General features: G+C 50.7%; 1 protein-coding gene, 2 long non-coding RNA genes and 1 pseudogene across 3 annotated transcripts; 2 read left to right on the top strand and 2 right to left on the bottom strand.

The window, feature by feature from the left end:
* Positions 1-27,051: 27,051 nt before the first annotated feature.
* LOC140711250 (uncharacterized) lies at positions 27,052-33,509 on the bottom strand (annotated as a pseudogene).
* Positions 33,510-33,769: 260 nt separating this feature from the next.
* Positions 33,770-43,002, top strand: LOC140711252 (uncharacterized). Its single transcript, XR_012092416.1, has 2 exons — positions 33,770-36,766; positions 37,300-43,002. It is a non-coding gene; the product is annotated as an uncharacterized lncRNA (long non-coding RNA).
* A 3,749-nt stretch (positions 43,003-46,751) lies between these two features.
* On the top strand, positions 46,752-49,083 carry LOC140711253 (uncharacterized). The gene is made up of 2 exons (XR_012092417.1): positions 46,752-46,802; positions 46,889-49,083. It is a non-coding gene; the product is annotated as an uncharacterized lncRNA (long non-coding RNA).
* A 3,330-nt stretch (positions 49,084-52,413) lies between these two features.
* Positions 52,414-55,300, bottom strand: LOC140711249 (uncharacterized). Its single transcript, XM_073014183.1, has 4 exons — positions 55,213-55,300; positions 54,477-54,643; positions 53,445-53,724; positions 52,414-53,325 (listed from the first exon to the last, which is right to left on the bottom strand). The coding sequence occupies exons 2-4, from the start codon at positions 54,586-54,588 to the stop codon at positions 52,845-52,847; spliced, it is 873 nt and encodes a 290-aa protein (XP_072870284.1). The 5' UTR covers positions 54,589-54,643; positions 55,213-55,300; the 3' UTR covers positions 52,414-52,844.
* Between the last annotated feature and the right edge of the window lie 15,857 nt (positions 55,301-71,157).

Genomic DNA, 71,157 nt, shown 5'->3' with positions numbered 1-71,157 from the left:
TACTATACACGCAAACGCCTCTATGCACTCCATACATACCCTCAAATACACTCACCAAATGTGATGCGTGTACACACTCCACACACCCTCCAACATACACGACACACGCATGAACACGCTCACTCCACACACACCTGCTAAATACACTCACCACACACGCACAAACGTGACACACGTGCACACTCATTCCAGACCTCACGCCCCTCACCAAGTACACAGGTGCACACATCTCCAAGTCCAGCACCTGCAGACTCCACAAGCTTTGGTTTCCCCCACTGTTTCTCTCATCACATGAGATCCACACACACACGTGTCATTTACTGACATCTAACACCCGGGGAGGCCCTTAGACAGAACTGCAGTCACAAGTCGGCTTCATTCAGGCATTCATCACCAGCCCCCGGAAGCCACCTCTCCTGTCCCCACGGGGAGGGGGGGCCGAGACCGCAGGCGTCGCTGGGCTTACAGATCCCCAGGCTGGCAACCCAGCGAAATCAGGAGGGCTCGGCCACGGCCCTGGAGGGAGACGGGTACTGGCTCAGGTATGCGGCACACGGGTCCTCATTTCCATGCGGCGTCACCTACGACAGCGTCGGGTGAAAGCCAGTGGGGCTTGGCATTCCTGGGATAGACGGTCCTGGAATTACAAGGGAAGCTTTTTCACTTCTCCCCTCTGAACACATGAGGTCCATGGTCCCCGCTCACATCTAACCCTGGGAATCGGAATCGGTGACTCCTTGTCCACCTGAGGACCACCCAAGAGGATCCACACACCTGCTGCAACAGCAGCACTGCACCTGGTCCGCAGGGTAGCAAAGCAAATCCCACCTTTTGACGAAAACTGGATTACCCCGACACTGGCAGCCTGCAGTTGTGTATATATCGTCAGGCCCCCACATCTGCGGCGCCACCTGCAAGAGGAACACAAACCCTTAGTCCCGGGTTCTCACGATGGCCTGTGAGGTGGATGCTGGCACCTTCTCTCCTCCCAGTGGAGAGGAGAGAAGGCCAGGGCCAGAGCTGGCGTGTCAGGAGGGTCAGGGTTCAAAAACCCCATCATCCACCTCACACAGCAGCCCTGACCGTTCAAGTGACTTCTATCATCAGCCTGAAAATGGACCACAGTTACCAGTAATTCTGAGTGCTGTTCCTTCTGACGTCAGACATTTCGCTAGAAAGATTTTGCCAAATCTGCTTTCAAAATCCTATGCTATGAAATGTCTAACGAAAATCTGAGCTGTGAAATAAAGCACACATTTCAATGAATCCCAAAATGACTATCCCGAAGGAAGTTGTAACTTGAAGTGAAAAATACCCTCTAAAAGACATCAGCCAGAATTACCTGCCATCATTACTGATCCCATATGATTAATGAATTCTACAGCATCCTCTCAGATATAAACTTAAAACCATGAGCTGAATGCACATGTTAGCACAACCAAAGTTCTGCTTTCATAAGCAGCACAGGCGTCTCTGGAGAGGATTTTAATTGGGACTACAATGCGCACGGTGGTGGTAAGAGGTTTCATGCCGGCTGTTCTCCAAGGTGCAACACAGAAACACCACTAACCTCGAAGACACCTTTGTAACGAGATGATGAGAGACGATGTGGACAGAATACTGGAAATATTTGAAAAGGAGAAACAATGCAAGGAAAGAATCTTATCAGTTACCCTTTAACACGCTTAGAAAAACCCGATTTCTCTTTTGGGATGATTAAAGAAGAAAACGACATTTCTGGATTTTTCTTTTTCTTGTCTTTTTTTACATTTTCCTTTCTGAGACAGGGTCTTGGCTCTGTCACCAAGACTGGAGTACAGTGGAGCAATCACAGCTCACCGTAGCCTTAAGTGTTCTTCCCACCTCGGACTCCAGAGTAGCAGGGACCACAGGCACGCACCACCATACTCAGCTAATTTTTCTGTCGTGAGAGAGATGGGGTGTCTTGCTCTGTTGTCCAGGCTGCTCTTGAACTCCTTGGCCTCACAAAGTGCTGCGATTACATTACAGGCATAAGCCAGCGTGCCCAACCAACCTTTTTCTTAATTCTATAACAATTACGCCGCATTCAGAGGAAGGATAACTATTAGTGAGAAGAGACTTGGCGAAGCAATATGTTGATACGAAAACAAAATGGTAACAATTCCTCCTTGTGACATTTGAGTTTGAAACTGTTAACATACCAAGCAAAAATGATAGCTCAAATCAGGTTTTACAAAGAAGTCCAATAGATGATGATTCCAATTGTATGTTTGTTTCTAGATCTGAGAAAGTCAGTCATAGCCAACTTCTACAGTTTTGTTGCCATAGACCCAAGATTAAATCACAATGTGCGTGCGAACGTGCCCCAGGGTGCGGCAGGGAACCCCACGCCCACCAAGCACGCATATGCAGAAATATTTTGCCCAAATCTATTTTCCAACATAGAATTAAAGAGGTCCCAGATATACTTCTCTCTCTCCCCACACCAAGTATGTGAGGTCAAGTTTATCCTAGTATTCGATAAAAAGGCTCATGTGAAAAAGGGAACAGCAACGCTCAGGCGACCCACGCAGGCCCCGGCAGACGCTCTATAGCAGAAGGGACGCGGCACCGGCAGGGCTGTGGGTGCACCTGCACCCTCGCTAACCTCATGGTGCAAGCACCCGAGGCTCTACAGATTCCACTCCCAGAGTTAGTGGGAAACTCCATCCTAGCACCGGGATGCTCTGCGTTGCTAGATGTACCTGCTTTAAGATATGCATGAACTGTCCTTACTCTACACACGAGACTCACTAGGAGATACTTTCAGATTTATCGGAAAAGAGACATTCCAGCAAATGCATTTCTGTAAGATTCTCTACCTCTTTTCACTGGGGGGGGGGTGGGGGAGGGGGGAGGGGGGGAGGGGGAAAAGGTAACTTGCCTCCAAGGGTTGGAGACAAAGCCGTTACTGCAAGACAAGAGTGCTGCGCACCCCGGGAACCGCTGCGCCACGAGGCACGAGGCACGAGGCACGAGGCACGGCCGTGCACCCCGGACGCAGGAGTAGCACACGAGGCTAGCACAGGTTGACGCCAGCCCTCTCCAGATGCAGGCCTGTCCCTTCCTCCTCCCCCTCAGCCCCCAGCTCCCTCCAGGCCTCAGTGGCTGCTGACAGGGCAGAGGCCACAACTAGAGGAGGCTCTCAACTCCACCAGGGACAGGAGCCCCGGACGCTGGGGACTCCGCTGCTGCCCTCCGCGCCCACCTCCCTCTGCTCCGCCCTATCTCAGGAGCCAGGCGTGGCCACTTTGACCCTCTCCTTCCCTTCTGTGACTCCTACAAAAACCAGTCCAGCGAGTCCAGGCTGCCTCGCACGCCACGGATGCCCGGCACAGGCCACATGTCCTCATCCAAGCTCCTGGGGCAAGAAGGCTCTTGCAGTATTTCGCTTTCTGGTTGAGCATCCCCAGCCTGAAATCCAAAGTGCTCCGAAGAGCATTTCCTGCGAGTGTCATATGAGGGAGAGCTCGGAATGTTTCAGGTTTCAGAGCATTTTGGAGTAGGGACGCTCAGCCTGAATTTGAACGTCTTTTCAAGGAGGCCACACACTGAAGCCCCCGATGTCCGCCCCACACAATCCCAGCACACCCTCTGAAGTCCCCAGCAACAAGATTTTCTTTCTTCAAAAAAAATAAAAAATAAATAAATAAATAAAAAACCCCAAGTCACATAAACTCACACGCAACCACTGAAGGGGGTTGTGGACACCTGCACAGACTGGATGAAATGGAACTGTCACATCTTTACCAGGGTAATTTCAAGTCATTCCTCAAAACACACACCTGTTTTACTGAGCTGCATTTTAAGGTGAACACACACAAATCATTTCGGGGAAACAAATGTCACTTTGGGCCGTGTGTGGTTTCTTGACTCCTGGGAATAACTCAGCGTTCACACCCTCACTTCTGGATAAGGGAGAAGATGCAAAGAAATCTGTTAAAACAAAGACATGGAAACAAGTTTAAGAAGGGTTTGAAAGGTTCCTCCTGTCCCCCTGGAGGGGAGAGGAGGACGCCTGGAAGGCTTACGGGGGACAGGAGCACAGCCTCCTCGGTGTGCCATGGACGTCGCCTCGCTGAGGGGAGAGGACGATGCCTGGAAGGCTCACGGGGGTGGGAGCACAGCCTCCTCAGTGCTTTCTACACTCAGCAGCTTCAGAGATTCCCGTAGAAGCAGAACGCGTGAGAACCGAGTCCGGAACACACCCCAAGGAAAGGGGATGAGGGGTCAACAAAAGCATTCGCTCATTACCAAGGAGCACGGGCATGACGCCGCTTCAAAGAACGTGTGAAAAAGTCACTCACGGGTGTTTCAGAAAATAAGGGTAGCGTGAGATTGCTCGATCAGTTCAAACAGGCTGCCATCCCCCAGGCCATGAAGCCCCTGAGATGAGCCTCTCACAGTGAACAGAAGTCACTCGCACCTCTGCCAGAGAAAGTCCTACAAGCCGACACGTGACCTCACGAAACCTGGCCTACAGCCCGTCGACCACAGTGAGTCTGACACGGTACATCCCTCCAGATGGTTAAGGACCCCAGCCTTCTCGGCACCAGGGATGGGTATCGCGGAAGACAATTTTTCTGAGGGGTGGTTTTGAAATGCAACTGTTCCACCTCAGGTCAGGCATTGGATCCTCATAAGGAGCACCTCCGAGATCCCTTCACATGCCGTTTACAATAGGGTCCCAGCGCCTAGGAGAATCTAAATGCTGCCGCTGATCCAAGAGGAGGCAGAGCTCAGGCGGTCATGCTCACTTCGCCCGCCACTCACCTCCGGCTATGACCCCGGTCCCTAACAGACCATGGACCAGCACCAGTCTGCAGTCCAGGACTAAGCCCTACTGGCCAGCACACACACACCAGCCCAGGTGGAGACACTACTCGTGACCCTGGCTGGGCAGGAAGGAAGCCTGAGGGCCATTTCCTGACCAGGATGCCACACCCCCGACCCAAATACAGAGGTTCCCCATAAAAACCCACTGTACACTCACCAGAAAACAGAGCCACACCTGGGCAACACAACAAGACCCCCCCCATCCCTGCAACAAAGAAAAGAAAAATTAGCCAGGCATGCTGGTGCGCGCCCCAGGTCCCAGCTGCTCGGGTGACTGAGGGGGGAGGATCGCCTGAGCCAGGGATCACGCCACCGCATGCCAGCCTGGGTGACAGAGCAAGACCCTGTCTCGGAAAATATAAATAAACTAAAAACCAACAGAAACTGGGTGCATGTAGGGTGGAAGAAACGCCGCAGGAGACTAGCGAACGGCACCACAGGGTTTCTATCAGGAAGAACAGCACGTCTCCCAACCAAGTGCTCCCGCCCTCATGAGACCCTGTGCTTGGGAAGCACCAGCGAGGCCACGTGGCTGGCCTCTTCCTGCTTTAAATCAAGTGGAACCAGACGCTGTGATGACACACAGGGACTATGACAAACCCTGGAGGTTCTAACTGAGAAAACAATGACATGTGTGAGTTCCTATGACAACGTCTCAAAACAATGGAAGGAGGGTACCGTTTGCAGATAAGACAACTTCTGAAGTCTATTCAAGTGTTACCTCTTGGGAAAATAGGGAAGACTCATTTTCTCCATAGACAGCGCACACACAGCACTTTGCCACACATAATACAAGGCGGTTTATGGCAGTGGCCGCATATTTTCACGTGTATCACCTTTTGGGCATCTTCTAGGTTTGCTAGAGCCGGCGGCTACTTTTATTCCCCACAAAACACACAGAAATGCATGAGCATTATCTCCTCTCATGGAGCATCTACACTAATAGGAAGAAGAATGTCGTGCTCCAAGTGTACCTGCAAACACGGTTTTCTTCTGAAAACCCAAGTGCATGCAAAGCAAACACGGCATATCACTAAAGCGCACAGGAGAGCAGAGCACCTCTGAGTAGAAAGCATGTAAAGGATAGCTATTTGGGAACATTATTTTAAAACGTTTCTATGGATATGAGTTATCCCAGGGAGCCCGTTTGGTACCTGCATTCAAAGGCAATTCATTATTCGACATCCAACCTTTAACAGAAGGTTCACAGTAAGATCCCCGGAAACGGCATTCCCCTGGTGACTTTTCAATGCTCAGATTTCAGTATCGATACAGCTTGGTAAGCAGTCAGGAGAGGGGCGGCTCAGAGGCTGAAAGCACACAGGTCAGGGCCCTCCTGTGTCCGACAGCCTCACCTGGGCCTCGCTTTCTGCACTGCCCAGGGCTGCTCATGAGATTGTGCCGAAACGGATCTGTGCACGCCAAACAGCTCTCAGCAGGGGTTCAACAGCCAGAAGCCGTTCCACCACACCGTCATCCCCCTTCTAACCAGAGAACACCCGATACAGAAACAGGAGAAACAGGTATTAAATGAGTTGGCAAAGCCAAAATCCACCCGGATCTACCACTCCAAAACAAACATACACCACACTGCCCAATATTGATGGGAGCCAAAAACATGGAAGTCCTGAGAGCCCACACTGACCACAGCCAGACACCACTTCTGCAAGAACCAAGCACGCGCCTAGAGATCGCCCGTGATGACCCAGGAGAGCAGCTTGGAGCAGAGACAAACGTGAAGGAGAGGCACAGGGGCCAGGGTGCTGGGTGTGCCCGTCTGTGTGACCTCACTGAGATTGCTGACCTCTGGCCCTTGGTGTCCGTCCTGTGGAGGAGGTAGCCCCCAAATCCCTGCCTCCCTTCAGCGCTGACGGAGGCTGCCCTGAAGCCTCCCCAGGGCTGAGACCGCTTCGAAATCCTGTCAACTGCACACCCACATAAGCACACAAATAAACAAAGTGTCAAGTACGCAGACAGGAAAAGAAAAGTATGCCAATCCTCCCCTATCCAACAGGCATTGAAAAAGGAACAGGAAAATTGTGGTAGTCTTGAAACCACCACCAGCTATCACGTCCTGTTGAGATGTTTTAGCCAATCAGGAACATCTCTTTACCAAGCACCTGTGTGTTTAGGAAGTCCGTTGACAGATTCCAAACAACCTCGGAGCCTGCGACCTGACCCCCATTCTACGCGCATCACCTCTCCGGCGGAACAAGCCCTGGACACCATTCAGATGGTGAGGAACAGGAACAAGGGTAGCTTGCCCTCACCACCACCAAACAAGCTCGACCCCGAGGAGCCCGGAGAACAGCGACGTTTGCTTAGACGCTTTCCCACTGACCTTGTCAGAGCGAACGTTCCCATCCCACGCCACCCAGTGTTTGACTCTCCCTGGGATGCCAGCAGCCGCCAACCCTCACAACTCACAAGCTGGAAACAGAGGCCAAGCTGACAGGAGGGAGGCCTCTCTCCATCCCCTACTGAATTCGCTCAGGACACGGAGGTTCCCAAACACACACGGCCCCGGGTATTCCACACCTGGAGAACATTCTAACAACAGACGCTGCAAAGACGTTCCCCTAAAGAGAAACTCAGTTTCTAACTTCCCTTAGGGAAAAATAGGAGGCCCAGAACTTTCCAGAAAATCAAGCCTGGGAGGAAGCCCCTCACCTCTGGCACTTCCTAAACCTGCCTTCCCGCAGGTGCTCAGGGATGTCCCCGCACCAGCCCCGACCACCCAGGACGGCAGCAGGGCTCAGGCAGCCAGCACCTGGGCAGCAGGCGAAGCAACCCCAGGGTGAAAACGTCATCCCAGGCACCACTTCCCGGAGCCCCTCAGCAAGAAAAACAGAGGCGGGACCAGAACCGAGGGCTGACTCGAGGCTGGGGAGCCACAGACCCGCACAGCTCAATCATCGGACACGCTCTGCTGTGGACAGAGGAGCCCAGCACAGAGATCCTCCTGCCGGCTCCACGGGCCAGCGTCCCCCAGGGCTGCAAGTTTGCGATCACAGCTTCAGAATCGGGTTCCAGAATCTTCCGGAATCAAAGACACACCCAACTGTAAAGCTGCCAGGACAGCAGGGCCCAGGAGCAGGCTCAGGGGAGGAGCAGGTAGAAACCCCACACACAGCACACACGTGTGCATGCTTACTCCACACATGCCACCCCTTCACCCGATACTATACACGCAAACGCCTCTATGCACTCCATACACACCCTCAAATACACTCACCAAATGTGATGCGTGTACACACTCCACACACCCTCCAACATACACGACACACGCATGAACACGCTCACTCCACACACACCTGCTAAATACACTCACCACACACGCACAAACGTGACACACGTGCACACTCATTCCAGACCTCACGCCCCTCACCAAGTACACAGGTGCACACATCTCCAAGTCCAGCACCTGCAGACTCCACAAGCTTTGGTTTCCCCCACTGTTTCTCTCATCACATGAGATCCACACACACACGTGTCATTTACTGACATCTAACACCCGGGGAGGCCCTTAGACAGAACTGCAGTCACAAGTCGGCTTCATTCAGGCATTCATCACCAGCCCCCGGAAGCCACCTCTCCTGTCCCCACGGGGAGGGGGGGCCGAGACCGCAGGCGTCGCTGGGCTTACAGATCCCCAGGCTGGCAACCCAGCGAAATCAGGAGGGCTCGGCCACGGCCCTGGAGGGAGACGGGTACTGGCTCAGGTATGCGGCACACGGGTCCTCATTTCCATGCGGCGTCACCTACGACAGCGTCGGGTGAAAGCCAGTGGGGCTTGGCATTCCTGGGATAGACGGTCCTGGAATTACAAGGGAAGCTTTTTTACTTCTCCCCTCTGATCACATGAATAAGGTCACCTGACGCCCGCCCTTCGCACCAAACATACAAACTGTTTTTCACACAAGACTGTGATGGAGCTAGCTCTCAGCTGAAAGCAAATACGTGAAACTTTATTTTCCTCATTTTGGATGGAGTGTGAAGACTGTCAGCAATCCAGGGCCCCAGTGTGAAGCAGAGAACAGGTGATCTGACTCCCGCCTGAACATTTTCTTCCCTCCCCTCTCTTGGATATTGAACACCCTCAGAGCTACTGAGTCACCCATATTTGCAGGTCATTTATCCAGCCACCAAGATAACGTAATTATGCGAGAAAAATGCCTTCTCAGGGCTTTATCATACTCAGGAAGGAAGCTCAGAAGGCTAGGGAAGGCCAAGAAAGGGGGAGCGTCCTCCAAACAGACAAAAACCGAGGAAACCTGTGCAGAGACTCTCTCAAGAGAGCAGAAACAGAGCCCGCGGTAGCCTTTTAGGCCCTGTTGGCCGCAGCCCTGCATTAGGTGACACACTTTCCACAGATGCATCCTGCTGGACCCATTTGAAAAGTCCCGCTGGCGAGACACTGACACCCACTTCCAGCTCCTGCAAGACCGGCTGCAGCCCCACTCCACCCCGGGGCCAAGTCTCATTGGTTGGGAAGGGGATCTCACTGCTCAAACACTCCCTGCAAACAAAAAATCCAAAACCCCTCTTAAAGAATGTTTACTATAACCTCAAAAGACGACTCATCCCAAGACCATGGAAGATACACACACCTGACATCTGGTGGGCATCAGTGTCCAACGCCACGGCTTCCGTGTGGCGTGTGAAGCTGGAGTCCTGTCACGGTGACTCAGGCTGGGGTCTGAATAGGGGTCTTAAAAGCAACTAAGCAACTAGGACGTACACCCCAAAACCCAAGTCCCCACACTCATGTACCTGTCAAATGCTGCGTGGCCATCACCACCAGATGTGAACCAAGATCGATCTGTATCCTGTGGCCCTCATAACCTCCGTACATGCCTGGGCCCAGCACAGGCCTGCACGGTACCCTGCTCACCTCCAGTGGGGCTCTCTCCTGCCAAGGGGGATGGCCCTGAATTAAGTTGAGATTTCCAAAGCTCTACAAAAGTCATCCTTCCTCCTGCTGGTTCAGAAGGCCTAAAGCCCTGAAGACACCAGTGAGAATTGAGCTAGCCTCTTAAGACAGCTCAAACACCTACACACAGGAACGCTGGACCTCTCTGCCCTGGAGAGCAGCCGATAACCCACTGGGCTAAACAGAAGGCACAGACATCACACACCCAGAAGCAAGTGGTGCTCACGTTTGCATTCCAGGAGCCGCCCATGTGAGTCCCCCCCTCCAAGGCTTCCAAGTCCCACTTGATTGTTTTCATCATATCTCTATAACATCAGAGACATTATATCTTGTGGTATCTATGAGATCGCCTCTACTTTTACGAGCACATATGCTCCCTGAGTTACCATGGGATGAAACTGTTCCAATAAACCCAGCGTAAGCTGAAAATATCCTAAATAGAAAGTGCATTTGACATAATAGTTTCAACTTACAACGGGTTCATCCAGAGGCAGCCCATCTCGATTCGAACAATGCACCGAGTGTGACTAGTTCACACCATCACAAGGTTGAAAAACAATCACAAATGTAACCATTGTGAGCCAGGGACCATCTGTATTGTGGCTCCTGTCTTCAGAGACAACAGAAACCTCTTCTTAGACAAGAATCACGATTTATAATCCTCAAAATGTTTAACTAAAATTAGTTTAACAATCTACAGGTTCAAACAAAGCCGAAGTAGGCCCACAAGGCCGTTTGTGCCATTCACTAAGACACATGACTCTGTAGAAACCCTCACCACAGCCCCTCATGGTGGGTCCCACAGGTGGCTGAGGCTTGTGGCTACGGACACTAATGAAACCAAAATCAGTATGCAGGTGCAGTCAAGTCATATGACTTCTCCACTAGAATATGCACAAATATTCATCAGCAAATCTGATCTTTGCTTTACCTCCCCCTCCCATGACCTAAAAAGGAGTCCACCACACACACACCCCACTTGAAAAAAAATTCGTCCTTGCATTCAATTCTGGGCATTTGGAATAGACCTAATGGGGGATTAAACCTTTCCTCCAACCCATTGATTAGTCTTCTTAGAGGATGAAGGATTTTGCATAACACAAGTCAGCATGTAAAAGATCTTGTATAGAAACATACTTTCGAGTGGTCGTCATAGTGATTCAATATACAAAGGACCCAACACACAGCACAATGTCTATTAGAAGAATGATTAATTTGTTCCCCTAAAAATCCTAATATCTACATAGAAAAAATACCCTACACACATTTTATCATTCTTTACCAGTATAGTCATACAAAGGAGTATCACAAAAGCAAAAGAACACATTTGGTTTGACTCACAGTTCTAAATTTAATATAAAATTGCAAAAACCACCAAGACAAACATGACTATGAAGTATTTAACGATCTTCACCTAAATTCAAGTCACCATTCAACCACCAATACCTCTGCTCTCCTTACAGGAACTTTCCAAAAGTCAATTCTGGAATTAACAGGACAAATTTTTCTGGTGATAGAAATTAGGAAGAAATTGGTTGAAGACTGTTCCTTGGCTGTCAAATTTTTCTCAATAATATTTTGTAAAATAAAAGCGTCAAACAGATCTTTACATTAACTTACAATCTATCAAGCAATACTGGAGCAAGCTTTAAATATTAGCCACATTCTCACAAGACAGGGATGCCCTCTCTCACCACTCCTATTCAACATAGTGTTGGAAGTTCTGGCTAGGGCAATTAGGCAAGAGAAAGAAATCAAGGGTATTCAGTTAGGAAAAGAAGAAGTCAAATTGTCCCTATTTGCAGATGACATGATTGTATATTTAGAAACCCCCATTGTCTCAGCCCAAAATCTCCTTAAGCTGATAAGCAACTTCAGCAAAGTCTCAGCATACAAAATTAATGTGCAAAAATCACAAGCATTCTTATACACCAGTAACAGACAAACAGAGAGCCAAATCAGGAATGAACTTCCATTCACAATTGCTTCAAAGAGAATAAAATACCTAGGAATCCAACTTACAAGGGATGTAAAGGACCTCTTCAAGGAGAACTACAAACCACTGCTCAGTGAAATCAAAGAGGACACAAACAAATGGAAGAACATACCATGCTCATGGATAGGAAAAATCAATATCATGAAAATGGCCATACTGCCCAAGGTAATTTATAGATTCAATGCCATCCCCATCAAGCTACCAATGACTTTCTTCACAGAATTGGAAAAAACTGCTTTAAAGTTCATATGGAACCAAAAAAGAGCCCGCATCTCCAAGACAATCCTAAGTCAAAAGAACAAAGCCAGAGGCATCACGCTACCTGACTTCAAACTATACAAGGCTACAGTAACCAAAACAGCATGGTACTGGTACCAAAACAGATATATAGACCAATGGAACGGAACAGAGTCCTCAGAAATAATACCACACATCTACAGCCATCTGATCTTTGACAAACCTGAGAGAAACAAGAAATGGGGAAAGGATTCCCTATTTAATAAATGGTGCTGGGAAAATTGGCTAGCCATAAGTAGAAAGCTGAAACTGGATCCTTTCCTTACTCCTTATACGAAAATTAATTCAAGATGGATTAGAGACTTAAATGTTAGACCTAATACCATAAAAGTCCTAGAGGAAAACCTAGGTAGTACCATTCAGGACATAGGCATGGGCAAAGACTTCATGTCTAAAACACCAAAAGCAACAGCAGCAAAAGCCAAAATTGACAAATGGGATCTCATTAAACTAAAGAGCTTCTGCACAGCAAAAGAAACTACCAGAGTGAACAGGCAACCTACAGAATGGGAGAAAATTTTTGCAATCTACTCATCTGACAAAGGGCTAATATCCAGAACCTACAAAGAACTCAAACAAATTTACAAGAAAAAAAACAACCCCATCAAAAAGTGGGCAAAGGATATGAACAGACAGTTCTCAAAAGAAGACATTCATACAGCCAACAGACACACGAAAAAATGCTCATCATCACTGGCCATCAGAGAAATGCAAATCAAAACCACAATGATACACCATCTCACACCAGTCAGAATGGCAAACATTAAAAAGTCAAGAAACAACAGGTGCTGGAGAGGATGTGGAGAAATAGGAACACTTTTACACTGTTGGTGGGATTGTAAACTAGTTCAACCATTATGGAAAACAGTATGGCGATTCCTCAAGGATCTAGAACTAGATGTACCATATGACCCAGCCATCCTATTACTGGGTATATACCCAAAGGATTATAAATTATGCTGCCATAAAGACACATGCACATGTATGTTTATTGCGGCACTATTCACAATAGCAAAGACTTGGAATCAACCCAAATGTCCATCAGTGACAGATTGGATTAAGAAAATGTGGCACATATACACCATGGAATACTATGCAGCCATAAAAAAGGATGAGTTTGTGTCCTTTGTAGGGACATGGATGCAGCTGGAAACCATCATTCTTAGCAAACTATCACAAGAACAGAAAACCAAACACCACATGTTCTCACTCATAGGTGGGAACTGAACAATGAGATCACTTGGACTTGGGAAGGGGAACATCACACACCGGGGCCTATCATGGGGGAGGGGGGGAGGGATTGCATTGGGAGTTATACCTGATGTAAATGACGAGTTGATGGGTGCAGCACACCAACATGGCACAAGTATACATATGTAACAAACCTGCACGTTATGCACATGTACCCTACAACTTAAAGTATAATAATAAATAAATTTAAAAAATAAATAAATCATGCTGCTATAAAGACAAAAAATATATATATTAGCCACATTCTGTCAGGGCTGACATTAAATCAGCCTCAGTCTCATGTCTTGCAGCATCCACAGCTCATTTTCTCAAAACCACTTAAGATTTCAAAATTAACTCAGTTAAACAATGTAAGTCATCTCCTTGATCTTTGACATGAAGGGGTAATTTTCCCCCAAAATAGTACCTCTTTCCTTGACATGATTTAATCTGCAGTTAGAGTATTTAACAGGGTTTTTTTCCTTCATAGAAAATAAAATATACACCTTTCCAATATGAAAAACACTAACTGATAACACTTTTGACCTGGTTCAGCTATAGTTTGTTTTTTTTTTTTAAGTTTAAAAAAGGAACCTAACTACATCTTTGGACCTTATGTGAGGTCGTGTCCAGGGTCACTGGGACCCCCGCTTGGTTAGTGCAGCCAGGTACCAATTGAAGACAGAAACCCAAGAGTTCACTCAAAGCCCCTTCCCAGTGGTTCATCCTAGTGGAATCCATGGGCACAAAGGAATACAGCATTCCACGGAGGGCTTTGGGGATAGGCTGCTTGAGAACAAAGAAGTGGCTCACGTCCCCCAAGTATAAAAGTCAGTGACTGCTCCCAGCTTCAATGCAGCATCATCCACATCAGCCAAGGTCTGGAATCACCCGAGACCCCATCAACAGGGGATGAACGGAACGTGGCCCGAACATACACAGAAGCAATACTCCACCACACAGCAGAGAGCCCTGTCATCTGCGGCAGCATGGATGGAGCTGGAGTACATTACGTTAAGCAAATGAGCCAAGCAAAGAAACAGCGCATGTTCTCACTCAAGCAGGAGCTGAGAGATCTCATGGAGGCCAAGAGTAGGTGGTGAACAGGGCCCAGCAGAGCCCACTCATAAGCAGGATGGGCAGAGGCTGGTAACGGGCACTAACAGCCTAATGGGAGCACAAGACCTACTATTGACAAATCAGCAGGGGGATGGCAGTGGGTCATCTACTGTGTATTTCAAAACAGCTAGGAGAGAATAATTTGAACATTACCAGCACAAGGAAAAGAAAATGTTTGAAGTGAAAGACATCCCAAGTACCCAGATTTAATCAATATAGGGATGAATCAAAATATCACATGCATTCCGAAAATATGTATATATATTATGTATCAACAAAAAGAAAAACTAATGACAGAACCATTTGCGAAGCACGTGCAGGAGAAGAATGGGAAGCCTGACATGGTGGCTGTGTGTCCCCACCCAAATCTCATGCTGAACTCTAACCCTGTGTTGGAAGTGAGCCCTGGTGGGAGGTGATTGACTCATGGCGGTGGTTTCTAATGGTTTAGCAAAATCCCCCCCAAGTGCTGTCCTCGTGACAGTTCTCCTGAGATCTGGTTGTTTGGAAGTGCATGGAACCTTCCCCTTCCAGCCATGTGAAGGCATGCCTGCCTCCTCTTCACCTTCCACCCTGATTGTAAGTTTCCCCAGATGTAGAAGCCTGTACAGTCCACAGAACTGTATGCCGATTAAACCTTTTTTTCCTTATTACCCAGCCTCAGGTAGTTCTTTTATTGTAGTGGAAGAACAGTACAGTTCTCAGGACCAGCAATGTTTTCCTTCTACCCAGTGGCCAACAAGGTCCCACACCCTAGCTGGTTTTCTGAAGCCTTTGCCAGAACACTGAGGCTGTTTTGGGGATACTAACTCCCCATCTCTGGCAAACCAGATGGGGCATCCTATTTCCCTTTTACCACCTTTGAGAGAGACCCCACCTCTGAAATGACCTCTGCCAGGGGCCTCCTTCAGCAGCAGCAAAGCTGAGTATTCCTTGCACTTCCCTTCTTCTGAACAAGTGAACATTTTAAGCTTGTTTTTCCATCTTCCCAGCTCATTGGAAAAAAAAAAAAAAATCTTATGCTTTTTATACACACACACACACACACACACACACACACACACACACACACACGAGAAGTGCCATGAGGGCAGGGGCTCTTGTTTTCCCAGATCTGAGCCTGGCCCTCAAACACTAGCTGAATTCCTACTAACATGATATCCAGAGGCAGAAATGCAAATATCCCCACGACTTCAAATACCCTAAGGATCTAACAGGCCTAGTGGCCCATGTAACTATGGTTTGTGCAGGGCCATTCAACTAGTGTCCAAATCCCTGTCCAAGTGAGCTCTTTAATTTTAGGACTTTTCAGACAGCTTTTTTTGGTTGTTCTGTTTTGTTTTTGTTAAAGGGATCTATTACAGTTACAATCAAGAATATCCCAGGCCGAGTATGGTGGCTTATGCCTGTAATCCCAGCACTTTGGGAGGCCAAGGTGAGTGGATCACCTGAGGTCAGGAGTTCAAGACCAGCCTGGACAACATGTTGAAACCCCGTCTCTACTAATACAAAAATGAACCAGCCATGGTAGCAGGCACTTATCTCAGCTACTCAGGAGACTGAGGCAGGAGAATGGCGTGAACCAGGAGGTGAGGCTGCAGTGAGCCAAGATCATGCCATTGCATTCCAGCCTGGGCAACAGAGTAAGACTGTCTCAAAAAAATAAAAATAAACCAATATGCCCACTTACTTCTTCACCAATGTCAGATATATCAGTTAAAACAAAAATGTGAAACATGTTTTTAAATTTCAGTGTTGAATTTAACCATATCTTTTGAGATATGGAGATAGAAGCTCCCCAAGGATCAGGGGAGAAAAAAGTTAAGAAAATTTCAAAACCTCAGGAGAAAAACAAGTATGGGGTAAGACCTCAAGGCAAAACTTTTTCTTTGTACTTTGATTTCAAAAGAACAGAGATACCAAAAATATGAAGTCTCCCATCTGCATTTTATACTCCTCTATGTCCTTTGAAAGGCTGGAGATGGGATCCCAGGTTCCAAAGTGCCCGGCCACGGCTCACATCAGGTGGATCCCTCTACATCCTTTGAAAGGACGAAGATGGGATCCCAGGTTCCAAAGTGCCTGGCCATGGCTCACATCAGGTGGCATCTTTCACAGCCGTTTACTCCCCTGTGTCTAGAGAGCTCTGTGGCCCAATTTACACAAAAAGGTCCTAATTTACACACGTTCATCACTTTGAACAAAGTCTCAAGAAATGAGACAAATATTGATACTCCACAGAAGTATTCTCTTCCGAAAAGTCAAGTGTCAGGCTTCCATGAGCCAGGCAGCTTGGTTACAGAAAGCACTGGCTGACTTGCTGGTTTAATGTTAAATGCATTTAAAATGCTAAGTGATCTGGCCCCCCCCAGTGGGTGTGTGTGTTGAGCTGGCTGTAGTAGTGATGCACACAGGACCATGTTCTTTCCTTTGGTTTTGCTTCAAGCAGAGCACCCCACACCCAGGAAGAGGCCATAGGATGGCATCGAGGTCTAGGACAGTTCTAAGGAGAGCTGCAGGCTGACTGCCTCATCCGCAAATAGTCTCTCATTTCAGAGGAAATCATTGAACAGAGTTCATAACACGTGAATGTTAAAATTTCTTATTTCTAATTTCATCGCATTAGAACTTTTGAATAACAGATGTGCACCTGCTCCAAGTCAATGAGGATGCTCGGACAGTCTCTCACAGGTCCTCCGCCTCCACATCCCACCTAGAAAACGTCAGCTCAAGCCGATCACAGCGCAGTGCGATTTTCTATAATGTGCACGCCTGCATCTCAGCAGAGATGTGAATGTCTAGAATGTGCCTGACAGGCCCAGGAGGAACTGCAGCAGCTGTGGGGACACACTCCGCTTAGGAATCCGATTTGGAGGGAACTCAAGGCAACTAAAACTAGTTCCACTGTTTTTTCTTGGCAAGGCTTGACCAGGGAAACTTATCACTGTTGCTAATTCATGGTAATTGGGATGGGGACTTAACAGTAATTAGAGCAATTACAGAATTTGCTAGTCAATTACAATGGCACAGATTCCTGAGAATGGAAGAACTGTTGCCCAGGAATAGAGTTCAAGATGTCCTCCCCATGCCCCGGGAAACATGGCATTTCCATGCACCCCTGCTTTGGTCCCCCAGCCACCACCCTCCTGATCTCAGCCATCTGATGGCATCACTCCCCACAGCTGGAAACACCTGACCTCTTGTCACCCTCCCATCTCCCCTGCCTTCTTCCAGCCCGGGGTCTTCAGGGATGCCCACAGAAGGGACCAGGAAACCAGGGCCTGCATTCAAAGTCCTCCACGGCAGGACAATCACCAACGGCCAATACTCCCAGAACCTTCCACCTCTAAAACGCTGCATTCTGTTTGCTATGTACACACGGAAGCATGTCAGGTTCCACCTAAAGGTATCATCAGGTTCCACGCTGGTCAGGAACCCAAGCCTAGTCACTCTGCGTGACTCAATTCACCATCCACCGAGAAGCCTGCAGTTTGGATGGTGGATGCATTTCCCCTGAAGACTCAGAGACGGGAGCCTGGCCAAGGAGACCCATCAACCCCAGTCCCTACAAGGCCCGGATATCCCCTCTGCTGTCTGCACAGAGTACCACAAGTCTAGCAGTGCTGGCTCTGTGGTGGGATCCATCTCAACCTGCAGAGGACCCGGGGCAGAACCGTGCAGCCTAGCTGCAGCCAGAGGCCTAAGGGATTCCCACAAGGCTCTCCAGCCAAGGTGCCCTCACCACAGGCAAAGCCATGCAAGATAACTGCCTGCTGAACTGGAAACGTCCCAATCTGCTCAGCCAACACAGAAAGACAACAGCCACCTACAGCTGCTGAGCCCCGAAACGTGGCCACTGGGTCTGAAGGGCTGAATCTGGAATTTAATCTGTGAAGTTCTTTTCAAATGTGTTTAGCTATGTAATCAAATCTTTATTCTAATTAAATTTAAAGGAGCCTCTGGATATGGGCTCCCTTGTCAGGCATCACAGCTCCAGGGAATAATGGGAGAGAGAGGCCCAGAGCCTCTCTGCATTCTCCATGCTAATTCAACACGTCATCATAAGGAAAGGCACTCCAGCAGGAGAGGTGTGCACAGGAAGAAATGGATTGGCCCTGACACAAGCATGACCCCCATGGCATCACAGCTGCCTCAGCCAAGAGGCAAAAGACAATGATGCCCACCTGGACAGGCCACCGGATGTGATGACGCAACCCAAGCCCTAGGCCCACAGCAGCCAGAGACCACCCGCTGTTCGTCCCGGGTGAAACACAAGCCCTGGTCCCACAGCAGCCAGAGACTACCCGCTGCTCATCCGGGTGAAATAGGCAGAGCTGCCTGAGCCCTCAAAAGCAGGAAGAATTAAGGAGGCAATTCCCGCGATTCCCAGGACACACATGACACGCCTCGGAGACAGACACAGGCTTCGCTGTGAAAGTGCAGAGGATGGTGCAGTCCCTAGGTGGGCTGCTTCTTCCAACGATCGGGGAAGAAACCAGATCCATTTCCTTGTAGGAGAACCATTTGTACCGTGATTAGACAGGAGACAGAAGGTGGCTGATGTTATCAGATCACCAAGCACCGCACGGCTGCTTCTCCAAGGAGAGCCTGGAAACTTGCAGCCACCCGTGTAGGGGCTGCAGTGTTTACAATGGAGACATGGGTGACTGAGGTCTGGCTTCCTCAGGGAAGCCAAATTTGAACTTTCACCACTGAGGAATCGGTCATTTACAGTCACTCTCCCTCAGTGCAGAAGAGGGCTCAAGACACTGCACCAGACTTCAACACTCAGGGACAAATTCACAAGTTTTACAAAATGTCTATTTACTTGGGATGCCAGAAGAGATGTAGCTTCACACACACACACCCCCGGGTTTGCTTAGCCCCTCCACCAGTGGACCTCACCAACGGATGACACATCTACGCCTCATCCATGGCAGCACAGAAAACCACTTGGAAGACAGCCACTCCCACCAATCTTCCTGGTTTTGGTGTTTAAAACCTGCATCTCATACGTGAGATTACACTTCTCCGAACAACAGACATTGCGACTGTCATTTCACCCAAAAGGGCTTTAAGAAATGACACACGGCCCAGATGCCACAGGTCGCAGGCCACCGTACTCTAGCCTAATTCCTTTGTACCTGTATGGAGGCTTCACAGATACAGCCCCATCACATTAATGACCGTATGAGAAGCTCAGGGCAGAGACTAACTCAATGCTGAATTTTTACATATTTATCGCCCTTTTATCCAGAAGACAATGGAGAAAGGCTGGGGCAGATCACCTCATTGAGTGTAATGACTCCAGCCACTTCTCTTCATCCCAGGTCACTCCCTCAAATCACACGCTTTTGAGAAACCAAAGTCATTCTGTTCTCTTCACTCTGGGTTCCAAGTACTAAATTCCTCCATTTTATATCTGGACTGCAATCTGATACAAAATTTAAAGCTAATTTAGGTTGCGGTAATAGCTCCTATTTACGTTATAGAAAAGGCATGAATGAAAACTTTAATCTGTTCATAGGACCAATTTTGTAAACAAACCAATTATTCAAGCAATGATTGTCTACAGTTAGATGCAAATTACTTTGCTCATAAAAGATTTTCCAATAGGCATTTTTAAATCCATGGTCTGTATTTCCTGAGCCTGTCTCTGCACCTTCCCGAGTGCACAGGACTTCTCAGGGCATCCCATCAGCAGGCCCACTGAAGAGAACAAGCCCGCAGCCCCCAGCCCAGCAATCAAGTCCGAGCCCCAGCAGCCCCTCATCCAGCTGGGGCTTCCTCACCAGCACAGCACCCAGAGGACTCCAGGTTTAATGCCACGTGTGCATGGAAAGTCGAGTGCTGGAAGGACCACAGTGGACATTCTACAAATGCAAATTCCCTCCTCGAACAGCCCAGCAACCCTCTACCTTCCTCAAAGTACCCATGCCAGGCAGGCATAGAGTCTAATGGGGTGCCTAGGAATCAGCATTTAATATGATTCTGATGAATAAAAAAGTTTGAGAGGCCGGTCAGCGAGAGGCTGCCATGGTCTCCACTGATTTGCAGGCTCTAAAGAGTCACATCCAGGTAACAGGTCAGACAGGACAAGGATGGGGAGGTGGAGGGCAAATCCCATAGGCCACCAACCACCCCGCCATCCCCAGAGACTCCGTGATTTAAGGAGAGGCAAAACCAGGGAGAAAAGATGCCTGCACCACTCGAGGGACTGAGCTTTCACCTAAAGCGTGCAGCATGTGGCTGAGGGTCAAAGTTGGGCAAGCCAGGAGCACAGAACGGGGTTCACAGGCCCAGAGGTGCCCCCCACACCCAGACCTCCCAAGCACTGCCTGTCTCCTGCTCCCCTCTATTGTGTTGGTTTCTCAGCTGCCCCCCACCACCTTACACCTCTCTACAAGCTTGGTGAACTGAAAATAGCACGGGGGTGTAAGAGCTGGGCTCTGGGGCCAACATCCTGCCTGAGACATTAGTTCCACCCTACCCAGCTGTGATATGAGCCCGAGATTTCTCAAATGTGAGATGGGAAGGAACTGAACCCACTTCCCAGGGCGGCTGTGGAGACTGAGATCACATATAGCCACACCTCGGCGTCCAGCACACGTGGGACCCCAGCCGCGTTGACCCTGATGGGAATCCCTCTATGCCCCCTCTGCTACCAGAGCCAACTCCCACCAGTAGCTGTGGAGGGTGCGTCCTCTATTCCCACGCCACTCACCTCCCATCACTCCACACAGTGACCTGCCGCGCAGCAGCCACCAGCAAACCCAGCCCCACCATCCAGGCTCCTGTGGATAACCGAACCCTCACCTTGGGGCGTCTTCTACTTGCGGTTCCAAAGGGGGCCGAGAAACCGCCCTCAAGGGCACTCACCTGTTCCTTATTGCACGTAATGACGTGTCACGCAGGTCCACCAGCAAACCCGGCTCCACCATCCAGGCTCCTGTGGATAACCGAACCCCCACCTTGGGGCGTCTTCCACTTGCGGTTCTGAAGGGGGCCAAGAAACCGCCCTCAAGGGCAGTCACCTGTTCCTTATTGCACGTAATGACCTGCCATGCAGGGCCACCAGCAAACCCGGCTCCACCATCCAGGTTCTGGTAGGTAACTTCCCCCACCCCGGCTTCTTCCTAGGTGTCTGGGAGGCTCAGAAACTGCCCTCCAAGGGCACTCATCTGTTCCTTATTGCACTAATACCTCGTTTACAGAAACCCACTTTGACTTCCAGCACTGCAGGTGTGACAATTTAGGAATCCTGCTTGCTTGCAAGCTCCAAGAGCTTGAGATCATGTCCACCCCACCAGCATCCCAGAGACACAGCACTGTCCCACTGTTTAAAATTCCAAAATACTCTTTCAAAATGCTAGTGGCATTTGGTTTGCACATAAAATGCTAAACACCTTCAAGTGAAACAAGTATCTTCAACAGTTTGATTCAATCATAACATGTGAGTTACACATCTGCGAAGTTGTAAAGCCTCATGCATTTATAACATTTTATGCATGGTCAAATGATTAATATAAATTATGAGAATCTCTAACAGGTTTTTTTTCTGACATTAGATGACCAAAGGAAAACTGGGTTCTGGCTGGCTTGTGGGCCTGTAGAGGCAGACATCGGCTGACACAACCAAGCTCCTTCCCACTGACATGGCCTCATCCCAGGCCCCTCACCCGGACGCCCGTAGGCCCCTGGAGGAGCAAGCTGACCTGCCCACATTTCTCAAATGCACAGCTGTTGCTCACACTGCAGATGGAGCTCAAGGCACGAGCAGGCCACCACGCTAAAACTACCACGCAGCGTCCACGCCAGGTGATGGCGGTTTTCACTCCATCCCAAAGCCCCATATTTGAGTTTACAGCTATGACTACTAAATGGATTTTTAGACCCTCAAAAACATACTTTGTTTGCTTTTATGCAACAAAGTTAAAAGATTATCCCTCAGATACAGGCTCTGAAACTGTGGAATAATTATTTCGGAACAGAGCCTCTGCCAGATCAGGATAAGCACTTGGGACAACACCCCGTGACCTCAGCCCACACAAACCCATCCAGAGACCTCCCGCACTGCTCTGTAATTTCTGTGGATTTCTGTAAACGCGGTATTAGTGCAATAAGGAACAGATGAGTGCCCTTGGAGGGCAGTTTCTGAGCCTCCCAACCACACGGCCATGTTCAGGCTGAAGCCGCACCACCTGCAGAAACACTGTCCCTCCCCGAGGTGTGCCTGGCTTCTCCCTTTTTCCAGAACTTAACAAAATCTGAAAGGACAGGTCTGTGTAGAAAAACACAAACTACTTGCGATTTCTTTTCCCAGTTCAGGCTGTAGGAAGCTCCTTTCAGCCCTCACCGTTTTCTGACTGTGGCTTGGTTCCCATAAGAAATAAAGTGAGAAGCCGGGCGCAGTGGCTCAAGCCTGTAATCCCAGCACTTTGGGAGGCCAAGACGGGTGGATCACGAGGTCAGGAGATCGAGACCATCCTGGCTAACACGGTGAAACCCCATCTCTACTAAAAAATACAAAATATTAGCCAAGCGTGGTGGTGGGCGTCTGTAGTCCCAGCTACTTGGGAGGCTGAGGCAGGGGAATGGTATAAACCCAAGATCCGGGCACTGCACTCCAGCCTGGGCAACAGAGCGAGACTCTATCTCAAAAAAATAAAAAAATAAAATAAAGTCAGAATTCTAGTCCCCGTCTCCTGGGCGGTGTGGCAGGCATACATACCTTCAGTTACATGAGGAAAGGCGTGGCAAGCCCCCTTCCTTCAGTAAAACTGCACAGTTCCCAGAACCCTGATGCCATCCCCCTCAAGCCACTCTGAACACCTGGACAGAGCACATTTCAATGCGTGCACCTTTGTAGGCTAGTTTTCTATTTCTCCACTAAATCACCCCAAATTTAGCGCCCTAAACACTGACTTATTTTCTCACAATTCTGGAAGCTGGAGTCCAAAACAGGTCCCACCAGCTAACGCCCAGGTGTCAGCAGGGCTGGCTCTGGGGGAAGCGAACATCTCCTTCCCTCCTGTGGCCTCTAGAGGCTTCACACATCCCCTGGTCCATATGGCACCCACCAGTCTTCAGAACCCACAACAGCCCTGATGGCCCAACAGGAAGACGCAGAACGTCAGGAACCCAGGCTCCAGTGCTATGGCCAAGCCTCCACAACCTCCCAGCATCTCACGCACTCCCGTGCGAGCTAGTATAGATTCCACTTTAACTAGTGTCACCTGTGTAAGGGGTAAGTGCCCAGCTGTGAACTGGTTAACCTCACCCACACAGACGCCGGGAATAAACTCACAGGCCATGGACCACTGCACAAGCAATGAGCGACCACCTGTTCGGGGACCTCCATGGCCCAGCAGAGCCCTCCGGTGCCTCCCCATGGGCTCAGGGACAGGCGGCCAGGGTCTGCAGAGCCAGAGGGCCCTGGATTTTAAAAAAAAAAAAAAAAAAAAAAAAAAAAAAAAAAAAAAAAAAAAGGCAGCTCCTATGTTGGGACGCACCCGCCCGTGGTTCAGTTCCCGGTACTTTAAGTAGCCCAGGTGGACAAGCCGCTCCGCGTGCAACCCCATCACCAGAATAACGCCTGCACGTGGCGACTGCACGGGTGTCCACCCCTCAGCCCAGCTGGCCGCGCTAAGCACATCGCCGCCGTGATGCCCAATCAGACTCAGCTGCTGGCACAGCCCAGGCATCGGACCCCAAGAACATTCCGGATCACAATTCACAGTAGTGATTGCGATCAGGGCCACATGTGGCTGAATGTATTTACAGGAGGACGCCACAGCCGATCTATCTGGACTGAGAGCATTTCCCACTGTACATTCTTACAACACCATTTTATTTGCACTTTATTAAACTTTTATGGCTTTTTCTGCCTATCTACTTTATGGGAGTGTTCTTGTTCTTATGACTGCAGTGATACTTCAAGCTACAGCTATCAATGTGTAAAATTAGTTTGGAAGGCGCCTTATCATTAAACATTTCACAAGCAAGCAATCAGAGGCACCTAACCTGGAGGCCCGTTTTCTTCTCTGAGCCAAACCTACGTTGGACTCAAAGAAAACAGCACACGGAGAGGGGCTGGATCTCCAGCACTCATTTCTAGGGGGCCTCCTGGGGAGCAGATATGGAGGGAGAAGCCCTGGGCTACGGCACTGTTGTACTAAAGAAAAGTCCATTTGGGTAAATGCAAGCACCAGACTTAAGAGATTAAGCAAACCATGAAAAGAAACCACTAACTACAGCTTCTCCAAAACAGAACTAAACTCCCTTTAGTTTGAATTGGAAAAGCAGAAGTGATGATCAGGATACAAAAGAAATGACAAAGTATCTGAACACAGGAGAATAAACAAGGGCCACTGTCTCTTCCTGTGTCAGTGGGAGCCTCACATCTAAGCTGGATTTAGAAGGTTGCTACTTTGGACTGAAAGTTATCCCCAACCCTAGGTTGTAAGCAAGTGGAGTAGAACGCTTCAATTATTTCAAAGTTTAGAAGTAAAGTTCTGCAACTCTCACAACCATTTTAAATGGTGTGAATTTTAAAGTGACTCAATCTGTTGGCTGGAGTATCTAACGGCTTAACCACAGGGTCATGTTGGAAAATTATTCCAGTTGCTTTTGTTTTTCCTACTGAAGATGTATTTGAACGTTCTTGTAGTTTGCAGTTGGCTGGTTCTGATGTTTGGTCCTGAGGAGGCCCAAGTACCCAGAGAGGAAGAATCTGAAACCTCAAGACACTCCAGTGCTATCTGGGGAGATGGAGACCCCAACCTAAGGGCTACTGACAGACTCAGCATGGGCGCAATCCCGCCTGACGCAATGGGCCACATATTTTCCGCTTACAAAACAACATAAGCACATACCCCCAGGTGTGCACCCATGCTCTGTACACGCTCATGTCTGTCCATGCCAATACCAGTACACACCCCCAGGTGTGCACACACGCTCTGTACACATCTGTCCCCGCCAACACCAGCACACACCCCCGGGGGTGCAAACACACTCTGTACACGCTCACGTCTGTCCATGACAACAGTACACACCCCCGAGGTGTGCACACATGCTCTGTACACATCTGTCCCTGCCAATGCCAGCACACATCCCCAAGGTGTGCACACACGCTCTGTACATGCTCACACCCCTTCCTGCCAATATAAGCACGCACCCCCAGGGGTGCACACACGCTCTGCACATACTCACATCTGTCCCTGCAGTCTGAATTAAACAGTCACGGAGAGGCAGAAGAGGAGGAGGAAAGACGCAATGGGCACTGAGGTCCTGGGCCGGCTCCCCTCCCTACCTCGGGAGACACCCCTCATGTGATCCTGCTGTCACTCACCCTTCTGCCTCCATCCTCCATCCTCCCATATGGATCAGGAGGACGCCCACTGCACAGAGCTGTGATGAGCATGAACAGAAGATGGCAGGAGCTCATGCCAAGGTGCTGAGCACGGGGCCTATGGAGTGCTTCTTTCTGCTGTGGCTGATATCATTAAACAAGAGGCTGACACAGCTTCCGGAGAGAATGTCACTCACTGAGAAACTGAAACGTGTGACCTAGGAGCCTGTGAAGGTCTAAGAACCAACAAACCAAATGATTTTGTTTGTTTTTCAAACACTGTAGCCTGTTTTTTCTTTTTTTAATGCTCTACCTTGGGTATCATTTAGTTTAATTTCAAAGTAAGTCCAATAAATACACAAAATCACAGGACTGAGCATGGAGCATTGTTTCACTTCATGTCCTCCAGCCTTTAGGACACATTAAGGAAAGACATGATTCCAGGATTCCCATTAGAAAGGCTGCCCTGAGGCACCTGCTGGGACAGCCAAATTGCAGCTGTTGATGTTGCCCCCAAGCTGCTTGGATGAAGCAGAAGATTCCTGAGGTCTCTTCTCTTCTGTGCCTCACCCAGGAGAGAAGGTGGAGGGAGAAAGGTGAGAGAAGACAGGAAGAAGGAGGGGGGAGGGAGGGAGAGAGGAGGGGGGAGGGAGGGAGAGAGGAGGGGGAGGGAGAGAGAGAGGAGGGGGTAGGGAGGGAGAGAGGAGGGGTAGGGAGGGAGATAGGAAGGGAAGGGAGGGAGAAAGGGGGGGAGGGAGGGAGGGAGGGAGGGAGGGAGGAGGGGCATGTTCCATCCACCAAGGCAGCTGCACTGCAGAGAGAATGGAGGGTGTGTTGCCTCTCAGGACAGCAAGTTCAAGCTGTTTATAATTGTTAGTGTAAACAGTGACCAGCTGAGGACAGGGCTGTAATTGGAGTTGACAACATTTTATTTTCATAGTTGATATTGCGGACCTGGATCTAAAGCACCGTGCCTTGCCCTTTTGCCAGATGGGCCAATGCCTCTCTATACTTAAGTCTATTTGACTAAATACCTGATATTGACTAGGAATTATGTTGTGTAGGATACCCCTTACCACAGTAACGTCAAACTCACGTTCTCAATGCAATTTGCTCAGGGACTGGCTTCTAACTCTGGGTGGGAATGTTAAACTCAGTCCAGTTCAATTCAATAAGCATTTATCAAGAAAATCCTAGACCAAGAGCTGTGTTAGACACTGGGTAGGGGGTAATGGGGATACGAAGATGTAGAATTAGGACTCAAGAAGCTCAAATGCTCTCATTTAATTCCCTAATGCAATTACCCAGCTTCAACCTGAGGGCTGTAATGTCTAAATTCACTTTTTCTTCATTCCAGTTCTACATAACAAAGCATAAATAATAATAGAGGAATGATTCCGTGTTGGACTATTCAGTGGACAGAGAAGAGCATTCTGACCGGCGTGAGACACTGTCTCCATTTCCAGGGAGCCTGTGACGTGGCTGCACGGAGCACACGCGTGAAGATTCAGGAGCACGAGCGTCAGGTGACGGGAGGAGCACGGAGGCAGCACCAGACAGATGCCTGCCGAGGGGCCGCTGCAGCCGAGCTGGCCGGGAAGGTCACGGGAGCGGGCTCAGGCGTCTCCCTCCAGCCACACTTGGTTTTCATGAGGACGCGTGCAGGGAAGGGGATGACACCGAAATGCTGTGGCGCTGAGGGGAGGAGGGGAGGAATGCAGGGTTGAGGGCTGGCCACCACCCCTTGCGTCCCTGCCCCTATGAATGCTGCCAAAATCAGCCCCAATGGGGAGAAGTGAGGTGGCTGAAAGAGGTGGACAGACTTGGCTTCCATGGAATTCACAGATTCCAGTCATTAAAATTACCTTCTGAGTTTTCATTTGGAAAACTTTGCAAAGGTACTTAGGGACAAAAGGCAGAAGATGAAACCAACACAGTTGGGCTCAAACCGCCGCCCTTCTCCTCTCTGCATCCAACACCCACCCTGAGCCCCTGAGTGCGAGGACCCGGAGCTGCCCAACCCAAGGGCGCGGCCCCTGACCAGAGGAGGGAGCGGCACAGCGGGGCCCCCAGCATGTGGATGGCAGGATCTGTGCTATCTCAGTTCCAAGGCCCCAAGCAGAGAAGGCCTGGGGCTCCCAGCTGAAGCTTTGCTGTCTCCTCTGTCACCAAAGTCGAGAAGGACTGAGTGAGACCAACGCCGGACCTGCCGGCTCCTCAGTGGCTGCCGATGTGGCCCTCAGGCTGCGGGTGAGACTGTCTAGGGGAGCCCAGACAGCGGTGAGAATCACAGCCACGAGTGCTCCAGGGGACCCAAAACACAAGCGCAGCCTGAGGAAGGCAGCGACCGCTCAGATCCCCGTCCAGGCTTGTGTGCCACACTCCAGAGGCACACGGCATCAGAACATGGCGCTTTAAGTGGCTTTGTGGGGTGCAGGAACACAAAGTGGGGCCTCGAGTGGCTCAGAAGTCACTCCCACCAGACAGCGGGGACCTGGGCGGCCCCTCTGGACGTGGCTGGAGTCTCTCCAGGGCGGGCTCCAAAGTTCCACGGAGGAGGTGAGAGTCCGTCTTGCTCTGACCTGAGAAAGGCCCCTAATAGGTATCCTGAACATGCAGGCACACAGCTGGCTGACTCATCTGAAGGGACCTGCTGTTGCCACAAGCCAGGGAAGGCTGGAGAGAACTCGACTAACACAAGAACCTTGCCCAGGCACCCACCTGGGGCGCCCACGAGAAAACTAGGGAAGCTGTGAAGACGGAGGTCTGCACGGGGCTGGGAGAACCCAGGGAGGAGCCGCACTGGGGACCAGGTGGGACGGAGGGCTGGGCCTCACAAGCAAAGGACGGAGGCGCTCAGTGCCATGAGGATCCCGCTGCACCCACAGCTGCAGGCGTGGCTGGCAGCACGAGCTTGGTTGCAGGGGCCCAGGAGCACGTGTGTTTGGCAGGAGCTGCCCTCCTGGAGCCGCACTACGGGTACCGTCATTTTAGAGGCAGGCACCTGATATCAACGATGACAATCAACCATGCCACCCTGAATTATAGCCGTGTCCTCAGCAGGTCACTCTTTACGCTGACAATTACGAAGAGCTTGAACTCGCTGTCCCAAGAGGCGACAAGCCCTTCATTATCACGGCGGCAAGCCTCTGTGCGGCCCTCCACCCCCGCCGCTTCCCGTTGGGGGCAAGTGAAGTCCCGTGACGGTGACTCAGAGCCAGCCCAGTAGCTTCAGTGCAGGAAAAATCACAAACACTCAAACACATCCTAAACATGGGCAGTTGGTAGGAGCCGATTCCTCAATTCAACCTGTTCGGAGGCTTTCTGGGCTAGCACAGCTCTGATCACAGGCTTGCGCTTTCTGCTCCCTGTGAAGGGCGGCGAGGAGGCCGGGCTCTGCCATTCTGCAGGCTCCACTACGTGAAGTCTGCCCGGTGGCCTGTGCCAGACAGTGTGACCGTTGCCCGCAGCGAATACTCGGCACAGCAGAGCCAGCGTGGGGAAGAACAGAAAGTGCCCTGTAAACCCGCAGAAGACGCTAAGCCACGCACGGCCTCACGTGCACTGCGTGTCAATCACGGGAAGCAGGAAGGAGCTCTTAATAGTTCCAGTAAATGCAAAGGCCGCCCTGGAAAACTGCGTGAAACTTTCTGACGACTCACAGGTGAGGAGCCACTGCCTGAGACACAAAGGTAAAGAATTAATCTGAAACTGCATATTATAAAACTTATTTTTAAATGACGGTGCTTAATTGAAAAGACTCCCAAAGAGTACTGCATTAGAAAGTGACAGAGTGAAACCGTGAGGCTGACCACAGGAGTCCCTGGAAAATTCACCAATGGGGACATTGTTTCCCAGTGTCAAAACTAGGAAACAGAAGAACCGCACCTGATAAAACATTCAATTAATCACTTGAGTCCTCCCCACATACGAAGCTATGTTAAAAAGTGTTCCCAGAAGCTAAAGTGAGCAGGAGGGCTGTGAACACACAAAGAAAGAGCCACTTCGTCTGCGGACCACGACAAAAGAAACGCTAATGAGTGCCTATGACATGCTGGAGTCCAGGGCTCAGGGTTCCACTGTCCAGATGGGAAAACAGGGTGGAAACACCAGGGAGCCTGTCCCAAGGTGCAGAGCCAGTGAACGGTGGTTCATACTGGGCCAATCCCAGCTGCCAGGCTCTGGGGCTCCTGGGGACAGAAGCCTGTTGACTTCACTCTGGTGTGTGAGAGGCGGCAGCATCCCCCAAAGGAGCCTGGAGAAGTGGTGTTACCCTCCATCCCTCCATCCCCTGTCCCCGGTGTTACCCTCCGCCCTGTTCCCAGAGTTACCTTCCGTCCCCCCATCCCCGGTGCTACCCTCTGTCCCCTGTCCCCAGTGTTGCTCACCATCCTCCTCACCTCCGGGCCCCTCTCCCTGTCCTCCCTCATTTTCCTGTTCACCCAGAGCACGTCACATGACTCTTCCCTTTTCAAGAGGCTCAGCTATACCCAGAGGCATTCCAGCCTATTCAGGACAGGACACACACCCTGGGGAAATGCTAACACAGGGTCGGAAGGGCCTGAGACCCTCACTGTCACCCAGGAAGGATGGAAGAGCCCACGGTCATGCTGCTTGTGAGGCAGGATGAAAACATCTGTGTCCAAAATATTATTTTCACTAGAACTGTTCAGACCATCCGTGAACGAATCAGTTAAATACCAGCAAGGGCCATTCCCACTTATTCTCTGGCTACAGTTTTCCACCCACCAGCAACCACACTTCTAGGAATTATCCCTAATGCAGTATCAGCGCCTTGTGCCTTTAGGAAAACCTCTTTCTCTCCAGCTTTGTCCTCCTTCCACAAAAGGTGCCTCTGACTGCCTCACTCACCGTACCAGGATTTCGCTCGGCTACAGAGGAAAATCTGCATGGGGCTCAGAGGTGGGTGGTCCCCTCATGGGCAGCAGCTCTGTGACATCCTCCGAGGAGCCTGGCCCAGGCCTGCCCCACACACCAGGACTCTGCCTTCTGGCCCTCGGGCCCCCGAAGCTGCTTTCCCTCCAGGGGTCATGCCTCGGGCAAGAAGGCCGGACAAGAGCCCAGGGCTGCTGTGGGTCGGGAAAGTCTCCTGACACCTCCCACTCCAGGACCCCCCATCAGCATCCCAGCATCTGGACCTGTGTCACCAGCCGCTCTGCCGTGCAAGAGAATTGGATTTTCAGCTGGGTGTGCTGCTTCCCTAAACAAAGTAGGGTGTTGTTACTGAGGAAAAAGGAAAAAGCTAGCATCTTCCTGGCAACCCCACGACATCCAGCCACTGGTTCTCACCACCCCAGAGATGTCCATCCAGGGCAGATAGTGTCTTCAACCAAGCGCCACTGACCCAGAAGTGCAGTAATTAGTACACTTTCACCAGAATCACCCACTCCTTCACCTTTACACCCAAGAAAAACATGTTTGCCAGGCAAATTAGATGTCCAGGAGGTGTAAGGAAACCCCAAGCCTGCTTTAAGCCTCAGACTTTTGAGACCGTTGAGGGCTGTGCGCACAAGAGCAAGGCTGCACCCGAAAGCTCTGCTCCTGCCGGACGTCATGGACAGACCACACGGCTCAGCCACATGGACCCTTCCAGGACTTCACGAGAGGGACCTCCGTGGTACATGCAATGATGTGCACTTCGTTCAGCCTCGAACAGACCACGCCCTCGTTACAGGGTCAGTGATCCACCTCCTGCCATCAGCTCCCCACCTCACCGAGGGTCTGCATCTGCATCTGTCATAACTTTGCTGTTTTACCCGGGTACTAAAATGCAGCATCGGAATGTTTAAAGGTATTTAAATATCAACCCTCCGGGTGCAGTTCTTGGCACTTTAATGCGGTCACTCGATGCAGGCCTCACTCACAACTCTGAGGTAGCTCATACCTTTCCTACCTAACCAAGGAAGAAACGAAGGCATGGAAGGTGCAGCTCCTAAGGAGCAGATTAGGATTCAAACCAGTGATCTTCGTCACATGCTGAGCTACCTCCCAGGCTGAGATAACATTCAAAATTAACCAGGTAGAACAGCGTTCCATAAATCAGCCAGAAATGGTCCTTGTGGATGGGCCTCTGGTTATTCCCTGAAGAACAAGACCATTCGCCCAAAAATCCACCTGTGTCACACTCAAATGTTTACATATCCAATTATTTTTAAAATACCCCAATCAAGCATGTTCACAGCCATTTAGAGCCATACAAATTGTCTGCTTTGCTTACAATCAACCCAAGACCTCTGTCGGCAAAGGGCACGGTGCCAGGTCCAGAGAAGGTGGGACAGAGACACAAACAGGAACCGCTCCGTTTCTTTGGGAGCCTCGCTCTGATGGGCCCGCGAAGACATGGCGCAGACGGCGGGGCACAGGCAGAGGGCAGGCCAGGAGAAGGGGCTGCATTGCCGGGAGGCAGTGCTTTGAGCTCTAATGGATGGAACACTGCTAACCAGCGAAGGTGGAGAGAGGGCAGCCGTCTGACAGGACGAAGAGGCAGCAAAGCACAGTTGGCCTCGGGGAACCGGAAGCCACAGGGACATCAGGCTGGGTGCTGCTGTCTGCTGGCCACCAGCTGGGAGACTGTACTGGGCCTGGAGGGACATCCCTGACACTCCCCACTGGATGCCAGGGGCACCCCCAGCCCCAGGTGAGAACCACGGATCCCATGGTGAATGAGGACAGCCTGTGGGAAGTAGGGCTGGGACAGCTCTGCACGGCTTAATAGGAAAGTTGGGTTCTATTTTGTGGGGTTTTGGTCACGCCAATGGCCGGTCAGTGCTGTCCATCAGGAAGTGATTTGAGGATAGATTAGAGAAGGGGCTGCCAAGGCCAGCTGGGCATTCGCTGCCTGGGTCCAAGGAAAAGGAAATAAAGGCTGGCGATGTGACAGTGTGGGGGAGCACAGAGGGAAGGAACTGGTGGAGACACAGGACTGGCTCCGCACAGGGCCACGAGCAGCTACCCGGGGGTCGTCCTATTAATTCTCCTTAGGGTCCAAGAGGCGGCTGTGAGGATCCCTCTCCTGAGGACAGAACTGCTCCAGAGCCACACAGCGAGGATCCAAAGAACCAAGATCCCGGCCAGCTCCAAAGTGGGCGATCTTGACCCCTCACCCGTGGTCCTGAGGCAGGGATCAGAGCCCCCTGGACACACAGACCCTCCCAGGAACTGCAGGAAGGGGAAGCAGACGCCCCGGACCAGCGGCAGGACCCAGGGTTTCTGCCCTCCAGGGCACATTTGGACCAGCCACTGCACAGGTGGACACACGGTGCTTTAACCCGCGCTGGGGAAAGGAGCCCTCGCTGTCAGGATGGAAGGGTGGAGACCCCACCCTCGATGGGGACCGGCCTCCCTACTTTAACCCGCGCTGGGGGAAGGAGCCCTCACTCTCAGGGTGCAGACGGCAGCTCGATCGGGCTGGCCTCCCTGCTAGGCACAGCCTGAGCCACATGACGAAGTCCAGAGAGGATTACCATTGTACACCTGGCCCAGCTTCCGGCAGCCCCCGACCAGGCCACTACCCTCACTCCAACAGCCCGGTCCATCACCAAGCCCCACCCTCTTCTGCCAGCCCTGCCCCCACAAGGCCCCTCCTCTCGCTGCAAGTCCCGCCCCCAAGGCTCAGCTTGCCTGCAGCCCCGCCCCACTGGCTCCACCCCATCGCCTGCAAGCCCCATCCCCAAGGCCCAGCTCATCCCCGCCTACGAGGCTTCACTCCTCACCTGCAAAGAGCCACCCCTTACTAAGCTCCTCCCATCACTTGCACAGCCCCGCGCAACATAGCACTACGCCCTCCAGGAACCCCTCTTTTCACCCGCGCAGCCCCGCCCTTCACCAGGCCCCACTCATCTGCATAGACACGCCTCTCGCCACGTCCCACTTCTCCCTTGCCCACTTCCCCCTCCTTCTACTGTCCACATCCTGCTGCTGGCCCCACCCCGCCCCTTTCGTCAAGCCGGCCGCGCCCCTTTTACCCGTGAGCACGCTTCTCCCCTTGCCGCCTCCTTCGGCATGTCGGCCCCGCTCCTCCCGCCCATCGCCCTCTGCACCGCCCTCCCGCCCGTCCCAGAGCAGTGGAGGCCCGCCCTTTTCATCTACAGCCTATCGCAGAGGACGTTGCCGTTCGCGCTGACCAATAGGAGTGGTGGCCGTCACAGCAAGCCCCGCCCCACGCCCTACGTCGCGTTAAGTGGGGTCCCTCGCCAGCCCCGAGCTGGTCTTACGCCATGTGGCGCTGTGGCGCGCGGAGGGGGTTGAGTTCTCTGAGGCGGCTGGGCGGCGGGTGAGGCGCTGCGGTCGGCGGCTAGAAGTGCTCGGCGTGCTGGCTCCCGGGAGAGGAAGGTCCAGGGCGGGCCGGAGACGTAGGGGTCCCTGCGCCCAAGCCTTGCAGCTCCCCGCACTGTGGGCGCCCCGCACCCCGAGGCCCTGCCGGGGCCTTCCTTGGGCTCCCACATCCGGGGTTCTGAGGCCGGAGGACCCCGGGGCCGATGCCCCGGGCTGGGGGCCGGGTCTGCCCGTGGCGCTCCCGGCAGGGCCCTCCTTTGGAGTGGGCTTTAATGGGGGTAGTAAATGGGGCCGGCAGTTGCGGTTCTCGCTGGTGTCTTTGCTCCTAGTTCATTTTTGTTGGAGGCTGAGTCCTTAAGAGACCCGAGGCGCCCACAGCCCACTCTTAAAGTCCGGCTGTGTTCAGAGAACTGAAGCCTCCCGGAATTTAACTTTTTTTGGTTTTTTAACGACTCAGTTTATGGGGGAAAAAATTGACGAAGCGGTTTAGTGCTCATGGTAATCCACGAGCCCGTATTTAATGTAACAGTTCAGCGCTGCCGGCCCAGGCCGGGGGGAGACACGGGGCGTCCGTGGCGTGAGTTTGGCAGCAGGTTACTGGAAAGTTCGGGGGAGACCCTGGCCTTACCGCTCATGGGTTTCCTATCATGTCCTTGCTCATAAGTAACTTCTTAAAATGCGTCTCTGTCCCATAATTCTGAAATTTGCTAAATCAGTAAGCAAATGTTGACTACAGCATATCTTCATAATGTTGACAGTGACCGAATAGGTGTTTTCTTTTCCCCTGTATATATCTTTAAAATATTTTGGTGGGATATATTAATGTAGAAAAGCCCGTAAGACATATAGTACAATTTGAGAAAATAAAGTGTTTTTTTTTTTTTTTTTTTTTTTTTTTTGAAGAGACGGGATCTTGCTCTGTTGCCCAGGCTGGTTTTGAACTCCTGGGCTCAAGTGATCCCCCTCCTCAGCCTCTCACATTGCTGGGCTTACAGGCGTAAGCCATCTCATCCAGGTGAGAATAATTAGAAAATAAGTAGGTTGGGCGCGGTGGCTCACGCCGGTAACCGCAGCATGTTGAGAGGCCAAGGCGGGCGGACCACTTGAAGTCAGGAGTTTAAGACCAGCCTGGCCAACATGGTGAAACCGCGTCCCTACTAAAAATACAAAAATTAGCTGGGCGTGGTGGTGAGCACTTGTCGTCCCAGCCACTCAGGAGGCTGAGGCAGGAGAATTGCTTGAACCCAGGAGGTGGAGGTTGCAGTGAGCCGAGATTGCACCACTGCACTCTAGCCTGGGCAACAGAGCAAGACTCTTGTCTCAAAAGAAAAAAAAAAAAGTGTCCGCATGACCAAGCTGAAGATTTCCCCTAACTGCTCATAACCCTCTCCCTCCCGCTTAGATTAGCACTATCATACAGAAATGTCCTTGCTTTTTAAAAATATTTTACCATCTCTATGCATTCTGACAGTATCTTGTTACCTGTTTGAATAATACCTGTTTAGGATAATACTGTATTGTGTGTATCTTTTGTTTAACATTATGTGACCTTCATCTTTGTTATATGCAGTTGTAGGCACTTTTGTTGGTTAGTTTTTTTTTTTAATTGAATGATTAGTCTGCAGTTTATCCATTCGCTGTCGTTACACCTCCAGGTGAGTTGAGTTTGGGACTATCAGAGTTTGTGCTGACAATCTTGTCTGTGAGTGCTGGTGCAGCAGTGTAAGGTGTGGAGGATGTAGACCAAGAGGTGAACGGATTTCCAGTATTCAGATTTTTTTTTTTTTTTTTTTTTGACGCCCAGGCTGGAGTGTAGTGGCGTGATCTCGGCCCACTGCAACCTCTGCTTCCCGGTTTCAACGATTCTCCTGCCTCAGCCTCCCAAGTATCTGGGACTACAGGCACCTGCCACCACGCCTGGCTAATTTTTGTATTTTTAGTAGAGACTGGGTTTCACCATATTGGCCAGGCTGTTCTGGAACTCTTCGGCTTCCCAAAGTGCTGGGATTACAGGTGTGAGCCACCATGCCCTGCCTGCTTAGCTTTCTAAAGAATGCCAAGTGTTTTTCCAAAGTTGTTCCACTTTGTACTCCCTGTGGGACAGGTAGCAGTGTATGTAGCAGTATGAGAGCAGTATGACTAGCAGTGTGTGAGAGCTCCTGGTAATATTAGGCTTTTTAAAAAGTTTTCACCAATTCGGTAGGCATGTAATGGGATTTAACTGTAGTGTGAATTTCTTCCAATATTTTGAAGGCTTGTGAGGATTCTGTGAGGAAAAGAAGCCCTTTTGTTTAAGAGTTTCTTAAGGGGAATTTAAACCATAATTGTATTATAGTTATTTTTGAACATGTATAAAGAAAAGGTTTCCAACACTGAAGCTTTAGGTAAGATAAAAGGTCATTAAAATGGGAAGGGTCTTACCAGAAATTAGTTTTCTGGAATGTGCAAGATTTTGGAAGATGCAGTATTTAATTTTTATCTAATTAATGATCTTTATCATGTAAGAGTATTTTCACTATGTGGCTGAATAATGTTAGCCAGATAATTTTCCTGCAGCTCATCTAACTTAGATGACCTTTAGTCTAGACATGCACACCACAGAGCGTGGCGATGGAACAGTAACCGGGCTTGTGAGAGGGCTCTACAGTATCAACTAGGAGACAAGATCCACGGATTCACCATAAACCAGGTATGGGTCCTTCTCGGCACCTCCTCATAAATCCACATACATTGCAGGTGTGGTTTCTGGCATAGGTACGGGCCCTTTAGGGTGGAGACTAGCCTTGTCCTCGTGTCCCAAGGCCCTGGCCCAGCTCCTGTTGCATGATGGCTACTCGGCTGAACAAAGCTTGTGAGAGAAATGACCCCCGGTCCCTTCCTGGAATCCCGCGAAGCCTGATTCTTGTCAGATTTGAGAGAGTAACACTTCCAGCTGGGTCTGTCATCAGACACACTCAGGTTTCTGCAGCCAAACCTGATGATTCGCTGAGTGTGAGCACGAAGACTCAGTGCCCTGATCTGTTCAGTCAGGTTTTGCCATCAAATAGTTTGCTCTAAACTTCTGCAGAATCTTTCAGTTTTCTGAGCCTTTTGGGTTTCAAAATTATAAAGAAGAAATTGTGGACTTATACTTACTTGGGTTTATATTAAAATGGATTCATTTTTGTTTTGTTATTTGCTTAAGTCTTTTCCTTTTTTTTTTTTTTTTTTTTTTTTTTTTAGCATAGTAACTAAAAATGACCACACTTCACATATTTGGCCAGCTGTTGGCTCTGTGCTATGCTTGATGTTGTAGCAAATTTAAAAAACAACTTACCATCTAGAAGACTGATGCAGCTGTGACTGGAAGCACATGGTGGATGCCATGCGGAGGGCCAAGGACAAGGGTGGGAGCTGCTGCTGCTGCTGCTGCTGCTGCTGGGGGGAAAGGGAAGAGCTCCTGGAGAGGGTGGTGTAAGAAAGCAGCTGCCTCTGGGCAGGGCTCCAGCAAGGGAACCAGCGCAGTGACTAGGGGGTCCCAGGCAAGGTCCAGGCATGGGAGTCCTGACAACAGACTCAGAGCATTTGTGAAATCCTGCAAAGTGAGGGCAAAGACACCTCACTCTGGGTGAGGTCCTTATTAATAGTAGCCAGTACTATAAACTCACTCCTTTATTTTTCAAATTTTATAGAAATGTACTTATTTTTGAGACTGGTACTCACCATGTCACCCAGGCTGGAGTGCAGTGGGATGATCTGGGCTCACTGCAGCCTCAAACTTCTGGGCTCAAGCGATCCTCTCACCTCAGTCTCCCAAGTAACTGGGACAAGGTGCCCCCACGCCTGGCTCATTGTGTGTGTGTGTGTGTGTGTGTGTAGGTGGAAACTTGCTTTGTTGTCTAGGCTGGTCTCAAACTCCTGGGTTCAAGTAATCCTCTTGTCTTGTGTATTAGTCTAATCTCACACTGCTATGAAGAAATACCCAAGACTGGGTAATTTATAAAGAATGACCTAAAGAGTAAAGAGGTTTAATTGACTCACAGTTCTGCATGGCTGGGGAGGCCTCAGGAAACTTACAATCGTGGTGGAAGGCACCTCTTCACAGGGTGGCAGGGAAGAGAATGACAAGTGAAGGGGAAAGCCCCTTATAAAACTGTCAGATCTCGTGAGAGCGTACTCACTGTCACGAGAATAATATGGGGGGAACCGCTCTCATGATTCAATCACCTCCTACCAGGTCCCTCCCACAACATGTGGGGATTATGGGAACTACAATTCAAGATGAGATTTGGGTGGGGACGCAGCCAAACCATATCACCTTGGTTTTCCAAAGTGCTGGGATTAAAGGTGTGAGCCACTGTGTCCAGCCATAGAAACTTATGATAAGTCATGTTTCTTGTTTGAGAAATAGCTACCATGAGCGCTATTATTATTAAAGCTATATATTGTTAGAAAGCAGACATCTCACTGTATCTGCTGATTTTAAATGCATTGATCATCTGTTACAAAGTACGGTAAGCTTGGAAACGAGTAATTTAACAGCGGTAGATGATGCAGGTCGTAGTGGGCCACTTATGCATGGCGGTTGGATGGCAGGCTCCCTAGATTGGGCTGAGGAGACCCGAGGTCTCACCTCTGCCAGCGACTTGCTGTGTGTGCTTGGCCAGGTGACTCATGGCACCCGGACGGAGTGGGTGGCAAGTGTTGTGATCACAGGGACGTGGTATGTGATTGAGGGAGAGGGCCGGCTGGCATGACTGAAAGAGAAGACAGTTTCTTTCATACCGAAAAGTATGGACACTTACCAGGAGGCTTACCTAAAGTAAGGTCGGGGGCCAGAGTATGGAGCCACTGCCTCATCTCAAGAATAGCTACAACTTACTGTCCTAGGACAAAGGGGAAATGAGGCTTGAGACTCAATAATTTTAGTAGAAATCTGTTATATTTTACAATTTCACTTTTCATTTGTACCCAGCTAGTGATTATACTCTGTATCCATTTTCCACACAAAATCCCAAGGACCTTCAGAATCTCCTCTCGGTGTATTTGGACGCCACCTTTTTCCCATGTTTACACGAGCTGGATTTCTGGTATGTCATGAGTGATTAACTAGTTGATGCAGACTTTAGTATTTGAGTCACTGTCAGCTTATAATTATTTGTCCTCAGGCAGGAAGGATGGCGGCTGGAACACGAGAATCCTAGCGACCCCAGACACCCTTGGTCTTTAAAGGAGTCGTCTTTAGTGAGATGAAGGGAGGGTTTGTAAGTTTTCTTTCTTTTTAATGTTGTGTTCAGCTTACCTTACCCATGTACAGAACCATGATACAGACACATCTGGAAGGTGGTTGATTTTTATATAATATTCTCATTATAGGTGACATGTTCTTGGATTAGCTAGGTCAGTGCTGTGAGCAGAAGCCAGGGGATTAGCAGGGCCAGGATGCTGTCTCAGACCATGTCTGACGACCCCCGTGTATGATCTGCAGCGAGAGAAAAGCTCTTTTCATACCACTATCAACACATTGTCTTTTTCACTCATTCTTGCCGAAGTACATGGTGTACTTTCTAGAGGCTGCGTGGCGAGGTGTGTGACACGCACCAAGCTGCATACAGAGCAGATGGGGGAGTCCAGCTTCACCTCTGACCCAGACACTACAGAGGTTTGCAAAAAAGGCAACACAGCATCACTCTAAGTAGTCAGTTTTTTACTTTGTTATGAGAAATATTTTTCAAACATATTTATATTATCATGTAATGATGGCTTACCTTAATGCATAAGTAGTTTTTAAATGTCTCAGCTTTAATTTAGAATATAGAAAAATTATATAAACACACACAGGCACCTACACAGGCAAAAAAGCCCACATAATCAAAAGCTGCTTGGGTCCTCATTAAAACCCATTTATGCCTCGTGTTCCATTATTGGAATCCTAAGCTTGTGGGAGTTATTTATATCCTACAGCTCAAGGTCATTGCCAAGGTCTGAATTTTTACCAAAAAAATTGCAACCTCAGGCATAAATTGGTTAATTTTTCAGAGTGTAAAGGAGCCTTGAGACCATTTTGGATTAAGAGCTGCTGTCCTGGGCCCGTGTCTTCATGTCCCCTTGTGACTTTGACAACCTGCCTGTGCTGGTGTCCCTGGGGCTTGTGGGTGGCCTGCTCTCTGACTCCCGTAGCCCCCCTCAGCTGGTGAACTATTTCTTACCTTTCATTCTCAATTTGGTGGTCTTTTCTTCCAAGGAGCCTTCTTAAAACTCAAGTTAGGGTGAGAGCTTCTCCCCACTTCCCTCCTGGCTGGTGGGCAGACCTGGTGATCCCTCCAATTTGCAACACACATCAAAAAGTCCATTGTTCTCAATCCTTGGGTCCTGTGCATGGGTGATGAGTGATTGAATACGGTGTTAAACAATGCCTGCAGGGGTGTCTTTTTTTTTTTTTTTGTTACCATTAGAACAGTTTTATTTGCAAAGTATTACAGGCATATGCACCAGAATGTGATCAATTGGCTATATTGTAAGTAATGTATGTGTGTATTATTTTAAATGTATATATTCTTATTTATTTCACATTTCAAGACAGACAATGAGAGGATATTCCCCCAGCACCTTCAAAATAGACTTCTTCCCGACCACACGTACTCAGTGGTCTCCAGGGGTGACCCACTGTGCATCCCGGAGCTTATGTGGGAGAAGCTTAAGCAATTTCATACCACTCACTATCACCCAAGCAATGCTAGGTAATATTTTGTTGGAAAAGTTTGATGGTGGATTGTGGAAAGTTAACTTGTGTGTGTTCTTCCAATTTCATGACATGGCGTCTCTCACATTTAGCAATGCTTAGCTTCGAGCCTCTCCTTGGCATGGAGAAGTGTTCTTCCGATAGTGGATGCAGTCACAGAACCTTCATCACATCCTCACTTTCTGATCTATCGCTTGTTTCTTATGTCACTAGTATAAGGTCATTATAGTAATAATATAGTTATACGTATCCTATAAAACACTAATAATTTACATATAAATGCTAATGTAAAAACATATTTGCAAGGTTAGTTTATATAAAAACAATTATGAAAACTTTCAAGTATACAGAAAAGTAGACTAGGATAATGAGCCCCTAAACACTTATCACATAATAGATATCCTTTTCCTTGTGAAGTTTTTGGAAGTAAATTATAAATGTCATCATTTACCACTAAATATTTGAATTTGTGACCTGAAAACATGATTTTTTCTTACATGAGCTATTGCCATTTTCAGTTTTAATAGAATAAAACATACTTTCATAAAACTGCCTATTTCTTATTCCATATTCACATTTTCTAGTTGGCTCCAAAGTGTTTGCTGCACAGGGTCCCACAGATCACACCTGGTCAGCCCGGGTCTCTCCTGGGCACCCTCTCGGGGACGGCAGAGAAGTGTGCAGGCCGGGTTTCCTCCAGGCGCTCTCACTTTCCAGGTGTCCTGGCTGCTCCTGTGTGGTGTTGGGTGCCATGTTCCTGTGTTTCCTGAGAACTGGAACTTAGATCCAAAGCCTTAGTTTGAGTCAGGCTGCGCCTTTTTAAGCAGAGTCCCTCGTGGGGAGTTCTGCATTGATGGCCACATCCTACCATCGTGTGAGGCCTGCTTGCCTCCACCGGGGGGTCTCACACCAGCAGGGTGCATGCTGAGAGTCGGCCACTGTCTTGTGAAGATCTGCTTTCTCCCTTCAGCCACAGACCATCTGGTGCACTTGAGTTTCTGGTGTCCTGTGATAATTCCTCATCAACCTATTAATGGTTTTCATATTCATTGAGGATTATTGCCTGAATCATTTATTAGAGTTTGTGAAGTTTTCAAATTCTGTAATTCTTCATTCGTTTGCTGGACTTCTTCAAAGAAGAGCTCCACATCAGCTGGGGCTCTTGGGTTATCTTGAAATATGGTTCTGTGGAAAAGGCAGGGGCGGCTGCTCTCCCTGGGAAGTCCAGTTTGAGGAGGAGGGGTGGTGCAGGAACTACCTCTAATGTTGACAGAAGAAGCTGTCTTTTTTTTTTTAAAGACAGGGTCTGGTTCTGTCCCCCAGGCTGGACTACAATAGCATGGTCTTAGCTTACTGCAGCCTCAGCCTCCTGGGCCACCTCAGCCACCTGAGTAGCTGGGACTACAGATGTGCACCCCCATGCCCAGCTAGTGCTAATGTTTTTTGTAGAGACAGAGTCTCGCCGTGGTGCCCAGGCTGGTCTCGATCTCCTGAGTTCAAACAGTCTGCCCACCTTGACCTCCCAAAGTGCTGGGATTACAGGTGTGAGCCACTGCACCCAACATGGAGAAAAGAGTTCTTTCTTTTCTTCTTTTTTTCCCCCCAGTCGTCTTTGTTTTGTTTTTTAGTACCACTGTGACCTCACAAATATTTCTGTATATGTATATATTTGAGACCATGTGATCAGATGGAATTTATTTATTTTTATGCCGACATTTGCCACAGCTGTTGGCCCATTTTGGTCTCACTTCTTTGGTTTGTATGCCCCCATCCCCACCTCCCTAACGCAGGCACAGCCAGGCCTTCCTCCTCCAGAGGCTCAACTGTCTGTTTCCCAGGGAGCTCTGATTTCTGTGGCTAGTGGGGAAGGGCCTTTGGAGAGTAGCATCGGGACACTAGGGGTGGTGATTGCTCCTGGATTCTCTCAACCCCGAGAGTGTAAAATTTGTTTCTAAATTCTAGAATGAGAAATTTCTGAAGGTTCTTTAAGATACTAGTTCCCCAAACCTTAACCATAGCTCAGACAACATAGTAAAGAAAAAGATAAATTCTGTCATTGTAACCTTTTTCTTCTGGTTGAATAAATGTGTTATCTTTATTAACATGTATAACCTTGAACTTGTTGCCAAAAATTGACTTTTGTGAAATTGTCAGTTGGATTACTCTATTACTGTACCTAGGGTTATAAAGTATTTTAACAAATACTTCGTTTGGTTTTTGTCACATCTCTAGATGAAGTTTAAAATGAAAGATCAATTTCTGGCTAGGTGTGTTGGCTCATGCCTGCAAATTCAAGCACTTTGGGAGGCTAAGATGGGAGAATTGCTTGAGGCCAGGAGTTTGAGACCAGCAAGAGTAACCGTGAGAACCCATCTCTAAAACTTAAAAATTAGCCCACTGGGCATGGTAGCTCAAACCTGTAATTCTAGCACTTTGGGAGGCCGAGGCGGGGAGATCACCTGAGGTCAGGAGTTCAAGACCAGCCTAACCAACGTGGTGAAACCCTATCTCTACTAAAAGTACAAAAATTAGCTGGGTGTGGTGGCAGGCGCCTGTAGTCCCAGCGACTCAGGAGGCTGAGGCAGGAGAATGCTGTGAACCCGGGAGGAGGAGCTTGCAGTGAGTGGAGATGGCGCCATCGCACTCCAGCCTGGGCGATAGAGCGAGACACTGTCTCAAAAAAAAAAAAAAAAAAAAAGCTGGACATGATACACAAGGTGACCCCAGGAGACTCCTGTGCAGAGTAGAAACACACCCCAGCACTAAACTCAGTCCCTGAAGTCCCTGTGGGATTCTCCCCACCCCCCACCCCTGGGTCCACCTGTACCCACCTGGAAAGAACAGTGACACCGCCCCACAGCAGGAGCACCATCAGCGGCCGCAGCACCCCAGGTAGCTGGGCCACCCCCAGGGTTTCACAGGTGGAGAGGGAGCCTGGGAACGTGCATTTCTAGCAATTTCCAGGTGATGGGGCACCACACTTTTAAAAATACACAATACTAGGTCTTGAAAGGACTTCTATTCACTTGCACGTTGGTGGGATGGAGCCCTACATTGCAAAGGGCTTTTCTTCACGTGTCCTCCTTGAGCTCAGGGGCTGGCAGCACTTGGTGGGACCTAGTAGGGCGTCCCTTGCTGACTGCACACCCACAGCTAGAGCCCAGGCCCGGATTATTCTCACAGGAATCCCGCAGAGCTCCTGACACCTCCCTGGAGGTATGAGAAAGCTGAGGCTCTGAGGGGGATAAACTGATTACTGGAAGGTAACGACCTTAGTGAAGTGGTGAAGCTACAGGGTAAACCCTAGTTTTATTTCCTTTTAACTTTCAAGACTTCCTGATTTCCTCTATTATGATACCTGTGCCTTAGAGTCACCAATGGGAACTTGAAGGAAAATAATGCCTGCTGAGGCCAGATGCTCATTTAATTGCCTGGGGGTGGAGCCTGTTTGGTTCTAAGCCCTCCCTCTGAACTTCTGAATGGTGAGGACTGCAAATCAGCTGCCTCCTGCTGGGCCCTGCAGGGTGAAACCTGATGAAGCCCCAGGAACATTCAGTGAGGGGTTAGGAGGGAGGAGAACACGGGTGGATGAAAAGCAAGAAGGAAATGCACCAGCATTCACTGGCAGGCTCTGTCACCCACAGGACAGGGATAAAGACGTGCACACCTGCAGTGCGGACTTTCACAGCCTGGCAATGAGGGCTTTCAGCCTCACAGGTAAATGTCACCTGTTTCACCACCTCCTTAGGGCTGTTCTAGGGCCCCGGCACACAGCCATTTGGGACAAAGGGCAGTTTCAGTGTCTTTCACTCCACGCTCAAGCTACAGATTGTCCTTATAGCTCAGGTATCCTGGGGATAATCCATCTTGTTTTGTTTTGGTTTTGGGAGCCCAACCCAAGAATCAAATAACTTTCCTAAGGATTTCCAGGAGAAAACATCTTCCCACCAAAGAAGAACCTTACCATTTGGAAAAACACCTCCTGGTAATTTGCAAAAAAACCCAGTTTTCTGGGAAGTGATAATCTTGTCATGAGAACCAAAGATAAAGTTGGAGATAATGAGGGAGTGGTTACATAGGAAATATGTGGTCATTACTCTGATCAATTAGTAAATCACTTTCTTCATATGATATACTTTTTAACAGCTTCTTACTAAACGACAGTGCAGGTAAGAGAGTCACAAGACAGCTTCTTCCTTGAGTCAGTCATCCCCGGCCCACACCAGGGCCTAGCAAGAATGACTTAGGTCACCTGGCTTATTTCCTGGCTACTTGGAGGAGATGGATTTCCCAGTTTACAAATCTCAGCTTCCTAGGATTCTATTCTGATAAAATCTAAATTGTATTTTTTTTAAAAAAAAGGAATAGGCTGGACACGATGGCTCACGCCTGTAATCCCAGCGCTTTAGGAGGCCAAGGCAGGCAGATCACGAGGTCAGGAGATTGAGACCATCCTGGCTAACAGGGTGAAACTCCTCTCTGCTGAAAATACAAAGAAAACTGAGCCGGCCGTGGTGGCATGCGCCTGTAGTCCTAGCTACTTGGGAGGCTGAGGCAAGAGAATCGCTTGAACCCGGGAGGCGGAGGTTGTAGTGAGCCGAGATTGCGCCACTGCACTCCAGCCTGGGTAACAGAGCGAGATTCCCTCTCAAAAAAAAAAAAAAAAAAAAAAAAAAAGAATAGATGAACTCTAGTGAAATAATCTAGGTCTATCCTTTTACCTCCTCCGTTGTCTGGAGTAATAAAGCTCCCTGCCTCGCCCTCTCTCACAGCACTGAACTGCTTTTCCTGAATTTTCCCACACTGCTGATCACTCACTTGCTAATTTCGATGCATACATTCTTTTTGAGAAAGTCAGTTTGCCAACTCCTCCCACTGGTTTGTCAGAAAATGAGCTTACACTGCGCTGATCTCACTCCTGCTGCCAAACCTCCTTCTAGGGGTCTCTCCTTTGATAATGCAGGGATTATGTAGGCATGGGGAGGTGGGATACCAAGGGGGGATTCTGTCGACGGTGCTGTTCCCCCCTCCCCAGCCCCGCCGGTTCAAAGTCATCGAGCCGGGGGGCCTCTCTGACTATCTGGACTGTGCAGACCACCGTGTCTTCCGGTAGGGTCAGGGGAGGGCTTGAGATAAATCTGTAGGGCTCAACCACCAGCCACTGTCCACCTCAGGTGCCCCAAGCGCCATCTCTGCCGGGAGCTATGTGGATGCATCGGTGACAAAATGGAAAGCCTCTGGTCCTGGCGGAGCTTGTTCCAATCGGGAGAGACCCGAAAGCAAGAAACACAGTGAACAAATGCATGATGCCCAGGGGTGGATGGCCGTAAGCACTGAGGAGAAAAATAGCAAGTGGGGTGGGGGGTGTTAAGAGGGTGGAGGATGGAGATGGGCTGCCATTGACAATCGGAGAGCCTGCAGACCTGCCTGAGAGTGACGTTTGGGGAAAGAAGGAAAGGGAAGAAGGTGAGGGAGGTTAGCTAAGTGGACATCTGGGAAAGAGCTCAGGCAGCAGAGGGGCTGGGGTGGGGGCGCGCTGGCAGCCTGCTGCATTCCAGGGTCCTCTGTGTGGCTGGGACGGTGTCGGCCCTCCCCTGCCCATCCCTCAGGACCTTCGCAGGAACACTCACACGGGGACCTTCTATGTACAGGCAGCACACGCCACCCATCGCCGTGACCACACTGTCCCTCAGAGGAGCCGCTGGCCACGTGTGTCCCGTCCACATGGAGATGTACTTGAAGATTCTTTACACACTGGGTTTCAAAAACTTAAGTATGGAAAACAGTGTAAAATATTAATAACACAATAACTGTTATCAAAATAGTGGGCTGAATAGAAAATATAGTTTGTTTATTTATTTATAGATAGGGTCTCACTTTATTTATTTATTTATTTATTTATTTATTTATTTATTTATTTATAGATAGGGTCTCACTCTGTTGCCCAGGTTGGAGTGAACCGGTGCAGTCACAGCTCACTGAAGCCTCCAACTCCTGGGCTCAGGCAATCCTCCCACCTCAATGTCCCACGGGGCTGGGACTGTAGGTGTGCACCGCCACATCCGACTAATTGTTTTGTATTTTTTGTAGAGACTGGGTCTCGCCATGCTGCCCAGGCTGGCCTCAAACTCCTGGGCTCAAGTGATCCACCTGCCTTGGGCTCCCAAAGTGCTGGGATTACAGGCGTGAGTCATGGCACCCAGCGTCCCCCCCTCCGGACCTGCCTTTCTTTAATGTGGCAACTAGATCATTTAAAATTGCATATATAACACAGGCCACCCATGCAAGCCTCAATCCTGGGAGATGCTCCCGTTGGAGAAACCTTCAAGAAGCGGATCTGCTTGGATTTGCAAACGGCCCCTCTGGCCCCAGGGGGATCTGCTGTGCAGAGCTGCTCTGGACTCAGCTCTTCAATACTGCCCTTGAGTGTACTGGGCACCTCCTGACTTTCGACCAGCACAAAGCTCCTTATTAAACGCTGACAAAAATTCCTTCCATTCCAGGTGCCATAATGGATTCATTAATCTCCTATTGATAGTTTTTTGCTGGTTTTCCCACTTTTTGCTATTCTAAGCACTGCTGCGAAGACTCTCCTTTTACCCCACCTGCCTGTGTCTGCTGCAGCTCACATGCTCCGCCTTCCAGCTGTCATAGCTGAGTCCCTGGGTCTCCTCGGCGGGGTGTGTCTATGGGCACAAGGCTGCCCTGCCACATGCCCCACCCCATAACCTTCCATCTGTGGCCGCTCCTTGTGAGACCCTAAACTCACGACCTCCCCTCCTGTCCTCTCCTCTCCACAAAGCCACCCTTATCGGAGACAGTCAGTCTGCTTCCCAGTTCCCCCAAGGCGAATCCAAAGTCCTCCACTGGCCCACCCACCTCTACCGACTCCTCCCTCACCTTCCGGTCAGGTCAAACGGCCCCAACCAGAGGCTCCCCGGGCCCTTTCATAAGACAGGAGCTTTTCTTCTCAGGTCCGGCTACAGGTACATTGTACCCGCACCTCACCGCAGGAGTGAGAGCCGCAGGGGCGGAGAGGGCTTAGTTCTTTTGCCTAAAGCCTGCCCTGACTCACCGAAGGCGGTCGTTAATGTGCGCAATGATTACAGAAACACAGAAATAAGGCTGGGGGTGGTGGCTCAAGCCTGTTATCCCAGCACTTTGGGAGGCCGAGGCAGGTGGAGCGCTTGAGGTCAGGAGTTCGAGACCAACCTGACCAACATGGTGAAACCCCATCTCTACTAAAGATACAAAAAAAAAAAAAAAAAGGTGGGCATGGTGGCACATGTCTATAATCCCAACTACTTGGGAGACTGGGACAGGAAAATCACTTGAACCCGGGAGGCAGAGGTTGCAGTGAGCCCAGATCAAGCCACTGCACTCCAGGCTGGGCAACAGAGCGAGACTCCATCTCAACGTCCCCCCCCCCCCGCCCCGCCACACACAGAAACAAAATCTTAATCGTAGTAAGACACAGCTGAAAAGATATGACGGAATGACTCCCCGAGGCTACTGGATGCCACTCCTTCAATCATTTTCCATTCAGAAAACTTCAGATCAGATCATTTACCTATGTACGTTAAGACAAGGGGTCCTATATTAATGAATCTTCTCCGTCAAAATCCTGGTCAAAGTCAGAAAACAATCCCACCGGACTCCTGGGAGCATCTGATGTTGGAGAAACCTGGAGAAGTGGAGAAGCTGATCTGCAGGATTTGCAAACCGCGGCACTGCCCCCAGGGGGACCCGCAGCACCGGCGCCTCCCCGTGAGAGTCGGAGCCTCACTGAGACCCACACAGTCAGGATCTGCACCTCCAAAGGCTCCCCCAGGCGGCTCTGGGCACACGGAAGCTGGGAAGACAGCAAATGGGCCCCGGGGTTGGGGGGGCCCAGCACAGTCCAGCCTTTTCTCTTTTGCCTCCTGAAGACTTTCACTGTGGATGTGTGTTAGGGAAGGGGGGAGTGAAGAAAGAGACAGGGAGAGAAGATAGAGACTGAGTGATGCCTCCATTCTGCAGAGAAAAACACCGAGGCCCTATCTCAGCACTCGAGACAGTGGGGCCACGGCGGGACTTATTAAGTCTCTGCCTCTCAGTGCTCTGATCTGCCATGTGTCTGGCTGCCTCTTCCATCCTGACAAACACAATGACTGTAATTCCAAAGTACTGGGAGTTGGGGGTGAAGATGCAGAGAACGGAGGAGTGGGGAGGGAAACGGCAGCCTCTGGGCAGCTACTCTCTAATAAACACAAACACAACACCAGAAAGGGCTTGTAGAAAAGAAACATAAAATGCAACCCAACTACTGACACATGGCCATCTGTTCCATATTCACCCGCACGTTCTTAACAGAAACGCAACTGTGAACATGCAATCTGGTATCCTGACATTTGCCCTGACCAGGTTGTTACCGCATCTTCATCTTTCTAATTTTAATTGCTTCTGACGGCCCATCCGACTGGTCGAGCTTATTTAAAGAGCCCTGATTCTCCCTGATAAAAGGTTGGAGTCCTGTATCAAAAGCTTTTAGTTTTCTGTAACCAAGGGGGAAAACATGCTTCTTTTGAAAGATGACAAAATGTCTAGCTTCGAAGGGTCATCCGAGTATGGCACAGAAGGTGGTCTGCATTCATAGAAAATGATGCCATCATATAAATCTCCCACTGTGTGACGGGGTGACACCATCACACATCATCTGCCTCCCAGACCCAGTAAGTTTTGCAAAATTAATTACTGCACTTTACACTGAAAAGATCCCATCAAAGAATGTGTGTGCACAGGATGGTGAGGGGCGCCGGAGCTGTGTGAGGAGAAATGGCACTGTTCTCAGTTTCCTCTTCCATCCTACTGGGCTCTGAAGCATTGCTTCGGAGATTTTCAATTTTATCTTATAATTAAATAATATGAACTCTACTGGGGGAAGAAAAGCAGCCCATCACATTGGTATTAAGCCTTAATATCATTTTTGCCATCTTGACTCCTATCGCTATAAAAAGTCATTTTCTATTCCCCTCACAAAACCACCCAAGGAATATTGCTTCAGATACCAAAGGTGCCCATGTGGGGCTCAAGCCTGGTGTCCAATAAATATGTGTGTCATTGACCTAATGCATGTCCAGTCAATTGAAACCTCACACTTCTGACTTCGGTTTTTAGGTTGTGATCTTGAAGTCTTAACAGTTTATATGCATTGATCTGAGGATATTGGAAACTTTTGATTAGAGAAGGTTGAATTCCTCTAAAGGACTTCATGAATGAAGAAGACAGCTAGAACCCCTGGTTTCCTGCTCCTCAGTGGAGATTCCAGGCGGGAGGCAGGCAGCAAACGCTTGTGTTCCTGTCAAGCGCCAGGCGTGGTGCTGGGCACGGGATGGACACCAGTGAAGACACAGCTACACGCAGCCCTGAACATCCCTGCAGCAGCCACAGGGCCTGGCCACACCAGGGAGCTCTGTGAACTCAGGGAAGCCGGTACACCTCGGGCATCCCTTGCTCATGTGTAAAGTGGGGATAAGTCAGTGCCCAGGATCACTGAGGGCCTGCCACATAACAGAGTCACTAAACGCTAGCTATTCTCACTAGGATTGGAAAGATTGAAGCTTACTACATTTCTGTGAACTTTCTATAAATACTGTATTGATGTTCACGTCACCACAGGCAAAAAGGACGCCGCTTTCGCATCCAGCCCACCCTAAGAATGCCCCTGGACTTCCCAGTACACTCAGCTCCACCAGGCACCAGGCCCTGCAGAAGCCACAACCTGTGACGAAGACAATGAGTCACTCTTGGTGTGTGGCACAGCGTGATGTGGCGGTGGGTACTTAGTCATGGTCAGTCCGCGATCCAGAGCTGTGGAGCTTATTTTAGGTTGGGTGAAAATCAATTTAAGTTTCCAGATATGTCTTGGGACAACAGAAGATACCCAAAGAAGCAGGGAAAAAAAAAATAAAAAACAAAAACCCACAGCCTGAGACAGAAGATACCCAAAGAAGAAGGAAAAAAAAAAAAAAACAAAAAAAAACAAAAAACCCAGCCTGAGAAATACTTTCTTCATTCAAGGCCTGGGGAGTCAGGAATACAGGAAAGATATTTTCAATTTTATATTATAATTAAATAATATGAACTCTACTGGGAGAAGAAAAGCAGCCCATCGCGTTGGTATTAAGCCTTAATATCATTTTTGCCACCTTGACTCCTATCGCTATAAAAAGTTATTTTCTGTTCCCCTTACAAAACCACCCAAAGAATATCTGTGTAATTTTGAGCAAGTTGGGTTTTGCTCACTTTTGAGCATTAACTAGAATAAGGAGCTCCACCAAGAAAGGCCCCTGAAAAGCATGGTGGAGGCCTGACATGACGGCTCAGGTCTGTAATTCCAGCTCTTTGGGAGGCCAAGGCAGGAGGCTCACTAGAGGAGGCCAGGAGTTCAAGACCAGTCTCAGCAGCATAGTGAGATCCTGTCTCTACAAATAATAATAACAATTAGCCGGTCATGATGCTGCATTCCTGTCTTCCCTGCTACTCAGAAGGCTGAGGCAGGAGGATCACTTGAGCCCAGGAGTTTGAGGCTGCAGTGAGCTGTAACGGCACCACTACACTCCAGCCTGGGTGACAGAGCCAGACATAAGTACTCTTCGTGGTCTAAGGGAGAGTACAATATTTGGAATTAGGATCTGTTTTGCTCCTACCACAATCGCGTATGCACCTCACTCCCTTACCTAAGTTATTTTTCTTTGTGAGTCTTTCTCCCCACTTCCAAAATGAGGGCATGCCTCTCTTGGGACCATGTATCTAGGCTTGGAGATAAGAATTGTAAAGCTCCTAGTATACAAAATATTTTCAACAAATGGTAGCTATGGTCATTTTAATATATTGAATTGTACCATAATTTCACATCTGACAGATAATTCCCCTGAAATTGATACTTGAATGTGAATGTGTTCTCTGACCTCCAGCTACAGGCAATAGTCTTCTATGTCAGGGAAAATCAAGTACTAATATAGAATCAGAATAAAATGGCAAAAAGAATGGGGGCACAACAGATAAATTCTCGAGGAATAACTTACTTAAAGGATTTGTAAATCTGTGGCAGCTAAGACCAGGCCCTCTAAGCACATCTGGAGGTGAACTTCCTTAAAAGAAATGGGTCCAAATGCTCCAACAGGTTCAAGATCATACCTCGGAAGGGTAAAGCTCTTTACAGAGTTTACAAAAAAATTGTGACTTCGGCTCTGCCAGGGAAAGAAAGCCCAGGCGACCCGCCATGGCGGGCTTTCCCAGGGACAGCCCAGGTGTGACCCACGTGGGCTCAAGGCCACCGTATTTGATGCCATCTGCAGAGCTGAGAGCAGCTGTCTCCCATTAACCCGAGGCTGTACCAACCAAGCCACGTTCCCACATAATACTGGTTTCCAAAGTACCTTTTTCCCCAGAAGAGAAGAGGCGTGGACTTACTAACCTCCAATATGTGTAACTCCTCCCAGGTGGCAAAACCAGGGCAACAGAGAACACGGAGATTCTGCCAATGTATCCTAATTTCACGTACCTGTACACAAACTCCCAAGCATTTTAGCAAGCTTTTGGACATGGAGCTCAAAAGAATGACCCATAAATACTTTCCAATACATACAGCATCTTAATGTGTTTTTCTTTCTTTTTTATTTTTTGTAGACACAGAGTCTCATGATGTTGTCCAGGCTGCTCTGGAACTCCTGGGCTCAAGCGACCCTCCTGCCTCAGCCTCCGAAAGCACTGGGATGACAAGCATGAGCCACTGTGCAGGACCCACAGCACTTAAATTCCAAAATCACCTTGAAACCCTGACCTTCCACCTGCCCTGGTGGCTTCCAGAGGTCAGTTCCTCTTCCCGTGCCGAAGGTTTCTTGTCTTTCGCGGCCCAGGTAAGGTCACTCCAGGTGCTCCCTCTGCTTCTGAAGGCCTTTGACTGAGAAGCCACTCTGGGTCCTATTAGGACCCCAAGGCGGCTCCATTCGTACTCGCACATCTCCCGGCCGGTTTAAGTCACGCTGGCCAGGCTATTTCCACTTCACTCTCCTAATTTCTCCAATCCCATCCTCTGCTGCATCACCTTTTCTTTCTCTGAGAACCCAACCCTGCAGGAGGAACGCTGATGCTGGGGTCCTTTAACTAGAACGCTAACGCCAGAGCACTTCCCCGGGCGCTGGGGGGCGGGCTGCCGGGCGGGGCCTGGCGCTGCCACCGGGGTGTCCCGCGGGGGCGGGGGCGCTGGGCCTAGGGAGGCTGCGCTGCTGGCTCGGGGAGCGCGCTGCGTACTGATGTCAGGGCCAGGGCGCATGGAGACGACGGGCCGGGCATCACGTAGGCGCTCGCGGCGGGCGGGGCGGCGCTGACAGCGCTCCAACATGCAGCACCCGTGCCGCCCCGCGCGCTCAAGGGCGAAGGGAAGGTCACCGGGACCGAGGGCGGGGGCCCATTCCCGCTCCATCCTTGTGCAGTGCGCGGTCCCGAAACGGGAGGAAATCCGCCATCCGCGCCTTTCCACGCATCTGCGGCAGGAGGAACCGGGAAAATAAAAATCAAAACCCAGCTCCGGGCGCGTCGCGTCTCCAGCCCGCGCTATCACTAAGGCTCCCAGGTGGCGTTCGCCTGGGAAGCGCCGATCTACCCGCCAGGGGCTGCGCGGCCTGGGGCGCTCCACCATCCGGGCACCGGCGCCCTCACGTGCACCCGGGGCCTGGGGCGCGCAGTCTCCACCACCTCCGGCTCTTCAATGTTAAATGTCCTCCTGGCGCGCCCGCGTCGTGGACCCAGACTCGGGTCCCTCCTGGAGAGCCGCTTCCACATTGCAGGGCAGGGGAAACCCAGAGCCCGCGCCGCGGCGCCGCTGACGTCCCGGAGTCCCCGCTTCCTGGTCCTTCTCGTCCGCGGAGGTCTGCGGGGAGGGCCTGGGACCCATTTTAGTTTTCGGTTTTCTCACGAGCCGAAAGGCAACAGCACATGCGAGCGCAGGAAACCCATTTTTAAAATCTCCCAGCGGAAACGCGAGGGGCTGCCGGACCGCCTCGGAGACGCCAGGCGGGAACCCAGAGCACTCCCTCCGCGTCCCGCATTGCAGCAGCCAGGACCCCGCCCACGCCGCGCGGGGCACGAGGCGACAGGAGGCGCGCGGGGACCTGGCCGTTTCTTCCTCGACATGCTGGGGGGCGGCGTGGGGCAGAGTTGAAGGGCGGGGGGCCACTTAGGAAGTGATCGCGCTGTACCCACGCTTCGGAGGGGAAGCCCGGCCGGGTCCTACAGCTCAGAGGCAGAACGACTCCCGAGGGTCCTCCAGGCGACCCCCTCTGTCAGGCTCAATTTAAAACATAAACCGGAGGGGGTGGAAAGCTCACTATCTTCCGGATGGAGGTTCCTATCGCCATGTCCCTTCCTCCTCCGCCCCACCCGGCAAGGACCCGGGGGCTGCCTTGCTGGCTCACGCCGCCCCGCAGGTACCCCTGCCGCTGCCGGGCACGGGCTTCTCCCCAGTTCTCCCCATCGCTTCCCCGCTCTTCTCCCTGGTTCTTCCCATCGCTCCTCCACCTTTCCCCGCGTCCTCCCATCGCTTCCCCCCTCTTCTGCCCCATCCCCCAAATCCCCTTCGCCTTGTTCTCCTCGGCTCCGTCCGCCCCTCCCTCGCCGCCGGGAGGGAGGTGCGCACCTTGAGCATCCTCGCCTCTGGTCAGCACGCCGACTGCCTTGCCGGCCCCGGAGAGGTGCTCCAGGAACTTCCGCAAGGAGCCCTTAGGGGCCTGGGAGTCGTCAGTGTCCATGGCGAGGAGGTCGAGGGGAGCCGCTAGTCCCGGTGCGCAGTAGGCAATGTGGACCCTGCCCGCGCGCGCAGGAGTCGGAACTGCTGCCCCGCCCCGCCCCAGGGCCAATGGGCGGTGACGGGCGGGGCCCGAGCGCACGGGAGGGGCTGCGGGAGCGGGGGCGTGGCTAGGTGCAGGGAAAGGGGCAGGTGCGGGCGGGGTGCGGGAGTGGGCAGGAGCACCTACGCCGGGGTCGTCGTAGGTGGGGGCCGTGCTAGCGGTGAGGTGGGCCGCAGACGTGGGGATAGCGCCACAGGTAGGCGGGGTCCCTAGGGGTGGGGCCGCGTCTCTGGTGCTCGAGACTCGCGGGTGGGCTGGAAGGCTCTGGTTGGGGACTTCAGGGATACCCGGAGTGCCACAGGTGGGGGCAGGGGCAGCGTCCGGGGGAGGGGAGACCACAGGGGGGCGGGGGTCACATCGTTTGGGGGGCGCGCCAGGGTGGGGCGGGATAGAACGCGGGGAGCATCTCCCGGGCCGGGTGAGGGAGACCTTGAGTGGGCGCGAACGTCTGGGCGGGGGGAAGCCCTGCACTTGCGGGGAGCGCCGATGGCGGGGCGGGGTGGAATTGGGGCGTGGAGACCCCACCTGGATGCGGAAGTTCGCAGCAGGCCCGGCCGCTCCGGCGGTTGTTGGCGCAGAGCCCCGCTGCGCGCACAGCTTCTAGTTGCCGGCAGGATTCCTCCTGGGGCTGCGCTGGGAGCCTCCGGGCGTGGCTTCCTCGACCTTCGCCCCCAGGTATTCTCTGTAGTCTGAGGTCGGGAAGGACGAACGGAGAGTAGATCCTCCAGGTGGTGGGAAAAACTGAGCGCGGCGGGCTTAGCTATGACGAAGCTGCGATTTCCCGGGCCCACGGGGGCTGTGGCGTCCACTCGGTTCCTGCTAATCCCACTGTATTATAAGGTGGGGAGAGTCAGCTTGCATAGTGAAACCAAAGAGAGCTGCGAGATGGAGAGTGAGAGTGAGAAACCAAGAGAGTGAGACACACACACACACACACACACACACACACAGAGAGAGAGAGAGAGGGAAAGAGAGGGAGAGTGAGAGAGACAGAGAGAGAGACAGAAAAAGTCAGAGAAGCAGAGACACAGAGAGACATAGAAAGATAGAGAAAGATGAGGGGAAGAGAGAAACAGAGACACACAGAGTCTTAAAAAGAGACACAGAGAGACAGAGCAACCAGGAGAGAGACACAGAGAGGGAGAAACAGAGACAATTTAAACCAAAAGAGAAAAACAGACCAGAAAAGAAAAACAACTAGTAGAGCTCGGAACTGCGAAGGTGGCATCATTCCGTTAGTCTCGGGTTTTGCTTCCTGGGTTTGTGACATGGTCAGAGTCCTTGTCTTTGATTTCCTAACACAAGTTGTTAAAGTTGGAAGTGAGTGTGAAATTGAGTTAGTCTAGCTTTATTCTTTCACGGATGAGAAGTGAATTATCTTCAGCAAGGTGGGTGCAGGCGTGGTCCCCGGGGGTCACTGTGGTGAACAGGCTGCCCTTGTGGGCAGCCAAGTTCGTCATCACTGGGACAGAGCCCAGGACACTTCCCCGGCTGGCCAGCCTTTTCCTAGAACCCCACACATTGCAAAGGATGGAGTCCAGATCTATACCATAAAGAAACGAGGGTGGTTACAGAAAGCACCACGATCTCAGCTGAGTGGCTCTGAGCACCCCAACGTTGGGGCACCTCAGTACAGGTTGGGGCAGCTCAGGCTGTGCCCAGCAGGGAGGCCGGCCCGATCAAGCTGCGGTCTCCACCCTGAGAGTGTGGGCTCCTTCCCCCAGCGCGGGTTAAAGCATCGTGTGTCCACCTGTGCAGTGACTGGTCCCAGTGGCCCTGGAGGGCTGAAACCCTAGGTCCCGCCACTGGTCCAGGGCATCCGTTTCCCCTTCCTGCAGTTCCTGTGTCTGTGTGTCCAGGGGGCTCCGATCCCTGTCTTAGGACCATGGCTGAGGGGACAAGTTCACCCGCTTTGGAGCTGGCCCGGATCTTGGTTCTGTGGATCCTCGCTGTGTGGCTCTGGAACAGTTCTGTCCTCAGGAGATGGATCCTCACAGCCGCCTCTTGGGGCCATGAGGAGAATTAATAGGACGACCCCCGGGTAGCTGCTCAAAGCCCTGTGTGGGGCCAGCCCTGTGTCTCCACCAGTTCCTTTGCTCTGTGCTCCCCCCCACTGTCACATCGCCAGCCTTTATTTCCTTTTCCTTGGACCCAGACAGCGAATGCTCCGCTGGTCTTGGCAGCCCCTTCTCTAGTCTGTCCTCAAATCACTTCCTGACGGACAGCCCTGACTAGCCATCAACGTGACCAAAACCCCACAAAATAGAACCCAACTTTCCTATTAAGCTGTACAGAGCTGTCCCAGCCCCACTTCCCACAGGCTGGCCTCATTCGCCATGGGATCCATGGTTCTCACCTGGGGCTGGGGGTGCCCCTGGCATCTGGTGGGGAGTGTCAGGGATGTCCCTCCAGGCCCAGTACAGTCCCCCAGCTGGTGGCCGGCAGACAGCAGCACCCAACCTGATGTCCCTGTGGCTTCTGGTTCCCCGAGGCTGGCTGTGCTTTGCTGCCTCTACATGCTCTCAGATGGGTGCCCTCTCTCCACCTTCACTGGTTAGCAGTGTTCCATCCATTAGAGCTCAAAGCACTGCCTCCCGGCAATGCAGCCCCTTCTCCTGGCCTGCCGTCTGCCTGTGCCCCGCGGTCTGTACCGTGTCCTCACGGACCGATCAGAGCGAGGCTCCCAGGGATGGAGAGGTTCCTGCTTGTGTCTGCTTGTGTCTCTGTCCCGTCTTCTCTGGACCTGGCACCGTGGCCTTTGCCGACAGAGGTCTTGGGTTGATTGTCAGTGAAGCAGACAATCTATATGGCTCTAAATGGCTGTGAACATGCTTGATTGGGTTATTTTAAAATAATTGTATATGTAAACATTTGAGTGTGACACAGGTGGATTTTTGGGCTAATGGTCTTGTTCTTCAGGGAGTAACCACAGGCCCATCCACAAGGACCATTTCCAGCTAATTTATGGAACGCTGTTCTACCTGGTTAATTTTCAACGTTATCTCAGCCTGAGAGGTAGGTCAGCATGTGACGAAGTTCACTGGTTTGAATCCTAATCTGCTCCTTAGGAGCTGCACCTTCCATGCCTTCGTCTCTTCCTTGGTTAGGTAGGGAAGGTATGAGCTACCTCAGAGTTGTGAGTGAGGCCTGCATCGAGTGACCGCATTAAAGTGACAAGGACTGCACCCGGAGTGTTGATATTTAAAGACCTTTAAACATCGCGATGCCGCATTTTGGTACCCAGGTAAAACAGCAAAGTTATTTCAGATGCAGACACAGACCCTCGGTGAGGTGGGGGACTGATGGCAGGAGGTGGACCACCGACCCTGTAACGAGGGCGTGGTCTGTTCGAGGCTGAACGAAGTGCACATCATTGCATGTACCACGGAGGTCCCTCTCGTGAAGTCCTGGAAGGGTCCATGTGGCTGAGCCGTGTGGTCTGTCCATGACGTCCGGCAGGAGCAGAGCTTTCGGGTGCAGCCTTGCTCTTGTGCGCACAGCCCTCAACGGTCTCAAAAGTCTGAGGCTTAAAGCAGGCTTGGGGTTTCCTTACACCTCCTGGACATCTAATTTGCCTGGCAAACATGTTTTTCTTGGGTGTAAAGGTGAAGGAGTGGGTGATTCTGGTGAAAGTGTACTAATTACTGCACTTCTGGGTCAGTGGCGCTTGGTTGAAGACACTATCTGCCCTGGATGGACATCTCTGGGGTGGTGAGAACCGGTGGCTGGATGTCGCGGGGTTGCCAAGAAGATGCCAATTTTTTCCTTTTTCCTCAGTAACAACACCCTACTTTGTTTAGGGAAGCAGTGCACCCAGCTGAAAATCCAATTCTCTTGCACGGCAGAGCGGCTGGTGACACAGGTCCAGATGCTGGGATGCTGATGGGGGGTCCTGGAGTGGGAGGTGTCAGGAGACTTTCCGGACCCACAGCAGCCCTGGGCTCTTGTCCGGCCTTCTTGCCCGAGGCATGACCCCTGGAGGGAAAGCAGCTTCGGGGGCCCGAGGGCCAGAAAGCAGAGTCCTGGTGTGTGGGGCAGGCCTGGGCCAGGCTCCTCGGAGGATGTCACAGAGCTGCTGCCCATGAGGGGACCACCCACCTCTGAGCCCCATGCAGATTTTCCTCTGTAGCCGAGCGAAATCCTGGTACGGTGAATGAGGCAGTCAGAGGCACCTTTTGTGGAAGGAGGACAAAGCTGGAGAGAAAGAGGTTTTCCTAAAGGCACAAGGCGCTGATTCTGCGTTAGGGATAATTCCTAGGAGTGTGGTTGCTGGTGGGTGGAAAACTGTAGCCAGAGAATAAGTGGGAGTGGCACTTGCTGGTATTTAACTGATTCGTTCACGAATGGTCCGAACAGTTCCAGAGAAAAGAACATTTCGGACACAGAAGTTTTCACCCTGCCTGACAATCAGCCTGACCGTGGGCTGTTCCATCCTTCCTGGGCGACACTGAGAGGGTCTCAGGCCCTTCCGACCCTGTGCTGGCATTTCCCCAGGGTGTGTGCCCCATCCCGAATAGGTTGGAATGCCTCTGGGTGCAGCTGAGCCTCTTGAAAAGGGAGGAGACATGTGATGTGCTCTGGCTGAACAGGAAAATGAGGGAGGACAGGGAGAGGGGCCTGGAGGTGAGGAGGATGGTGAGCAACACTGGGGACAGAGGACGTAGGGTAACACCAGGGACAGGGGGATGGAGGGTAACGCCGGGGACAGGGGCATGGAGGGTAACGCCGGAGACAGGGGATGGAGGGTAACACCACTTCTCCAGGTGCCTTTGGGGGATGCTGCCGCCTCTCGCACCCCAGAGTGAAGTCAACAGGATTCTGTCCCGAGGAGCCCCAGAGCCTGGCAGCTGGGATTGTCGCAGTATGAACCACTGTTCACTAGCTCTGCACCCTGGGACAGGCTCCCTGGTGTTTCCACCCTGGTTTCCCATCTGGACAGTGGGACCCTGAGTGTCCCCGTCCCAGCTGCGCCCAGAGCCCTGGACTCCAGCGTGTCGTCGGCACTCATTAGCGTTTCTCTTGTTGTGGTCCGTGGATGAAGTGGCTCTCTCTTTGTGTGTTCACAGCCCTCCTGCTCACTTTACCTTCTGGGAACACTTTTTACATAGCTTCGTATGTGGGGAGGACTCGAGTGATTAATCGAATGTTTCATCAGGTGCAGTTCTTCTGTTTCCCAGTTTTGACACAACATTTGGTGAAATTTCCAGGGACTCCTGTGGTCAGCCTCGCGGTTTCACTCTGTCACTTTCTAATGCAGTATTCTTTGGGAGTCTTTTCAATTAAGCGCCATCATTTAAAAATAAGTTTTATAATATGCAGTTTCAGGTTAATTATTTACCTTTGGGTCTCAGGCAGTAGCTACCTACCTGTGAGTAGTCACAAAGTTTCACGCAGTTTTCTCTAGGCGTCCCTGGCTCGTAGCTCAGCAGGTCCCTTCAGATGAGTCAGCCAGCTGTGTACCTGCATGTTCAGGATACTTGTCAGGGGCCTTCCTCAGAGCAAGACCAACGCTTACCTCATCCTTGGGACTTTGGAGCCCACCCTGGAGAGACTCCAGCCACGTCCTAAGGGGCCGTCCGGGTCCCACAGGCTGGTGGGAGTGACTTCTGAGACACTCCAGACCACACTTTGTGTTCCTACACCCCACAAAGCCACTTAAAGTGCCGTGTTCTGGTGCTGTGTGCCTCACCAGTGTGCCACACAAGCCTGCACCGGGATCTGAGCGGGCGCTGCCTTCCTCAGGCTATGCTTAAGTTTTGGGGCAACTGGAGCACTCGTGGCTGTGATTCTTGCCACTGTCTGGGCTTCCCTAGAGGGTCTCACCCGCAGCCTGAGGACCACATCGGCAGCCACCGAGGAGCCGCCAGGTGCGGCCTTGGTCCCACTCAGTCCTTTTCGACTTTGGTGAGAGAGGAGACAGCAAAACTTCAGCTGGGAGCCCCAGGCCTTCTCTGCTTGGGGCCCTGGGACTGACATAGCACAGATCCTGCCATCCACGTGCTGGGGGCCCCGCTGTGCGGCTCCCTCCTCTGGTTAGGGGCTGCACCCTTGGGCTGGGCACCTCCTGGTTCTCACACTCAGGGGCCCAGGGAGGGTGGTGGATGAAGAGAGAAGGAGAAGGGTGGCAGTTTGAGCCCAATTTTGTTGGCTTCGTCTTCCGCCTCTTGTCCCTAAGTACATTGGCAAAGTTTTCCAGGTGAAAACTCAGAAGGGATTTTTAATGACTGGAATCTGTGAATTCCATGGAAGCCAAGTCTGTCCACCTCTTTCACCCACCTCATTTCTCCCCGTTGGGGCTGATTTTGGCAGCGTTCATAGGGGCAGGGACGGAAGGGGTGGGGGCCAGCCATCGGCCCTGTGTCCCTCCTCTCCTCCCCTCAGCGCCACAGCATTTCGGTGTCATCCCCTTCCCTGCACGCGTCCTCATGAAAACCAAGTGTGGCTGGAGGGAGATGCCTGCGCCCACTCCCGTGACCTTCCCGGCCAGCCTGGCTGCAGCGGCCTCTCGGCAGGCATCTGTCTGGTGCTGCCTCCGTGCCCCTCCCATCACCTGATGCTCGTGTTCCTGAATCTTCACACGTGTGCTCTGTGCAGCCACCTCACAGGCTCCCTGGGAACGGAGACAGTGTCTCACGCCGGTCAGAATGCTCTTCTCTGTCCACTGAATAGTCCAACACAGAATCATTCCTCTGTGATTATTTATGCTTTGTTATGTAGAACTGGAATAAAGAAAAAGTGAATTTAGACATTACAGCCATCAGGTTGAAGCTTAGTAATTGCATTAGGGAATTAAATGGAAGCATTTGAGCTTCTCGAGTTCTAATTCCACATCTTCATATCCCCATCACCCCATACCCAGTGTCTAACACAGCTCTTGGTCTAGGAGTTTCTTGATAAATGCTTATTGAATTGAACTGGACTGAGCTTAACATTCCCACCCAGAGTTAGAAGCCAGTCCCTGAACAAATTGCATTTAGAATATGAGTTTGACATTACTGTGGTAAGGGTTATCCTACACGTCATAATTCCTAGTCAATATCGGGTATTTAGTCAAATAGTCTCAAGTATAGAGAAGCATAGGCCTATCTGGCAAAAGGGCAAGGCACGGTGCTTTAGGTCCAGGTCCCCAATATCAACTATGAAAATAAAACATCAACTCCAATGACAGCCCTGTCTTCAGCTGGTCACTGTTTACACTGACAATTATAAACAGCTTGAACTTGCTGTCCTGAGAGGCAACACACCCTCCATTCTCTCTGCAGTGTAGCTGCCTTGGTGGATGGAACATGCCGCTCCTCCTTCCCTCTCCCTATCCCTCCCTCCCCCCTCCTCTCTCCCTCCCTCTCCCCTCCTCTCTCCCTCCCTCTCCCCTCCTCTCTCCCTCCTTCCCCCCTCCTTCTTCCTATCTTCTCTCACCTTTATCTCCCCACCTTCTCTCCTGGACAAGGGGCAGAAGAGAGGAGACCTCCGGAATCTTCTGCTTCATCCAAGCAGCTTGAGAGCAGCATCAACAGCTGCAATTTGGCTGCCGCAACAGGTGCCTCAGGGCAGCCTTTCTAATGGGAATCCTGGAATCATGTCTTTCCTTAATGTGTCCTAAAGGCTGGAGGACATGAAGTGAAACAATGCTCCATGCTCAGTCCTGTGATTTTGTGTAATTATTGGACTTACTTTGAAATTAAACTAAATGATACCCAAGGTGGAGCATGAAAAAAAAGAAAAAACAGGCTATGGTGTTTGAAAAGCAAACAAAACCATTTGGTTTGTTGTTTTGTTCTTAGACCTTCACAGGCTCCTAGGTCACACGTTTCAGTTTCTTAGCAAGTGACATTCTCTGCAGAAGCTGTGTCAGTCTCTTGTTTGATGATGTCAGCCACAGCAGAAAGAAGCACTCCGTAGGCCCCGTGCTCAGCACCTTGGCGTGAGCTCCTGCCATCTTCTGTTCATGCTCATCACAGCTCTGTGAAGTAGGCATCCTCCTGATCCCTGTGGGAGGATGGAGGATGGAGGCGGAAGGGTGAGTGATGGCAGGATCACATGAGGGGTCTCTCCCGAAGTAGGGAGGGGAACCGGCCCAGGACCTAACTGCCCATCGCATCCTTCTTCCTCCTCCTCTGCCTCTCTGTGACTGTTTGACTCAGGCTGCAGGGACAGACATAAGTATGTGCAGAGCCTGTGTGCACCCCTGGGAATTTGTGCTCATATTGGCAGGGAGGGATGTGAGGTTGTACAGAGCGTGTGTGCATACCTTGGCGGTGTATGCTGGCGTTGGCAGGGACAGATGTGAGCGCGTATGGAATGTGTGTGCACACCTTGGGGATGTGTGCTGGCATTGGCAGGGACAGATGTGTACAGAGCGTGTGTGCACACCTCGGGGTGTGTGCTGTTGTTGGCATGAACAGACGTGAGCGTGTACAGAGCGTGTGTGCACACCTGGGGGTGTGTGCTGGTGTTGATAGGGACAGATGTGTACAGAACGTGTGTGCACACCTGGGGGTGTGTGCTTATGTTGTTTTGTAACCGGCAAATACGTGGCCCCTTGCGTCGGGCGGCCCTGCGCCCATGCTGAGTCCATCAGTGGCCCTCGGGTTGGGGTCTCCATCTGCCCAGACAGCACTCGAGTGGCTTGAGGTTTCAGATTCTTCCTCTACGGATACTTGGGCCTCCTCAGGACCAAACATCAGAACCAGCCAACTGCAAACTACAAGAACGTTCAAATGCATCTTCAGTAGGAAAAACAAAAGCAATTGGAAAAATTTTCCAACGTGACCCCGTGGTTAAGCCGTTAGATACTCCAGCCAACAGATTGAGTCACTTTAAAATTCACACCAATTAAAATGGTTGTGAGAGTTGCAGACCTTTACCGCTAAACCTTGAAATAATTGAAGCATTCTGCTCCACTTGCTTACAAACTAGGGTTGAGGATACCTTTCAGTCCAAAGTAGCAACCTTGTAAATCCAGCTTAGATGCGAGGCTCCCACTGACACAGGAAGAGACAGTGGCCCTTGATTATTCTCCTGTGTTCAGATACTGTGTCATTTCCTTTTTTTTTTTTTTTTTTTTTTTTTTTTTTTTTTTTTTTTTTTTGTATACTGATCATCACTTCTGCTTTTCCAATTCAAACTAAAGGGAGTTTAGTTCTGTTTTGGAGAAGCTGTGGTTAGTGGTTTCTTTTCATGGTTTGCTTAATCTCTTAAGTCTGGTGCTTACATTACCCAAATAGACTTTTCTTTAGTACGACAGTGCCATAACCCAGGGCTTCTCCCTCCATATCTGCTCCCCAGGAGGCTCCCTAGGAATGGGAGCTGGAGATCCAGCCCCTCTCCATGTGCCGTTTTCTTTGAGTCCAAGGCAGGTTTGGCTCAGAGAAGAAAAGAGGCCTCCGGGTTAGCTGCCTCTGACTGCTTGCTTGTGAAATGTTTAATAAGGCGACTTCCAAACTAATTTACACATTGATAGTTGTAGCTTGAAGTATCACCGCAGTCATAAGAGCTAGAAACACTCCCATAAAGTAGATAAGCAGAAAAAAAGCCATAGAAGTTTAATAAAGCGCAAATAAAATGGTGTTGTAAGAATGTACAGTGGGAAATGCTCTCAGTCCAGCCAGATCCAGCTGTGACGTCAGTCCAGCTGTGGTGTCCTTCTGTAAAAACATTCAGCCACATGTGGCCCTGATCGCAATCACTACTCTGAATTGTGATCCAGAATGTTCTTGGGGGCCGATGCTGGGACTGTTCCAGCAGTTGAGTCTGATTGGGCGTCACGGTGGTGATGTGCTTATCGCAGACAGCTGGGCTGAGTGGTGGCCACCCGTGCACTCGCCACGTGCAGCCGTTCTTCTGGTGATGGGGTTGAATGCGGCGCGGCTTGTCCACCTGGGCTATTAAAGTACAGGGAACCCAACCGCGGGCGGGTGCCTCCCGACATGGGAGCTGTCTTTTTTATCCAGGGCCCTCTGGCGCTGCAGACCCCTGCCGCCAGTCTGAGCTCACAAGGAGGTACCGGAGGGCTCTGCTGGGGCATGGAGGTCCCTAAGCAGGTGGTCACTTATTGCTTGTGGAGTGGTCCATGGCCTGTGAGTTTATTCTCGGGGTTTGTGTGGGCGAGGTTAACCAGTTCACAGCTGGGCACTTACCCCTTACACAGGTGACACTAGTTAAAGTGGAATCTATATTAGCTCACACAGGTGTGTCTGAGGAACTGGGAGGGTGGGGAGGTTTGGCCCTAGCACTAGAGCCTGGGCTCCTGACATTCTGCGTCTTCCTGTTGGGGGGCCGTCAGGGCCGCTGTGGGTCCTGAAGACAGTAGGTGCCATATGGACCAGCGGATGCAGAAGCTTCTAGAGGCTGTTGGGGGTAAGGAGACGGTCGCTTACCCAGAGCCAGCCCTGCCGTCACTTCGACGTTAGATGGTGGGAACTGTTTTGGACTCTAGCTTCCAGAAATGTGAGAAAATAAGTCAGGGTTTAGGGTGCTAAATTTGGGGTGATTTAGTGGAGAAATAGAAAACTAGCCCACAAAGGTGCACGCATTGAAATGTGCTCTCTCCAGGTGTTCACAGTGGTGTGAAGGGGATGGCATCAGGGTTCTGGGAACTGTGCAGTTCCACTGAAGGAAGGGGGTTCACCACGCCTTTCCTCATGTAACTGAAGGTATGTATGCCTGCCACACCGCCCAGGAGACAGGGACTGGGATTCTGACTTTCTTATGGGAACCAAGCCACAGTCAGAACACAGTGAGGGCTGAAATGAGCTTCCTACAGCCTGAACTGGGAAGCGGAATGGCAAGTAGCTTGTTTTTTTTCTACACAGACCTGTCCTTTCAGGTTTTGTTAAGTTCTGGAAAAAGGGAGAAGCCAGGCACACCTCGGTGAGGGACAGTGTTTCTGGAGGTGTCACGGTTTCAGCCTTAATGTGGCCGTGTGGTTGGGAGGCTCAGAAACTGCCCTCCAAGGGCACTCATCTGTTCCTTATTGCAGTAATACTTCGTTTACAGAAATTACAGTGCGGGAGGCCTCTGGTCTGGATGGGTTTGTGTGGACCGAGGTCACGGGGTGTTGTCCCAAGTGCTTATCCTGACCTGGCAGAGGCTCTGTTTCCAAATAATTATTCTACAGTTTCAGAGCCTATACCTGAGTGATAGTCTTTTAACTTTGTTGCATAAAAGTAAAGTATGTCTTGAGGGTCTAAAAACCTATTTAGTAGTCATGGCTTTAAACTCATACATGGGGCTTTGGGATGGAGTGAAAACCACCGTCACCTGCGTGGACGCTGCGTGGTATTTTTAGCGTGGTGGCCTGCTCATGCCTTGAGCTCCATCTGCAGTGTGAGCAACAGCTGTGCATTTGAGAAATGTAGGCAGGTCAGCTTGCTCCTCCAGGGGCCTGCGGGCATCCGGGTGAGGGCCTGGGATAAGGCCACATCAGTGGGAAGGAGCTTGATTGTGTCAGCAGATATGTCTGCCTCTACAGGCCTGAAAGCCAGCAAGAACCCAGTTTTCCTTTGGTCATCTAATGCCAGAAAAAAACCCGTTTCTTGGAGATTCTCGTAATTTATATTAATGAACCATTTGACCATAAATAAAATGTTATAAATGCATGAGGCTTTACAATTTGGCAGATGTGTAACTCACATGTCATTATATCAAACTGTTGAAGATATTTGTTTCACTTGAAGGCTTTTAGCATTTTATGCGCAAACCAAATGCCAGTAGCATTTTGAAGGAGTATTTTGGAATTTTAAACACAGTGGGACAGTGCTGGGTCTCTGGGATGCTGGTGAGGTGGACGTGACCTCAAGCTCTTGGAGCTTGCAAGCAGGATTCCTAAATTGTCACACCTGCAGTGCTGGAAGTCAAAGTGGATTTCTGTAAATGAGGTATTAGTGCAATAAGGAACAGATGAGTGCCCTTGGAGGGCAGTTTCCGAGCCTCCCAGACACCCCAGGAGGAAGCGGGGTGGGAGGCAGTTACCCACCAGAACCTGGACGGTGTATCGTGTTTGCTGGTGGCCCTGCTTGGCAGGCCATTACGTGCAATAAGAAACAGGTGAGTGCCCTTGAGAGCGGTTTCTCGGCCCCCTTCAGAACAGCAAGTGGAAGACGCTCCAAGGTCGGGGGTGGGGGTTCGGTTATCCACAGGAGCCTGGATGGTGGAGCTGGGTTTGCTGGTGGTCCTGCGTGGCAGGTCATTACGTGCAATAAGGTACAGGTGACTGCCCTTGAGGGCGGTTTCTCAGTCTTCTTCGGAACTGCAAGTGGAAGACGCCCCAAAGTGAGGGGGGGCTGGTGGTCGGTTATCCAGTGGGGCCGGGTTTGCTGGTGGCCACTGCGTGGCAGGTCACTGCGTGGAGCGATGGGAGGTGAGTGGAGTGGGAATAGAGGATGCACCCTGCACAGCTACTGCTGGCAGTTGGCTCTGGTAGCAGAAGGGGCATAGATAGAGGGATTCCCATCAGGGGCAACACGACTGGGGTCCCACGTGTGGTGGATGCCGAGGTGTGGCTATATGTAATCTCAGTCTGCACAGCCGTCCTGGTGAGTGGGTTCAGTTACCTTCCCATCTCACATTTGAGAAATCTCGGGGTCTCACATCACAGCTAGGTGGGTTGGAACTAATGTCTCAGGCAGGACGTTGGCCCCAGAGCCCAGATCTTACCCGCCCCCATTCTTTTCAGTCCACCCAGCTTGTAGAGAGGGTTGTGTGGTGGTGGGTGGTGGCTGAGAAACCAACACAGTAGAAGGGGGGGAGGAAATAAACCAGGCAGGAGACACAGGCAGTGCTTGGGAGATCTGCACGGGGTGTGGGTGTGGGAGGCACCTCTGGGCCTGTGAACCCCGTTCTGTGCTCCTGGCTTGCCCAACCTTGGCCCTCAGCCACATGCTGCGTGCTTTAGGTAAAATCTCAGTCCCTCGTGTGGTGTGGGCATCTTTTCTCCCTGGCTTTGCCTCTCTTTAAATCACGGAGTCTCAGTGGGGATGGCGGGGTGGTTGGTGGTTCACGGAATTTGCCCTCCACTTCCCCATCCTTGTCCTGTCCTGTCTGGCCTGTTACCTGAATCTGTGTCTCTTCAGAGCCTGCAAATGAGTGGAGGCCACGGCAGCCTCTTGCTGACCGACCTCTCAAACTTTTATTCATCAGAATAGTGTTAAATGCTGATTCCTAGGCAACCCCATTAGATTCTACGCCTGCCTGGCATGGGTACTTTGGGGAAGGTACAGAAGGTTGCTGGGCTGTTCCAGGAGGGAATTTGCATTTGTAGAATGTCCACTGTGGTCTTTCCAGCACTCTACTTTCCACACACACATGGCATTAAACCTGGAAGACCCCTGGGTGCTGTGCTGGTGAGGAAGCCTCGGCTGGTTGAGGGGTTGCTGGGGCTCAGACTTGATTGCTGGGCTGGGGGCTGCGGGCTTATTCTCTTCAGTGGGCCTGCTGATGGGATGCCCTGAGAAGTCCTGCTGTGCGCTCAGGGGAAAGTGCAGAGACAGGCTCAGAAAAGACAGACCATGGATTTAAAAATTCCTACTGGAAAATCTTATGAGCAAAGTAATTTGCATCTAACTGAAGACAATCATTGCTTGAATAATTGGTTTGTTGACAAAGTTGATCCTATGAACAGATTAAAGTTTTCATTCATGCCTTATCTATAATGTAAATAGGAGCTATTACCACAACTTATATTAGCTTTAAATTTCGTATCAGATTGCAGTCCAGATTACAAACGACTGCTTGATAATCTAATTGATAAAATGGAGGAATTTAGTGCTTGGAACCCAGAGTGAAGGGAACAGAATTGCTTTGGTTTCTCAAAAGCGTGTTGACTGAGTGGTGACCTGGGGTGAAGAGAAGTGGCTAGAGTCATTACACTCGAGGAGATGATCTGCTCCCGCCTTTCTCAGCTGTCTTCTGGACAAAACAAAAGGGTGATAAATGGAAAAAAATTCAGCACTGAGTTCGTCTATGCCCTGAGCTTCTCATACGGTCATTAATGGGCTGTATCTGTGAAGCCTCCATACAGGCACAAAGGAATTAGGCTAGAGTAAGGCGGCCGGCGACCTCTGGCGTCTGGACCGCGTGTCATTTCCTAAAGCTCTTTAGGGTGAAATGACAGTCGCAATGTCTGTTCGGAGAAGTGTAATCTCACGTATGAGATGCAGATTTTAAATGATGCAGATTTTAAACACCAAAGTCAGGAAGCTTGGTGGGAGTGGCTGTCTTCCAAGTGGTTTTCTGTGCTGCCATGGATGAGGCGTGGATGTGTCATCTGTTGGTGAGATCCACTGGTGAAGGGGCTAAGCAAACCATGGAGGTGGGGGGGTGTGAAGCTGCATCTCTTCTGGCATTCCAAGGAAATACATTTTGTAAAACTTGTGAATTTGACCCTGACCCTAACCCTGAGTGTTGAAGTCTGGTGCAGTGTCTTGAGCCCTCTTCTGCATTGAGGGTGAGTGACTGTAAATGACCGATTCCTCAGTGGTGAAAGTTCAAATTTAGCTTCCCTGAGGAAGCCAGACCTCAGTCACCCGTATCTCCATTGTAAACACTGCGGCCCCTACGCGGGTGGCTGCAAGTATCCAGGCCTTCCTTGGAGAAGCAGCCGTGAGGTGCTTGATGATTTGATAACATCAGCCATCTTCTGTCTAATCACGGTACAGATTCTCCTACAAGGAAATGGATCTGGTTTCTTCCCGATCGTTGGAAGAAGCAGCCCGCCTAGGGACTCTACCGTCCTCTGCACTTTCACAGCGAAGCCTGTGTCCGTCTCCAAGGAGTATCACGTGTGTCGTGGGAATCGCCTCAATTCTTCCTGCTTTAGAGGGCTCAGGTAGCTCTGCCCGTTTCACCCGGGATGAGCAGCGGGTGGTCTCTGGCTGCTGTGGGACTAGGGCTTGGGGGTGCATCATCACATCCGGTGGCCTGCCAGGTGGGCATCATTGTCTTGCCTGTTGGCTGAGGCAGCTGTGATGTCATGGGGGTCATGCTTGTGTCAGGGCCAACCCAGTTCTTCCCATGCACACCTCTGCTGCTGGAGTGCCTTTCCTTATGATGATGTGTTGAATTAGGGTGGAGAATGCAGAGAAGCTCTGGGCCTCTCCTTCCCATTCTTACTCCCTGGAGCTGTGATGCCGGACAAGGGAGCCCATAGCCAGAGGCTCTTTTAAGTTTAATTAGAATAAAGATTTGATTACATAGCCAAACACATTTGAAAAGAACTTCACAGATTAAATTCCGGATTCAGCCCTTCAGGCCCAGTGGCCACGTTTCGGGGCTTAGCAGCTGTAGGTGGCTGTTGTCTTTCTGTGTTGGCTCAGCAGATTGGGACGCTTCCAGTTCGGCTGGCAGTTCTCTTGAATGGCTCTGCCTGTGGTGATAACACCTTGGCTGGAGAGCCTCGTGGGGATCCTTTAGGCCTCTAGCTACAGCCAGGCTGCATGGTTCCTGTGTCCCGCGTCCTCTGCAGACCCAGAACTATCCCACCACAGAGTCAGCGCTGCTAGACTTGGGTACTGTGTGCAGACAGCAGAGGGGCACGTCTGGGCCTTGCAGGGGCTGGGGTGACTGGCCTCCTTGGCCAGGATCCCGTCTCCAAGTTTTCAGAGGAAATGCATCCACCATCCACACCGTGCACCAGAGGAAAACTGCAGGCTTCTCTGTGGATGGTGAATTGAGATCATGCAGAGTGACTAGGTTTGGACTCCTGACCAGCGTGAAACCTGATACCTTTCGGTGGAACCTGACATGCCTCCGTGTGTACATGGCAAAGAGAATGCAGCGTTGTCAGCTTGAATCCAGATGTGCTCCCGTTTTGAAGTGGAAGGTTCTGGGAGTATTGGCCGTTGGTGATTGTCGTGCCATGGAGGACTTTGAATGCAGGCACTGGTTTAGGATAACCCTGGTTTCTTGGTCCTGTATGTGGGCATCCCTGAATATCCCGGGCTGGAGGAAGGCAGGGCAGATGGGAGGGTGACAAGAGGTCAGGTGTTTCCAGCTGTGGGGAGTGATGCCATCAAATGGCCGAGATCAGGTGACCAGGGACCAAAGCAGGGGTGCATGGAAATGCCATGTTTTCCGGGGCATGTGGAGGACCTGTTGAACTCTATTCCTGGACAACAGTTCTTCCATTCTCAGGAATCTGTGCCATTGTAATTGAGTAGCAAATTCTATAATTGCTCTAAATACTTACTGTTAAGTCCCCATCCCAATTACCATGAATTAGCAACAGTGATAACAGTTTGCCTGGTCAAGCCTTGCCAAGAAAAACCAGTGGAACTAGTTTTAGTTGCCTCAAGTTCCCTCCAAATCGGATTCCTTAGCAGGTTATGTCCCTACAGCTGCTGCAGTTCCTCCTGGGCCTGGCAGGCACATTCCAGACATTCACATCTCAGCTCAGATGCAGGCGTGCATATTATAGAAAATCGCACTGCACTGTGATCAGCTTGAGCTGATGTTCTCTAGGTGGGAGGCGGAGGC

The sequence above is a fragment of the Chlorocebus sabaeus genome, unplaced genomic scaffold, assembly GCF_047675955.1.
Source record: "Chlorocebus sabaeus isolate Y175 unplaced genomic scaffold, mChlSab1.0.hap1 unalloc_scaffold_397, whole genome shotgun sequence".
In the NCBI taxonomy this organism is placed as follows: Eukaryota; Metazoa; Chordata; class Mammalia; order Primates; family Cercopithecidae; genus Chlorocebus; species Chlorocebus sabaeus.
The sequence above is the reverse complement of the archived record's forward strand: the minus strand, read 5'-3'. Positions and strand labels throughout refer to the sequence as shown.

Bases quoted from the DNA above. Each gene is read 5' to 3' on its own strand.
- LOC140711249 (XM_073014183.1), bottom strand. From the start codon at position 54,588: ATGGACACTGACGACTCCCAGGCCCCTAAGGGCTCCTTGCGGAAGTTC. The intron at 53,725-54,476 runs GTGCGCACCTCC...AATGGGTCCCAG, and splicing joins CAGAGGCGAGGATGCTCAAG to GCCCTCCCCGCAGACCTCCG. The intron at 53,326-53,444 runs GTAGATCGGCGC...CTCCTGCCGCAG, and splicing joins GGCCGCGCAGCCCCTGGCGG to ATGCGTGGAAAGGCGCGGAT.